The sequence below is a fragment of the Dipteris shenzhenensis genome, chromosome 14 (genome assembly GCF_047967505.1).
Source record: "Dipteris shenzhenensis isolate YYH24624 ecotype China chromosome 14, Dip_SZ_1.0, whole genome shotgun sequence".
NCBI lineage: Eukaryota > Viridiplantae > Streptophyta > Polypodiopsida > Gleicheniales > Dipteridaceae > Dipteris > Dipteris shenzhenensis.
The window spans coordinates 16,470,113-16,542,201 of record NC_141609.1 but is presented as its reverse complement, the minus strand read 5'-3'; the positions used below and the strand labels follow the sequence as shown (position 1 = coordinate 16,542,201).

Genomic DNA, 72,089 nt, shown 5'->3' with positions numbered 1-72,089 from the left:
GACAGCAAGCTGTCCATGCACCAAATGTGCAAGAAATGGTACAACCAAGTACTCCCACAGGTATACAATCAAGGGTAGATGATGGATCATCTATTAGTGGAAATGATGAGCCAAATGTGGCTGATATGCAAGTGGGACAGCAAGCTGAAATGCCCTTGAGAAGATCATCTAGAGTGTCTAGACCACCTGATAGGTTTGTTCCAGGGGTAGACTATGTGATGCTTACTGATTGCGGGGAGCCTTCTTGCTACAGAGAGGCTATGATGCGTGAGGATCAACGCAAGTGGGAGTATGCTATGCAATCAGAGATGAGTTCACTTATGAAGAATAAGACTTGGGACTTGGTTTCTTTGCCACATGGAAAGAAAGCATTGCCATGTAAATGGGTCTACAAAATGAAGGTCACAGGTGATGATGTGCCTAGGTACAAGGCCCGTTTGGTTGCTAAAGGGTTCAAGCAAGAGAAGGGTGTGGACTTTGATGAGATATTCTCTCCAGTTGTGAAGATGACCACACTTAGATGCATGCTTGGACTAGTGGCAGTAGAGGATATGGAGCTTATTCAAATGGATGTCAAGACAAATTTCTTGCATGGGGATTTGCATGAGGACATTTACATGGTGCAGCCGGAAGGCTTTGAAGAAAAGGGCAAAGAGCATTTAGTTTGCAAGCTGAAGAAGAGTCTCTATGGTCTTAAGCAAGCACCTAGAGAATGGTATCAGAAGTTTGATGCTTTCATTCGGTCCCAGGGTTTTAGAAGGAGTGAAATTGATCACTGCCTCTACACTAAAAGGGCTAAGGATAATAGCCTGATAATCTTGGCACTATATGTGGATGATATGCTATTGGCTAGCAAGAATACTTATGAGCTAGATGCATTAAAGGCCAAGTTGCATGAGGCCTTTGATATGAAGGATTTGGGATTTGCAGGTCATATTCTTGGTATGCGCATCACGCGTGATCGGAGTAGGAAACTCCTTTGGCTTTCACAAAAAGAGTATGTCACAAAAGTATTGCAGCGTTTCAATATGGAGGGGGGGAAGGCAGTGAGTACTCCATTGCCTCCATATGTGAAACTGAGTCATACAGATAGTCCCAAATCAGATGAGGAGAGGGCCATGATGGCCAAGGTTCCTTATGCATCAGCAGTTGGGAGTCTTATGTATGCTATGATAGCTACTAGACCAGATATTGCATTTGCAGTGGGAGTTGTTAGCCGCTATATGGCTAATCCAGGAAAGAGGCATTGGGAGGCAGTTAAGTGCATCATGAGGTACATGAAGGGTACCAAGGAGATGTGCATTTGCTTTGGTAAAGGAGACATGCGTGTACTTGGGTACACAGATTCAGACTATGCAGGGCATGTGGATAGTAGGAGATCCACTTCTGGTTATGTGTTCACCTTTGCAGGTGGTGCAGTGTCGTGGATGTCTCGCGCACAGAAGTGCGTTGCTTTGTCTACCACAGAGGCTGAGTATGTTGCAGCCACAGAGGGTTGCAAGGAGGCTATATGGCTTGATCGGCTAGTGGGAGATTTGGGGATTCATACAGGTGTACCGACATTGCATAGTGATTCCATGAGTGCTATTCAACTAGCACGGAATCCGGTCTTTCATGCAAAGACCAAACACATTGAGGTCAGGTACCATTTCATCAGGGAGGTACTTGAGGACAAGCGCATAGAGCTTGTCAAGGTTCATACAGATGATAACCCTGCAGATATGCTGACGAAGAGTCTACCTAGTCAGCGGTTTGAGTATTGTCGTGTATTGATGGGCATTGGATAGTATGCTCACTAGTTGTTCTCCCTTAAAGGCACATTGTCCTTTAAGTGGGAGGTTGTGGGGTTAAAGGTCACTGTGCCTTAACCCCAGTTATGTACAATACTCAAACACATATATAAATGAATGAAAAAGAAGATTAGGGTGGTTCTGCACCCACCAAACTAGTGTGGCTCTCTGTCTCTCTCTCTCTCCTTCTTCCGTTCTTGCTTCCGTTGAGAGCACTCTCAGAAAGATCGATAGCCTCTTCATACTAAGAGGAGGTTCCTCTCCATTAGCCCTTAAATCTTGAATCGAGTCACTTGCCTTCAAATATGATGGTGGTGGATCAAGTTGACCTCCACGCATGAGATGGTCCAGTGGAAGGTATCCATAAACATTTTTCCTCATATGTTTGGAGTATCATGCAAGTGATTTCAAACCCGGTCCACAAACAGGACAAGCATGGTACCCACTTGTAATAAGTCCTGCACACGTGCATGAATGTATTAGTATAAGACATGCATGCGAAAGAGAGTCATAAAAGCATAATCCTATATTATACATGTAAAGACACAACCATGCACCTGTGCACTCTCCATATCCTAGGTAGTCATGCATGGTCCACATCAAGATACCCCTGACCAAAATATCATTGGTATGTATAGGAGCTCTGGAAATATGAAAGACCCGCACTCCTCTCCATAAGATCTGTAACTCCTCTATCAAAGGTGTCATGTACACGTCCATATTTTTGGCCTTGTACTTCCCTGGCACAAGTAGTGCAAGCATGAGGTGTCCCTTCTTTATTGTTAGCCATGGTGGGATATTGTAATTCACTAAGAATATGGGCCATGTCGACCAAGATGTTGAGCGTAACCTTAAAGGATTCACTCTGTCCATGGCGAGCCCAAGATATAAGTTGTGTGGCTCCCTCACAAAGTCCGGCCACTGATTGTCTATGTGCTTCCAAGTTGCACAATCTACGGGAATCCTCAATGTGTCATTAGTAGACCGATGAGATGCATGCCATGTCAACAATTTTGCTATGGATTTGCATCGAAACATGTGCTATATTCTTGCAATGATGGGAAAGTGTCTCAAGACCTTTACCGGTATCTACTCACCCTACAAGTCATCTCTATATTGTTGTTCCCCACACTTTGGACAACTAGCCAAATCTCCATGCTCATGATGAAAGAGAATACAGTCATTACGACAAGCATGGATGGTATCATAATCCATACCCACCGTTGTTAGCATCTTCTTCGCTTCATCTCTTGATGTGGGCAGGTTGCTTGTCTAAACTCCTCCTTCCTCTAACTAGTTATTTAAAAAATGGTATGTTTCCTCTCTTTTGTAGGGCCAGTCCATAAAACACCGAGTGGGACTATTCTAGGTAAGAAAGTCCTTCCTCTTTTTTCCTTTTGTTATTTTTGTTATTTGCATTGGCCTGCAGCTAACACTTCAAGTGCTAGCTGCAGTGATGGGCATAGGAACCCTCTCTTCCCCTCTCTTTCCCTATTCCGTCTTCTTTCCCTCTCTTCCTCTCTTCCTTCTCTGCTTTTTCCCTCTTCTTTATCCCCTCTTTCTATCTCTTTTCCCCCTCTTCCTCCTTTGCTTCTCTTCTTCTTCCCTTCTTTCAATCTCTTTTCCCCTCTTCCTTCTCTTATGTTTATGCTCTTTTTCCCTCTTCTTTTTTCCCTCTTTCATCCCCTCTTTCAATCTCTTTTCCTCTCTCTTTCCCCCTCTCTTTCCCCTCTTTCAATGTCTTTTCATAAGCATATGTATTTGCCTATGCTTAAGCTTTCTCTCTTTTTCTTTTATGCTCATATGCTCATGCATAAGAATAAGCATATCCTTTCTTTCCTTTTCTCTTATGCTTATGCTCTTTTTCCCTCTTCCTTCTCTTATGCTTAGGCTTATGCATGAGCATATGTCTCCTTCTCTTTCTCCTTCTCCTCTTTTCCTCTTTTCCTCTCTCTTTCTCCCCCTCTTTCCCCTCTTTCGATCTCTTTTCATAAGCATATGTATTTGCCTATGCTTAAGCTTTCTCTCTTCTTCTTTTATGCTCATATGCTCATGCATAAGAATAAGCATATCCTTTCCTTCCTTTTCTCTTATGCTTATGCTCTTTTTCCCTCTTCCTTCTCTTATGCTTATGCTTATGCATGAGCAGATGTCTCCCTCTCCTGTTTTCCTCTCTCTTTCTCCCCCTCTTTCCCCTCTTTTGATCTCTTTTCATAAGCATATGTATTTGCCTATGCTTAAGCTTTCTCTCTTTTTCTTTTATGCTCATATGCTCATGCATAAGCATAAGCATATGCTTTCTTTCCGTATCTCTTATGCTTATGCTCTTTTTCATTCTTCTTTCTCTTATGCTTATGCTTATGCATGAGCATATGTCTCCTTCTCTTATGCCTATGCATGTCCTCCTCCTTCTCCTTCTCTTCTTTTTTCCTCACTTTTTTTGTTCTTTTCATAAGCATATGCCTATGCATATCCTTCTCCTTTCTTTCTCTTCTCTTTTCCTCTCTTTTTCTCTTCTTTTCATAAGCATATGCCTATGCCTATGGATGTCCTTCTCCTTCTCCTTCTCCTTTTCCTTTCTTTCTCTTCTTTTTTCCTCTCTTTTTCTCTTCTTTTCATAAGCATATGCCTATGCCTATGCATGTCCTTCTCCTTCTCCTTCTCCTTCTCCTTTCTTTCTCTTCTTTTTTCCTCTCTTTTTCTCTTCTTTTCATAAGCATATGCCTATGCCTAAGATGAGCACAAAGCTCATTAAGACGTGATGAATTGCTCTCTACAATCCGAAACGAGCAAGAAGATGATTTGAATCAAGGCCGGCTACTCCTTGTTATAGATGGCCATATGATAGTTTCTTTCCACTTACTTTACTTCCCATCCCTTGCTTTCCATGCAAAAATCATGTTGTGGATTGGTGCATTTTCCATCATCAAGAGGCCTTTTTTTTCTTTCCTTGTGGCCACTCTTTTCGTTTGTGGTCCTGCAAAGCGCTCCTTACTTGCAATCATTTTAAAAAAGCACCAGTCCTTCTTCAATGCCTTAGTGACCACTCCCTTCATCATCCATTCCATGTACCAAAGGCAAGATCCAAGGTTCACATCCAACCTTCCAATGGCCATTCAATCATCAAATTGGCAACAAAGTCTTTGCATCATTTCTTGCAATCAGGGCTCTCCATACAAGCATATGGTTATTTCTAAAATACATATTCAATACAAAAAGCATCTCAAAAAATAGAGGAGGCCAATGTCATGGTATTCTCTAGCTACTATCTTCTACCCTATCGATGCTAGCTACATGTGAGCCTAGCAGTGCTAGTGCCTCCTACACATGAGTGCTCTTATCTAACTCGGGATCCCATCTTGCACATCTTGTTCTATATATTGATACTCTTCTTGGATGATGTACCCACGGTGTTGGGATAAGTATGGTTAAGGGCTTGCTCTAAGGTGCATATATGCATCTAGGGGAGTCACATGTGTGTGTGTCTTGTAGAAGCACACGTAGTGCTATGAGGTGTCTAGTGTGTGACCTAAGTGATGATGTAAGCCAAAGGCCCCCACATGGGAGGTTCCTTTGATTTAGGCTAGTCCCACTGATGTAGGGGCTGATTGCCACTGATATAGGGGAGGTGCCTACACCATCCTCTCATTCTACAAAATGGAGGACATTCCTTCATTCTAAAACATGTATTTTGCCTCACTTGAGCTCTCTCTCTTTGTGCCATGATGCATCTCTTCTACCCCTCACTCTTCTACATTTGGTATCAGAGCTGGTAGGATTTGGAGAACTCATTTTGGTAGTGCCACCTCATCATCCTCTCCATTACCTCCTTTTGAGCTTTCTTCTTCCTTCCTCTTCAGAAATGGCTTAACTCTCTGTTCTCCTCATCCCTTGTGTCTTTTGCCAAGCCCTCCTAGCTGAAGACTCTACCCTATGGGGCACACCTCTAGCTCAGAGCATTCCCCCAAAGAAGGACTATATCACCCGCGCTTATCCAAGCAAGGTCTGATGAAAATTCATGCAACTATGCCTTTATACTCATCTATTGCCAGAGCCCTTCTAGCACAAGTTGGCCCATGTCTAGAGCTTGCTACTGGCTTGGGGGTGTCACTATGTATAAACCCTCTATACCATGTGCATTCAAGGCATATTTCTAAAATCCCTTATCTATGTAAATTTTTCATCAATAAAACGTACCCCTTTTCTATACAAATCTGTAAATTTTTTCCAAAACTATTTTAAATAGTCCCTTATGTATATTTATTTTTGTAAATTTTAGAAATAAAAAATATCCTTTTGTTGAACTCACGTGATAGGGTTACATATGATGAGTGACCCCCCCAAGGCTGCTAGTGAATTTTGAAGGCCAATGCATGCTGGAGCAAGGAGAAATCAAGGAAAAGACGATCGAAGAAGGTGCAACTCTCCCAAACAAGATGGCACACTATTTCACCTATGTTTTGTGTTGAATATACCTTGATATTCAAGCTTTAGATTTGCACAAAAAGCCCTCTCAAACTCTTCTCCAATTGTGTGAATTATGCCCTCCAAGTTGAGCTAGTCTATTGCAAAGCATTTTTTACAGTTTTGGAAATTTGATGCTAGAGTAAATGCTAGGATGATGTTTGAGGATTGAAGTAATGCTAAAGTACAGATTAGAGAATGCAATTTCAGATTGAAATTCAGTTGGGATGGATCTCTTATCAAAATTCCAAGCTCTAAAGGTTCTTCCAACGCTAAGCACTTGAAGAAGATTACAAGAAGGACAAAGTTCAAAGTGAAGAAAACCCCAGCCAAGAAACTTTGGGAGAAGCCAATTGGGTATGAATATGCTAAACCATTAGGCTTTTCTAAATTTATCTCTAGAAATCTACATTTGTATGGTGAGAGAGATTTCTTTGTTCAATAAAATTAGTCATTTTGTAAGAGAGTAGACATTACTTGAAAAAGGTAAAACCCTCCCATGGCTACTTATAAAATTGACAAGTTCAATGGCCAAGGCTTCCATACTTGGTAGATGAAGATAAATTTTATGCTTATGAAAGAAAATCTATGGGACTTAGTCAAGGAAGGAACTCAATCCTCTCAGGAAGGTGAATCGACTACAACCAAAGTTAAAGGAAAGGTCATTGACTCTACTTCTACAGCTACAAATGCAAAAAGGATAGAGAAAGCCTATGCAATAATTGCATTAGGTTTGGGAGATGATTATGTACACCACGTTTCAGATTTGGAATCCCCTTTTGAAGCATGGCATAAGTTAGACATATTATTTGGTGCTAGCTCTCATACTTCCAAATTAAGTCTGAAAATTAAGTTCTTTGAACTTAAAATGGAGGGATACAATGTTGCTACTCATGTCAACACTATGAGGAGTTGAATGAGACAACTAGCCTCAATTAACTCTCCTGTCACTAAGGATGATGCTATGGCAGTGCTTTTAAAGAGCATGCCTCAAGACTTTGACTATGTGGTTACTACTTTCAAGAATCTTCCTCAACCCACATTAGAAGGCATCATCAGTGCCTTGCAAGAAGAGGAAAGAAAGAACACTTCAAGAATTGGCAAAATGCACACAGAAGAACTTGTAGTGAAGTTTTCAAAGAGTAGATACAAGGCTTGCAACCACTATGGGAAAAACAATCATCTTGAGAAGGATTGTTATAAAATCAACCCTTGCTCTTATTGTGGCAAGAATAATCACTTTGAAAAGTTTTGCAATGAGAAAAAGAGGACTATGACAAATCTGGTTAAAGAGAGAACTCCATCAACAAATGAAGCATCAAACTTTGTGGCAAAAGACAAGGACTTTGCTTTTTGAGAAACTTGTCTTTGAATTTTTATTTACCATTACTTGGTCAAATTTTGAGGTTCTCTACCTGAAGTAGTACTCCAAAAAGAATGTCATGTATTTTGTCTTTTGTAAATCACCTCTGGTCACCATATGATGAAGGCCATGTGATGTGTGTTAGATCTATCCCATTTTTGTAAACCTTGACCCTTGGGCACCTTTACTAGCATGAGATCCTAGCCATAGATTTATCCTTGACCACCATGAGATGGCATGTGTGACCAGCATGAGAAACTATGTGACTAGATGTATTCTTGACATTGCAAGAGGCAGACCCTTGAGGGGGGGTACGTTGGGATAAGTATGGTCAAGGGCTTGCTCTAAGGTACATATGTGCATCTAGGGGAGTCACATGTGTGTGTGTGTGTGTGTGTGTGTGTGTGTGTGTGTGTGTGTGTGTGTGTGTGTGTGTTGTAGAAGCACACCTAGTGCTATGAGGTGTCTAGTGTGTGACCTAAGTGATGATGTAAGCCAAAGGCCCCCACATGGGAGGTTCCTTTGATTTAGGCCAGTCCCACTAATGTAGGGGCTGATTGCCATTGATATAGGGGAGGTGCCTACACCATCCTCTCATTCTATAAAATGGAGGACATTCCTTCATTCTAAAACATGTATTTTGCCTCACTTGAGCTCTCTCTCTTTGTGCCATGATGCATCTCTTCTACCCCTCACTCTTCTACACATGGGTCAAGAAGATGTCAACACAATCCATTATATCATTCATGGTATCCAATTTGTCGATTCCTATCTCAAACGGGTTCCTCTAAAGCTTGCAGAGGATCCTCATGTTGGATCTTTTAACCTACAAGAAATGCCTCTCCCTTGAATATCTATCTCCATCCCACCCATGTGTGTGCACTTCCACATTAAACTTCACCCATTCTTCATCGTGCTTAATTTTTTCTGCGACATGGGATAGCAAGATATCGAAATGGTGTAAAGTGGCAACATGAGGGAGAGGGTTTGAGTTTAGGGAAGACTATCTAGGATTTCCTTCCCCTTTTCTCTTTTCTCCCTTTGTTTCAAAATGTATGTATGTTTAATGAGTGTTAGGCTTTATGAATGTATGATTTTTTTTAATAGGCTTATTAAAGCATATTTTTTATGAATGTATGTTTTTTAGAGTGTGTTTTGAATAAAAGCTTAAAGCATATGCTTAAAAATTAAAAACTTTCTACCCCATCTGAAGCATATGCATGAAGCTTTACAGCTTTAAGCATATGCTTTAAAGATTTAAGCTTTATGCATAAATCTTTAAGCTCAATGCATAAAGCTTTAAGCATATGCTTTATGCGTCTACATAAAGCATATGCTTTAAATCTTAAAGCACCTACATATGCTTAAAATCTTTAAGCTTTATGCATATGCATTAAGCTTTAAATCTTTAATCATATGCTTCAAGCCTATATGCTTCCCGAGGCTTTCTATTTCTTTCAAAACAAATGTGTGTTTAATTAATTTAATTAGTATGGGTTTATAGAGGATGAGTATTCCAAGGAACATAGTGCTGAAATGGATGGAGACTTCACCATTGTTCTCTCGAGAATCCTCTCTCCCTAAATTATGCTTATTTAAATAGAATGCATTCTAAAGTTTAAATAAAATCTCTATTTTAAATAAACTCCCCATTTCATTCGGTGAAGGATGCCAAGTGGAGGATCAAGTTGTAAGGGTAAAAAGAGACCCTCCTTTGATAGTACTACCTTGGGTGGTAGTATGAGGCTCACAAATTACTCATGAAGCTAGATATCAATACTAGGAAAAGACTCTTCCGCAAGTGGGACGAGGAGAGACAGTGAGTGTCGAGTTCGCCATCTTCCATAGAGATCTCCCAAGGCACCAACGAAGGTGGACCTAGGGAGAGAGAGAACCGCTATTAACATAGATAATCAGGCTCAGTGGTACAGGAAGTGCCTTTGTGGGGAGTCAAGACATCTCCCAAACTTCCACCACCCTCCCCTATGAGGTTAATAAGAAGTTTAAAATAATAATGTCCTCGATTCTAGAGGTACCCAAGATATAAACCGAATTCGTGGTCTTGTATCGTTTGAATTCAAGAGGGTGGTGATGGATTTCCACAAGAAGCCACAAAAGAAAAAGGATTATATCCTTAATACATTAAAGGCGGAGTTCCCTATGTCATTTGAGGAGCTTGAGTTTGACAACCGCTAGTTGACAACCGCTAGATGCTGAATAAAATGGCCCAAGTGCTAAAGTCGCGAAAAGATCAAATTCATAAGAAGGCTAAGGCTAGGGAATCCAAGCCTTCTTGGGTGCCTCAGGTGCACGCAAATGATTGCAAATTGTTCAAAAGGAATTAAAGGACCCGCAAAAACATGCTTAACAAAAGAAGGCAACGACAGCAAGGAAGAGTAAAGTGGGCCAATCCCACTTGAGCTCTGGGTGGCGATAGGGCTACCTTCAAAAATTGTTTTGTAAGCACCTCTTCTTTCACTGTTTTAGTTGTAATTTTGGGTAGCATGTAAATCACTAAAAGTACCATGTATTCTTATGATGTTATTTTGCAAAAATGGGTTGGGAATGTGGGGATGAGGAGTACAAGTAGAGGAGAATTTGTACCATTCCTCAATGTAAGCCCTTATTACATTTATGTGTTTAGAAATGCTCTCAAAGATATATACTAGCTAGCATGCAAATCATTTGCCGACTGGTAGAATAGGAGGATGAAGATGAATACTTAAGAGAAGCTCGTCAAGAGGATGCTGTAGTGAGGCTGTAGTACGTAGAGATGGCACCAGTGAGGGTGATGACAGTGGAGAGGGTGCAACTGGAAGCAAATAGTGGAGAGGACAAGGAAGAGGATGGGAGAAGTAAGGACTAGCACCATACTCTACCCTTAAGTGCTTGTCGATGACGGACATACGGAGATAGTGTGAACTTGTATATAGTGTCAATATTTTACCTCATACGATGTAATAGGACAATTTTGTAATGAGAAATTCTAAACAATACAATACAATGGCCACTGCAATGTAATATATACATTTATAAAGGTGCAAATTAGGACTTGGGCAGGCCCTAATCTACCCTTAAAAATTTTGGCTACAAAAATTAGCATTGATATTAGCGTCAAAGCAACTTCACTAATAAAAGTTGCTATATAGCAACACTAGTAAACGTCGCTATATAGCAACACTGGTAAACGTCGCTATATAGCAATGATTAACATAAGCTTAAAAAAACATTAGTAGGGCTAAACAGGGCCACAACAAGCCCATTTTGCCCCACTAATGTTTTTTTTAGTAATTACAAAAGAATGTTATTTGTTACAAAACTTCCCTAGTGAAAAGGGTGATACAAAATCGCTCAAACGAATCGAGCGACAGAAGCATATACATGTTGAAGATGTACAACATTGTTTGTTACAAAATTACCCTTTCAAAAAGGGTGATATAAAATCGCTCAAACGAGCCGACGTATAGAAGCATAAACATGCATAAGTATATACAAACTACTACTAATACTACTATTGCTACTGCTCATCCAGATCATCATCCTCATCCTCATCCTCATCGTGGTCACATTGGCCTATTCCCTAGGTCTCGTGAGCTACGCTTGGATCCTTGGCCCTCATCAAAGCCGTGTAAGCCGAATCCCTCATCATCACTGCTCACCTCCACTGATGGGATGTTCGAGCTTTCACTCTAAGAGTGAAACCATATTTATTGGAAATTAGATTGGAACTTAAAGAATAAAACAATTTGAAAAGTGAGATTACAAGTAGGATTAGACTTATACCGTGCGAGCAGCCACCTCAGCCCAATTGACCGTCAGTCCCATGGCCTCCATTTCAATAAACCATGGCTTTGTTCCTATGTGAAATGCACATCTCGCCTCTTTGTCTTTGGGAAGGCGACCCATCGCAAAGCTCAGCATAAGCATAGGCAAATGCATACACTTATGAAAGAGAGGCAATAAGAGAGGATAAAAAAGAGAAGGAAGAGGAAGGAAGAGGGGAAAACAGAAGGAAAAAAGAGAGGGGAAAAGCATATGAACATATGAGCATATGGTCATGCATAAGCATAAGCATAAGCAACTAAATATGCTTATGAAAAGAAAAGAAAAGAGGATGAAAGAGAGGAAATAAGAGAGCCTGGGAAAAGAAGAGAAGGAAGAGGAAGGAAGAGCAGAAAAGAGAATGAAAAAAGAGAGGGGAAAAGAGCATAAGCATAAGAGAGGGAAAAATAAGAAAAGAGAGGAGAAAAGAAGAAAAGAGGGGAAAAAAGAGAAAAATAGAGAAAGCATATGCTTATGCTTATGCATGAGCATATGAGCATATGCTCATGCATAAGCATAAGCATATGAGCATAAGCATAGGCAAATGCATATGCGTATGAAAAGAAGAGAAAAGAGGATGAAAGAGCGGAATAAGAGAGGGGAAAAGAAGAGAAAGAAGAGAAAGGAAGAGGGAAAAAGAGAAGGAAAAAAGAGAGGGGAAAAGCATATGAGCATATGCTCATGCATAAGCATAAGCATAGGCAAATGCATATGTTTATGAAAAGAAGAAAAAGAGGATGAAAGAGAGGAAATGAGATAGGGGAAAAGAAGAGAATGAAGAGGAAGGAAGAGGGAAAAAAAGAATGAAAAACGAGAGGGGAAAAGAGCATAAGCATAAGAGAAGGAAAAAGAAGAGGGGGAATAAGAAAAGAGAGAAGAAAAGAAGAAAAGAGGGGAAAAAAGAGAAAAAGAGAGAAAGCATATGCTTACGCTTATGCATGAGCATATGAGCATATGCTCATGCATAAGCATAAGCTTATGAGAGAGATATATAGACAAATGAATATGCTTATGAAAAGAAGAGAAAAGAGGATGAAAGAGAGGAAATAAGAGAGGGAAAAAGAAGAGAAAAAAGAGAAAGAAAGAGGGGAAAAGAGAGAAAAAAGAGAGGGGAAACGAAGAAAAGAGAGGAAAAAAGAGATAAAGATAGAAAGCATATGCTTATGCTTATGCATGAGCATATGAGCATATGCTCATGCATAAGCGTAAGCATATGAGCATAAGCATAGGCAAATGCATATGCTTATGAAAAGAGGAGAAAAGATGATGAAAGAGAGGAAATAAGAGAGGGGAGAAGAAGAGAAGGAAGAGGAAGAAAGAGGGAAAAAGAGAAGGAAAAAAAAGAGGGAAAAAGAGAAGGAAAAAAGAGAGGGAAAAGCCATATGAGCATATGAGCATATGCTCATGCATAAGCATAAGAATAGGCAAATGCATTTGCTTATGAAAAGAAGAGAAAAGAGGATGAAAGAGAGGAAATAAGGGAGGGGAAAAGAAGAGAAGGAAGAGAAAGGAAGAGGGAAAAAGAGAATGGAAAAAGAGAGGGGAAAAGAAGAAAAGAGAGGAAGAAGAGGAAATAAGAGAGCGAGGGAAAGAGGGGGGAAAGAGGAAGGAAAAGAGGAAAAGAGGAGAAGAAGAGGGAATAAGAGAAGAGAGGGGAAGAAAAGGTTCCTACGCCCATCACTGTAGCTAGCGCTTAAAGCGCTAGCTGCAAGCCAATGCAAATAACGAAAATAAAAAAAGGAAAAAAGAGGAAGCACTTTCTTACTTGGAAAAGTCTCGCTCGGTGTTTTGAGGACTGGACCTACAAATGAGAGGAAACATACCATTTTTCAGATAACTAGTCAGAAGAAGGAGGAGTTTGGAGAAGCAACTTTCCAAAGGGGTTGGATTGAGGGGACAAGCATAAGCCTACAAACAAGGAGAAAGCATAAAAGGAAGGGAAAGAGGAGGAAGAGAGATATCAAAAAGAGAAGAGATGAGTCTTCTTTCTTTCACCAAATCTCATTTTTTGTCCTTAATCTCTGAAAATCAAGTATGAAAATTAGCACATAGGCTTAGCAATGCAAGGAGAAACATGCTTCAACACTCACAAAACAAAATCTCATAAAAAATGAACCTACATTGCTTAAAGAGACACACCTTCTTGAAAAACTTCCTTTCACACAAGCAGAGAGGGAGAAGGGTGGAGAGGGAGCACAAGTGTTAGGAGAGGGACTTGGTATGGGTGAGGAGTGTGGGGAATAGAGGAGGAAAGCGAGGTCACCGAATATAATGTGGGAGGAGAGATTTTTGCTTTTCTCGCAATAGAGTTATGAAAGACAGCATTGTGCAGGGTTTTGGGTTTTAGTCCCCCGCGTCGCTATATAGCAACACTTATATCCTAAAAGTGTCGCTATATAGCAACACTTATACCCTACAAGTGTTGCTATATAGCAATACTTATACCCTAAGTGTGTCGCTATATACTTATACCCTAAAAGCATCGCTATATAGCGACAAAACAGGGCAAAGCGTTGCTATATAGCGACGGTTTAGGGCACTTGATCTAAGAAGAGAGGGAAGGAGCTCATGGGTGGCTATTTTTTGGATCTAAATGGATTTCCTTGCATTTTTTGTTGTGATTTTTGAGGTGTGCAGATGGAAGGGATGAGTGGAAGCATGTCAGATGATGCGCCAACACTTGAGAGTGCAGAGTGGCTTACGGAGAGGTTGTATTGTCATTGCACTCATTGCAAGCAAGAAGTATGACATCAACGCCGTATTGCCATGCGCCATTTGTGGATGTATGGGGAGGAGCCCAAACCAGTATCCACCATTGGTGGTGCACATGGTGATGGATCATCGGAAAGTCAATTCTATTTGAGTTCGTGATTAATATTGCATGCATACACGACACGAAATCTTGAGACAAGATCTTATATTTACACGAAACCTTAAGACAAGATGAGGAGGGTGGCGAGGGTGCGTATACCTTCACACTTTGAGAAGGAGTATAGTCTCCCAGATGTGCCAGATGATGACGAGGGTATGGTGGACATGATGGATTCTATTTTTAGGGCCAATGCACACGTGATGTCTAAGGCCGTGTACATGGCACCTTTAATAAAGGAGTTACAGATCTTATGGATAGGAGTGTAGGCCTTTGATATTTCCAGAGCTCTTAAACATACCAATGACATTTTTGTGTGGAACACATCGATTGAAAGAGAGTCACATATGATTGTGGAGTCATGGCTAACTTCACACAAGATAGCTAAGCAAGTGCTTCCGATACCAATCTTCTCTCCTCATACTTGGATTATTGTGGGACCATGCACAAAATCTATGAAATTGATTTTAAATAATTTAGTATTTTCATTCTTGATGTAAAATGGTTTAGAACTATTTACGATGATCTTTGTTCTTCCTGAGCATTGTGAGTAGGTGCATACTAATGATTTAATTAATTGAATCTTTTCTTTTTAAATATCAATTAGTACATGTACTTAAGCATAATTTCATATAATTGATGGCATTTGACACCCATCTTCAATATAGGTGGTTTGTCATCCGGATCATTCTGATCCAAGATGGTGGTACACGGTCCAAGTTGCACCACGAAGTAAGCAAATTTTTGAAGATAGAGATGTGGATATGGAGATGCCACTACCAATGCCGAATCCAATTGATCCAGATGGATCTAGCGATGAAGAAGATGAAGATCACAATATGAGCCAAGAGGAAGTTGTGCATAATGACATTGTACGGGAGGAAGATGGAGATCACGATATTGAGGAAGAAGATGATGATCATCAAGAATCACCCGACTTTATTGAAGAAGATGATCAAGTCTTAGGTGAATGTACGATGCTAGAGTACGATGATGATATAGGAGATCAACTCAGGATAGAGTTGGAAATAGACTTGTTTGGCGGACTAGACTTGGCTCATGATGTGAGAAGCCATTGATGTAAATGCTCTTCATTGATTTTTTTCATCTCTAACTTGGACATGAATATATGAGCTTCAAACTTGATGTACATGCTCTTGTACTTTTATTCTTTCAAAGGATCAAACATGTATGAAAAGAATTTTTTTTTGTCATTGGGTAAAACTATCTTTAAAGGTCGGTATGGGGAAAAACACTCTCTATAAAACGTCTCTATATAATGACCTTATACAAGTCTAGCAAGTGTCGCTATATAGTGACCCGCTTTGCATATCGACGATTAGCGCCCCACTGTGTGTGCTAAACATCGATACTTAACCATCAAAATAAGGCCCGTGTGTAGTAGTGTTCTATACCTGCTCCATCACCTTCTCCTCGTCCTCCTATACCTTTTTCTCCTCCACCTTCTCCTCATGATCTAGCTCTTGAAGAACACTCTCCTAATTTTCTTTTGAGCTTTCTGTTGCCATAATCTTCATAGTTGCAGGATAACAATACTAGAGAATCTCTCTACTATGGTTCTAGCTCTAAAGCTATATACCTCTTGTAAAATTGTAACTATCCTTCTTAAGCTACTATCATAAAAAATAATAGAAAGTCAATTTTTTGGATCTTATATAAAACTTTTGTACATGAAACACACATTTCATTAAATTTGGACTCAAATTTCTATATTTGGTTTAATCCTAAAAATCCTTCCCTTAATTTTGGACTCGAATGTCTATATTTGGACTAATCCTAAAAACCCTCATGATTTAGCTCCTCAAGAATGCTCTCTTCATTTTCTTTTGAGCTTTCTTTTGCCATACTCTTCATAGTTGGAGTAGGCAAAGAATACTAGAGAAGCTCTACTATGGTTCTCGCTCTAAAGCTATTTACCTCTTGTGAAGTTGTAACTATCCTCCTTTAGCTAGTATCATAAAAAATAATAAAAAATCAATTTTTGGTTCCTATATAAAACTTCTATACATGAAACACACCTTTCATTAATATTGGAATCGAATTTCTATATTTGGACTAACCCTAAAAATCCTTCCCAAATGGAAAGTTTAATTTTTGAAACGATTCCTACCAAATCAAAAGTCTATTTTATGGCACTATCATTTCCACGTAAAAAGTTTATTTACTCACATAATCCTTTTGCACTAAAAAGGGAAAAAATAGGAAATATAACTCACATCTTACTCTAAGATCAATTATTATTTTAAAGAATTTCCCTTTAAAATCTTAAAGTCTTTTCATTAACTTATTATCAATTTAACTTAATAAAAATAATTTAACGCATGAAAACATTATATGTACTATGTATGTAAGTATGTATGTATGGCCCATGCATGACATTAATTTACCACAAGAGCCCTCTAAAATCTTCAAGATATCATAACAATATTGATAAACACCTTTTGAGAGTTTAAAAACTCTTAAATTTGGAAGATATGGCATCACAGAACGTTGCACATGCATACATGGCATAGACATGCCTTTGGTTCATTGATGAAAGGCCATTGGTACATATGGAGGGACCGGTGCGCTGCACTTGCCCATGTGGCATATCGATGGAAGGTCATTGGTGCATATGGTGGGACGAGTGCCCTACAGTTTCCCATGTGGCACAGATATGCGCGTAGGGCTTTCAATTCATTCATGTCAGTGTGGATTCATGCTACAGCTATTGACAAAGGGGAGGGAGAGGGAAAGAGAGAGAAAGGGAGGGGAGTAAGAGAGGGAGAGAAGGAAGGGGAGGGCAAAGGGAAGGGGAAGGGAGAAGGGAAGGGGAGGGAGAGAGAGAGAGAGAGGGGGGGGGGGGGGAGGGAATGGGAAAAGAAGGGGAGGGGGAAGGGGGAAGAAAGGGGAAGGAGAGAGTGGGGAAGGGAAAGGGGAGCAGAGGGGGTGGGGAGGAAGGGAAGAGGAGGGGTAAGGAAGAGAGGGGAAAGGGGATGGTGGGGAGGAGAGGGTAAGGGGGAGGGAAGGAAGGAAGAGGGGGGGGGGAGGGGAAAGAGAGAAAGGGGGGGGGGGGGGGGGGTAAGGGGGAATGAGGGGAGCACGACCACGGCCGCGAGGCAAAAAAAGGGGAGAGAGAGGAGAGGGGGAGAGAGCGAGGGGGGGAAAGGGGGGCGAGGGGAAGGGGAGAGGGGAGGGGGGCCGCAGCCAAACACTCCCCTCTTCCCCTTCCTGGTGGCAGCGGCCACACAAAAAAAAAGGGTTTTTTTTTTTGGATTGTGTAGAGCTACCGCCGCCATGCAATTTTGTGTTTTGGAGGGGAAGCAGGAGCAAAAAGAGGGAAGAAAAGGGAAAGAGAAGAAGAGGGAAACAAAGGGATAGAGAAGAAGAGGGAGAGGAGAGAGAGGAGAGATAGATAGATAGATAGATAGATAGATATTGACGTCTCTAAAAGGCCAAACAGCCTATGAGACTAAAACAATTGATACATCTGCTAGTGTTGTCTCATCAAAGAGAACAACAAAATAAATTAGCTAAAAGCTAAGAGCTACTAAAGGTTCTTACAGCCAGAGGGACTGCAAGTGACCCAAAACTAATGAAATACCAAGCAAGTATTACTAAAAAGTACCAATTGATCAGCATTCCTCCCTTGGATCTACTAGCAAATCTATACCATCGCCTCGGGGGCTCTCACCCTTGAACCCCCATCAGGGGGGCCGTGGCCCCCCTTGGACCCCTCAACTGGGGGCCAGCTGGCCCCTAGACTCCAGCAAGAGCAAGGGGCTCCCACACAATCACCTTTCTACTCTCAACAGTCTCATTGATAGACCTCATCTGACATGCAAGTTAGGATCCCATCCAATGTCTTGGGCTCACACATGGCTTCTCCTCATATGGGGGCCTTACAACTTGAGCACCTTGAACCACTGGTGGTTACCAGGAGGGTGGGGCATTGAGCATATCTAACACCCCCCCCTCAATGTCCACCTGTAGGTGAACTACCTTCTCGGCCCAATACCGAGTCTCTGAAGATGACCCTGAAGCAGATCCTTCCCGAGTGCCTTGGTGAAGATATCTACTCCATTTTGCTCTGTTGGACAGTAGACCAATTCCACTATCCCATCCTCGATCAAATCATGCACGTAGTGATACTGAATCTCTATATGTTTTGTGCATGCATGAAATACTTGATTTTTAGCAATGGCCATGCAACTTTGATTGTCGCACCTCAGCACAATTGCCTCATCCTCTTGCACTCCCATGTGCCATAAGATCCTTCTCAACCACATTGCTTCACATGTAGCAAAACATGCTACCTTTGTACTCAGCCTTGGTAGAAGACAATGCCACTGTTGGTTGTTTCTTACTTATCCAAGAGAAGATACCTGAACCTAAAGAGAAACAATGTCCAAAAACTGATTTCCTAGAATCAACGACTCCAGCACAATCTGAGTCACAATGACTGGCCAAGGAAGTGCCCGTACCATAGGTGATGCCATAATCAAGAGTGCCTTTCACATACTTGAGCACACGCATCCTTGCATTCCGATGATTATCCCAGGGCTTATTGGAAAACCTGCTCAAAATGCCAGTTGCAAAACTGATGTCCAGTCTGGTGTTGCATAGATAGATGAGACTACCGACCAACTTCTTGTACCTCTTGATGTCTACTGGTGGTAAGGCATCCTCCATAGACAGCCTTGCTTTACCTCCATAGGTGTAGCTATCTCCTTGCACTCAGACAGACCAAATGCCTTCAAGATCTCCCTTGCATATATCTGTTGAGAGATGAAGATCTTGCCTGGCTCTTGTCAGACTTCAATCCCCAAACAGTAGTGCATCAAGCCTAAGTCGGTCATCTCAAACTCTGTTCTCAATGCCTTTCTAGTCTGCTAGATCATGTCTTCATAGTAGTCACCTGTAATAAGGAGATCATCCACATATAGAACAATAAAAGCAAATTTTCCACCTTTCATGTACACATACAAGTTAGCATTTGAGGCACATCTTTTGAAGTTTAATTTAAGAAAGAATTTGTCTATCTATTAGTACCATGCTCTTTGGGCTTGTTTCAGCCCATACAGAGCCTTCTTCAGTTTGCATACCTTGTTCTTAGAATGGGGGGTCTCAAACCTTGGTGGCTGAGCTATGTACACCTCCTCCTTAAGGTCACCATTCAAGAATGCTAATTTAACATCCATTTGATAAACTTGCCACTTTTTATGAACAGCCACCGATAGTACTGTGTGAATAGTGGTCATTCTAGCAATCAGAGCGGATTCCTGAAAATCAAACCCTTCAACCTGCAAAAATCCTTGTGCAACCAATCTGGATTTGTACTTTTCCAAAGTCCCATCGGCCTTATACTTTACCTTCCAAACCCACTTGGTGCCAATAACCTTTCTATTAGGTGGTTGATCTACTAGCTCCCAAGTTTCATTCTTCATGATGTTGTCATATTCTAGTTGCATAGTGTTTTTCCAATCTCAGTCTGCAAGTGCTTCCTCCAAGCTCGCAGGCTTCTTTACTTCTGCAATAATCTCAGCCATCAAGGCCATATTAACTCTATGAGCAGAAGCCCTCCTTTGCTCCTCGATTCTTTAAGACCGCCTTGGTCCATCTGCATGCTGCTCAACATACATAGGCATCTGGTTATCATGATCATAGAGCTGTCTTACCCATCGCGGCAATGTCTTTTTCGATGGTGTAACAACAGGTTGGTGACTTATACCTTCATCATCTGATATTCCCTCCTCCTTTATAGCTCTTGGGACATGTCCATAGTGAATTACCTCTTCGCTTGATGATAAAGTGAAAGAGCTCTTCTCTGCCTCCACTGCATGTGGCTGCTCCCTGAACACCACATCGCAGCTCGCTATGATCTTCTTTGCCTTCCTTGTTGTTGTAGTTGATCTAGTGTTTCTTTGTCAACAATCTTGTGGCCATAGAATTCACGAGTCGTGGCATACTCTGGTGCAACTTCGATGTGCAAGGTGCTTTTTTGCAGCTTGTTGGTGCAATCTTTCAATGGAGCCATGGGAGGGACTTAGAAATAGGGCCTTGGATCAGAATTCAAAGGAGCAAAGATTTACGAGGGTAAAGGATAGAATAGGATCAATGGAAGCAAGTTTGGGACAAAACGATGAGAAGAAAGTAGATTTGGGTTGTTGAAAAGTGCTTACGATAAGAGTATGAATGAGGGATTGGAAGATGATATAGTGAGGAGTAGGATTTAGATGTTGGAAAGTGATTTGGGTGCATAGGCATGGTTTGAGGGAAGGTTTGGAAGAGTTTTTGACCATTTTGAGAACTTTTGAAAATTTTTAACTTTTTTTGGGAGGGTGTATCCACAAGATACTTTTTGGGAATGTTGACCACCTAACGGTTGTAAAGAGAGTTAACTTTTTTTTTGGGAATGTGGACCACCTAATGGTTGTAAAGAGAGTTAACTTTTAGAGAGTGGAGACTCCTCCACGTGGGAGAGGGAGGTGCCCTTTTTGGGGACCACCAAGGACCTGGGGAGATGTACTCTTTTGTCCCCATATAGGGGTGATGGGACCCTCTATAGGCCTTATTAGTTCTTGATCTAGTTTACTAATCCACTCCTTATGAGGCCCTTTTTTAGTCCAAAATTCCCCTAATGTCTCTAGAAATCCTATTCCTTCAACTTACATAAACAAAGAAGTTCAAAAGTATATTTGAAGGCCAATGGTTTAGGCTTCAAATCATGAACCCATTAGTCCAATAATAGATAATCACAACACCATCTAAACAACCTTTGGCCTTCAAAGCATATCTCTAGCTTGAGCAATCAATTTATGAACATTATTTAGTAGCAAAGAGCTTCTTACCTACATCAAGTGGTTACAAATCATTGGACACCTATAAAAGAGTTTGAAAGAAACCACAACCTCGTTTATGACATAAGTCGGGGGTCAAACTAAAATGAAGCTTCATCATGCAGAACCACCTTTGTGTCAGGCACATAACCTGCCACCTCCATCTGCCAACTTAAAATCTGTAGCTGGGCATAAATTTTTTCCTTCTCTGGATGGGATACATCTCCTGCACGGAACTCATGTATTGCATCAACAAGTTCAATGGAGCTACAGCCTCTCTGGCTTTTCAGACCCTTCACCTTGATTAATTTCCTAACTTCAATGGCAGCATCCCACATGCCAGCTGCTGCATAGACATTTGATAGGATTACATAAGGTGCAGCAGACTCAGGGTCCAATCTAAAAACTTGCTCTGTAGCATGCTTAGCACGCTCTACATCTAAATGGACTCTGCAGGCCCCAAGCAGGGTCATCCATGAGGAGGCAGTGGATAAAAGTTGCATGTCCTTGATCAAGTCTTCTCCCTCAGCCAGCCTTCCTGCCCGACCAATCACGTCAATCATACAATTATAATGCTCCACTGCAGGTGTGATACCATGATCCTGATTCATGGACACAAAAAAGCGACAACCCTCATTGACTAGGCCAGCATGACTACATGCAGAGAGAATACTGAAAAAAGTGACCCTGTCAGGAAGCACCCCTTCCATCTGCATTTGTTGAAAGAGTTGCTTTAGAGAGTATCCCTGACAAATGTTGATTTTTGGATTGTTTCCAATCATGCACACATATCTTAATCTATAGTTTTAAACAAGGGAGTTGTGCAACTGCTTCATTCTGGCTTCCATTGTTATGTTGATAAAAGATGACTGAATGGTATTTTCCAGATTGAAGTTGCAAGTGTGGTTTTTCTAACCTACGTAAGGATTCTGGAAGCAGCAAAAGAACGGACCCACTTGTATGCCAGTGGAACCTAGGTTGGGGAGGAATGAGACCTCAAATCTTCTTCTTTAGCATGTAAGTGGGCCATTTATTTTTGTTCTTTTTCCTTTTGAATGATAGATGAATTATTAAAGAGGGATCCGAGTAGAGCAGTTTTTTGGGATGTCTCCTCATACAGATGTATGGAAAGTGTAGAGCTCTTGGAGATGCACTTAGTGTATTTTTTGGAATCCATAAGCGGAATGTGTTCTCTTGGAATTACCTGATTGTAGCATATGTTCATTCTGGGCACGGCAAAGAGGCCCTTCGATGTTTCCAGCAGATGCAAGTAGAAGGAGTCATTCCAGACAGGGTTATGTTTGTCGGCACTATTTCTGCCTCGGCCAGTCAGGCATCCATACTGGAAGGCAAGCAGATGCATGCTCGTGTTGTAGGCAGTCACTTTCAGTTGGATGTTGTGGTGGGGACCGCCCTTTGTGAACATGTATAATAAATATGACAAGCTGGAGGATGCTGTTAGGATGTTTGATCTGATGCCCAATCGAAATGTTGTTACTTGGAGTGCTATGATCTCAGCATTGGTCCAACACGGGAAGGCCAAGGAAGCCCTCCAGCTCCATTGCAAGATGCATTCGGTCGGAGTAGAGCTAGACATCCTTACTTTCGCAACAATTCTCTCTGCATGTGCCAGTCTAGCAGATCTGGCAGAAGGCAAACACGTACGTGCCTGCATTGAGAAGACCAATCTTGGTTTAGATGTGGTTGTGGTCACTATGTATGGCAGGTGCGGGAGTCTAGAGGACACACGGAGGTGTTTTGACAATATTCTTAATAGGGATGTTCTTTCGTGGAGTGCCATGATTTCATCATAAGGGCATGGCAAGAAGGCCCTTAAACTCTTTCAACATTGTAGATGGACCTTGGACACCCCAAAGATAAGGAATTTAGGGAAGATTTTATTGTGCAATCTAAAAAGTACATTTGGTGGCTTTACGCATTTCAACTTCCTAAAGAGAGACACTCATTTTTGAAATGGGCCTTTGATAGATCTCCAATTCCAAGTGTCATAGATGCCCAGACGAAAGGAGAGTTGCTTCAAGTTGAAGGGTTTGGATCACTTAAAGTTCATTGGCACATTGCAGGAGATCTTAAAACATTGAAGTGTATGTTTGGAACGGAATTTGATCCTCATGTGAGAACCTTGAGAATATGTGTTTGGAAAGCATTGGAGAATATGGTAAAGATCTTGAGGCAGCCTTCCATAGACGATGATGATATGCAACTATATAAAGTCATCGCAAAAGAGCTCATTGAAGCCATGGTAGATGGATGGGGTGAATCCCACATTACTCACTACATAGTGTGTTTGATAGATGGATGGGGTGAATCCCACATTACTCACTACATTGTGTGTTTAGTCTTTGCTTTTTCCAAAAAATTTAATTGCAATTATTTTTTTCTTGTTTACCTCATGTATTTTTCCTCTGTATGCAGTAGATTCTTTATGCTCATGGTCCATGGTTTCTTCACCAATATGGTTCGTTGAATGTTTGGATTGCCCAAGGGATGAAAAAGTCTCATTATAGAGCTCGAGGTGCTTATTTTAAGAGTACACGGCATGGAGGTGGGATTAACAGAAGTAATGCTCTTCATGAGATGTTCGAGTGGTTCTATTGTGGTATAATTGGGTCCTTCTATGCAAGGAATAAAGCTTTGCAAACGGAGTTAGCCCAAACAATTCGTCGAACTCAAATGAGTAAAAGAAGGCATTCATGGATATCTTCGCAAGTTTTAAAAAAACATAGAAGTTGGATAGCAACCAAAAGTTGTGTTGGAAAGCGTTAGATCGCTAAACCAAATGTAAATTGATGTTAATAAAAAATGCACTTCAATATTTCTTGTTGATATTTGATTAAGTGGCTCACTTTTGTTTTTACAGAAGCATTAAATTTTGTACTTGTGGACCCAACACTTAATTTTTACATTCAAGCAATAGTTGTTACAAGCACAATGGAACTTAAGCGTGAGTTTTGAGAGGACGGCCAACGAGAAAGAGGGGTGGGGGGAAGGGAGCGACGAGAATGGCAGGGAGGGAGAGGAGGGGTAATTAATAATGACGTGCAAAATAAATGTACCTCTATATAAATGCAAATACCTTCATTATCTCAGTACCACAATACTCTCTCATACCAGTACATTCCTTCCTACCTTCACATCTCCCATAGCCCCACCATCACTGATATTGCAAGAACAAAGCAGCCTGGAAGGATAGTTGATTCAAGAACAATACTCCCAATCCTAGTCCATGTATACAATGCAATTATCAAACATAGACAAAAGAGGAGGCAGGAGCAGAAGGAGAGCCCAGAAAGTGATGAGCATAGACAATGAAGAAGGAGATCATGGGGAACAATCAAACCCTCAGAAATAGCCAGAGGTGGAGCAGTAAGAGGTGAACCAACCCGAGGCACCTCAACAACCAAAAAGCAGACAAAAAAAACAAGAGCACAAAAGTCACAAATTGGAACAATGGGCCTAAGCGCAAGAAGATGCAAGGCGAATAATGATTCAACTAGCTCTACAAGCAAGGCAACGAATGGAGAACCAACAAGACAACGAACAGCATGGTGCAATGCCCCTCAGGACTTTCTATGATCTAGACAGGGTGGAAAAACTTTTCCATAATTGAAGAGAACAATAAAAGGCAAAGGCAAAGGCGGTAGTAGATGAGGTGGTGGTGGTGGAGGTGGAGGTAGAGGAGGCCCTAGACGAAGGCACTGCAAAAGGCCTTGAATGAAGGTGCTTCTTGAGATTAGGAAGTATCAAAATAGCGTAGAGCCTCTAATCACGAAAGCTCCGTTTGCTTGATTAGTCAAAGAGATTATGCAATCCTACAAGGACGATTATTATATTCAATCAATCGTACTGGCCACCTTATAAGAGGCAATATAAATGGCTCTGTATTCCTTCTTGAGGACATGAACTTGTGCGCAATCCATGCCAAGAGGGTTACGATTATCACAAAAGACATGCAGCTGGCAAGGCGGATCAGAGGCGACCCACTACTTAGGCCATAGATAGTTTGCTTTATCACTCAGTGATTTTTTGTTATTGTATTAGCTATGGACACCAATTTTGGTTGTCAGAAGCAATTTTGTGCAAAGATGGTTGTAAATGTTTTCTAGTAATACAATAGCTATGGACAGTGTAATTCTTCTTGATAATTTGGATCTGTGCAGAGTGTTCATGCAATAATCTTATATTCTCTTATTTTTAAAATTATTTTAATAATATTTTGGGCAAATTAGTATGTTCTTGGTGAGATTCAGACTTCCACATCAAAGGAAGTTTTTAAAAAAAAGGCCCAATCAAGGGCATGAAAAATTTTGCATCAAAATATCAATACTTTGAATTATTGAGGGCTTGTAAACCATAGGGGATGCTTCCCCCAAAAAAACTTTGGACTGAAAATATGATAGATGGAGTGGAGTCATGAGAAACATCATCTACATCATACATGGAGTGATGGAGTGGAGTCATGAATTATTTAGGACTTGTAAACCATGGGGGATAATAATGCCCCCCAAGGGAATATGTACGCATGCATGCGTGACTTTGGATGACAGGGGCCCCCGTCTAGCCCAAAGTTGCGCATGCATGCACATACCCCCTCTGGGGAATTTTTTTTTATTTTTTTTTTGGAAAAGCATTCCCCATGGTGTATTACTACATTATACACCATGGGGTGTGCTTCCTCTAAATTGTTTTTTAAAATAATTCCCCAAAAGAGGGCATGTGCATGCAGGCGCAATTTTGGGCCAAACAAGAGTCCCCGTTTGGCTCAAATTCGCACCTACGTGCACATGCCCCCTTCTAGGGCTTTTTTTTTTAAATGTTTTTTTTTGAAAAGTAGTAATACACCATGGGGGGATGCTTCCTTTTTAAAAATTTTGAAAAAATGTGCCCCGAGTGGGTATGTGTGTGAAGGTGTGACTTTGGGCCAGACAGGCACACATGCACCCTTCTGGGGTCTTGTTTTTGAAAATTTTTTGTGTACTTGTTTACAATGAGAACATAAAAATTTAACATAATCAAATTCAATGATATTGCAAGATACACAACATCTAGGAAAAAAGAGAAGTATATATTTAATTTTGAAATGTGTATACAAAATTTCTTGGACTCCAAGAGATGCACTTTTTACAAAATATTTTCTTGCTTTGCTTGAGCTAATATTGCTGCTCTTCTCTGAGATGACAAGATAGTGGGTTCTATGAATGTTTCTACAAGCTGTGTGGCATCATAGACACCTGTTGCCGAAGCACCCAAAGCAGTGGCTGTAATACCTGTTCCTGCTAGTCTCTCTCCAAAAGTGTAAAGTGCCAAATCGCACCTCACCAAAATACACATGCGTGCAGATGGGGGTAAAGGCACAAAGGAGACTAGCTTTGAAAGCACCTTGCACCTTTATCATCTCCTCCTTTCCATAAGGAGAGAATGAAGTATGGAAGCACACTAGGCTATGGCAATGGAACATTCCCATGTAGTGTCCTAGTGTTGAATCCATGCTGATGCTATCACCTCGACCCCTGCAAAAGTATCAACTTCAATGACATCTTGAAAGTTGTGATAACATCAGCAATCTTTTCTAATCTCAAACTAAAAACATAAAATCATTCATATTGACAAAATATCATGAACTTACAATGTGGGGAGCGTCTTTTTAGTCATATCCTGCTTGAGAAATATTGATGGAGCTTTTGTTCTCATCAATTATCGGAGGTCGTGCCGATGATGAGGCCACTGGTCTCAACTCTCTGGTATTTTTTCTCCCTCTCTACCTCTAATCTTTCTTCGACCTCACGAAACTCCGTCTCTGTAACTATTGCATTACTAGAGTCATGCATTTCCTCCCACACAAGATCAGATGCTCCAAAGTGTTTGCAGGTGCCAAATATTTGCACCTATTCAACCCCTCTTTTGGGTAGCCTAAGGCAATCCTCTCTCCCAAGCAAAGAGTGCCCCTCATACTTCATCTTCTCTCAACTTTTTGATGTATTGGATGTCAATCAAAAACAAATATTCTCTATTTTCAGTTAAAACATACGGAAGGGTTTGTATCAAAACCTTATCTGTCATACCTTCCTCCTACTCTTCCTCTTCTGGTTGTCTCGTGGATGATGTTTTGCTTCTTCGGGAACCACAACCACCTTTGCCGAGTGCTCCACTTCTGTTGTGTGGTGTTGCTTGTCTAACGTTGCATTGGACCACTCTAGAGCAAGGGTGGCTTCTGCAACCACATTGAGATTCTCTTCAACTTCAACATCTTGCTCTGTTGCTAGAAGAAGAGGTCGCTCTACCTTGATGAATGGAGGTGCATGTCCTTCCTTTCCAGAAGAATTACATAATAAGCTATTTCTAGGGATACAAAACGGGTTCCTACAGGACTCGCTTGTAGATCTAACTTTTCATCCTTTGAAATTGTTTTAATTTTTTTTGGATTCAGGGATTTACAAATTCTCTGCAACTATGCCTAAAAACACTATAAGCCTAGTGACATTTGATGAGGAGATCGATAGGAACCCATTCTACTCTATCTATGTCTAGCCGGATCATGTAAGGCTCAATTTTCTCTCTGATGTAATCCACCACATCTCTAAAAAGATCCAGGGGCTTGTGGAATGTGCTAATGACATTGATCTCGCGATCAAAAGAAACATACAACTCTGGCTCTCTATTCAAATAATGAGTTGAAGTGATGAAGTCATGGTATACCTCATGGGGTGTGGCCATTAGAGGTTTGTGGAAGATGGCAAGAGCAGGGAGAGGTTGTCCCAGAAGGTGAGCACAATAAATATTGGACAATGTAATATATTGGCCTATTTTTTAATAGATCTAGTTCAAATCCATCACCATGATTGGATACTCTAAATCATGAGGATAATTTAGCACAACACTGTTGCCAAAAGCAATCAACATTTTAAAAGATTCATTAAGATAATGTGGCCTCATTGCATAGAATCCATAAATTGTGAACTAAAAAACTACTAATTTTATTGTGTTAGATCACCCTTAAAAAAACTATTACATTTATTCAAAAACTATTACAACACACTTCCAAAACTGCTACATCTATTCAAAATCTATTAAAACACACTTCAAAAACTATATCATATTTTCAAAACTATTAAAACACTCTTCAAAAACTACAATTTTCTTACAAGATTAGGGAAGAAAAAGTTTTATTTTTAAGGATAGATGACTGTTCAGAAGGCCCTGTGACACATAAAATCTATCCAGTCTAGCTTCCCTCCCATTCTCTCCTACTTGACTATTACACCATGTAAAGTCACCATCTATACCCATATCTACCAATTGCCAATGCTCTTTGCATTCTTCCCAAGACACCAAATCAACACCTCTGATGCAAGTACCCTTTTCTAGCCATCTGTCTCTCTTCATCTCAAACATATTAAAGTATCCCATAGTGATATAATCACCATTTTCACATTGCAAAGATTCCCATAAAGCTTTTCTATCCACTATTGAATTGAGTGACACCTCCATTGTAGTGAGATAAGACTCCAATGGATGTCCCACTTACCCTCCACATGTGAAGTGAAATACCATACTCTTCTTTTATTTATAGTTTTCAGCCTAGCCTCTAGAAGATTTCCACAAGCCTTGACTTCTTGTTATGATAGAAAGAGAGGCGTCAAAGAGTTAGCTCTCAACCAGAATGCTAACCCCTTGCTTCTACCAGAGTCCATTAACCCTCTAATATTAAGAGTTAAGAAGGAAAAAAATTTATCTGACATTCTTCTTCTGCCCCTTCTTAGCCTTGGGGTTGGGGCTATTAACTTGCATAGTGGCAACCTTGGATTGTCTCCTTTTGTGTTGAACCACAGTGAATGCCTTACCTTGGCTAGAGTCATATTGATTAGCTAGAGCACCCTTCAACTTCTCTTCTCTTGATCCCTCTTGACTCTCCTCTATCTCTTCCATGGCATCCTCTTTGTTGACATCCTCTTCAAATTCCTTTGACTAACCATGTTGTCCTCTTGATTCAAACTATTGCTACCTTCAATGGCATGCTCTTTGTCCCTGAGAGGCTTAAAGGGGTTCTTGTTGGCTGTATTTGGCACACCAGAAATCTCTCTCTTTCCAACATTCCTGTTGACAGGCTGATCTTCCTGCTAAGTGTTCAGAGGAGGTGCCTAAGGTTTAGGAACCCACCTCTGAGCTTGCTTGACCACAGAGGGTTTAATCTCTTTAGTCTTGCCCCTCTTTAGGGGAAAGTTTTTTACCACATGTATGGAAAGACCACACAGAAAACAAGATTTTGGCAAATTCTTATAGATCAAGGGTTGCTCCCTATAAGTGCTCCCATTTCTATTATAAATAATAAGGGTCTTAGGCATCTCCTTAGCTATATCCATCTTGATGCAGATTTGTTACCCCTGGAATTGAAAAAGTTATCTTGCTCTACCTCGAGAACTTCTCCCAGGCCATGACATAAAAGGGCAGTTGATTACAAAGATAAAGAGGTAGATCAGGGAGTTATACCCACACAGGAATTCTAGTAGACCTCAGGGCATCAAGGGAAAACTCCTTAGACTATCACTCTAAATATAATGGCTGATTTCTAATAGTCCAGAGACCATGTTGCATGTCTCTTGCAGCCATTTCAAGTTTCTCAAATAAGAAGACAAAAAAGCCTTTTCTTAGAAACCTCACATTGAGTATATTCATTCCCTTACTGACCCAATTGGTTCTTATCCAGGACTCTATAAAGGCCAAAGGGGGTCTCACACCAGGGACAAAACCAACTAAGGCATGAGTGCACAACCACATAACTGAGTTGTTTAGCAAAGCATCATCCAAAAATGCCATAATCATCTATCAACATCTTGTTGTGTAGCATGTCTGAATTCCACGTTTGTCAATGGCAGGATACCTAAATTAGCTTTCTCTTGGCTCGCCGCGTGAAGCCTCAACTCACTCGAAGATGGCTCAGTATGCTCATGATTTGATCTTTTGCTACCTGCTCGTTATTCTCTTGGAGATTCTCAACTTGCTAAGGTAGGGCATTTCAGCGGAGAATCTCCGCTTGGTAAGGTAGGGCTAGCTCTGATTTGATCAGCGGCAGGTCCTCCAAAGGTTCCACCTTTACCTTCAGTATTACCTCCTCCTTTACGATTGTGAGTAGCTTAAGTGGCAACTCTACTCCATTCACTACTGTCAATTTGGCTCTCGCCTGTTTGGAAATTACGAGCTGCCTTGCCAAAGGCTCCTAAGAGTGATTGGTCTTCACCAATGCTTCCAAATTTGTTTATGCACTGGGGAGAGGCAAAGGAAGAGGCTTTGTGTACATCTCCCATAGCCAAGGGCCCATCTACAGTGGTAGAGCAAAAAAAGGAACATGATCCTGGGGGGAGAGGCTAAAGAAGCCCCCCCCCCCTTGTGGCTTCTGAGCTACATAGGAGTAGGAGGGATGCACCATACCTCCTCCTCTTCCTCCTCGACATCCTCAGATACTAGCCAAAGCTTCATGTCTTGGCGGGAGAGGTGAGTGCACATCAGCCTAGTTTGGCATAAGCAAAGGAAAATATATCTCATCCAAGGTATCCAAATCATCAAACTGGCACAAAGGGGAACGATACAAGATAGCTTGCATAGCAGAGGGAACCTCTGTCAGAAAATCAAGTGTCACATGCAAGTGGAAAGGAATAGCCTCAAGATGAATAGGTGCGAAGAGGTGAGGGTGACCTGAGTGACTGTCACCCTCAAAGGCTCTGTCCCAGCCATCCCCATCACCATCAACCATCTCCATCAGTCTATCTTATATCACTATTTCCACTTTTTAATTCTTGTATTGAGAAATTATGTATACTATTATATTTACTTAGATGAGACTTTGGGTTTGGTGTTAGGCACTCCTCTTGGTTCAAAGCTGACCCAAAGCTTTTTGCCTTAAAGAGTGTGCATTCTTTGATTGAGAAAGCTTGGGAAAATGCTTTTGCTTAGAGTATATCTGCTTCATAACGTTGGGCCTTGGCTCTCCAAATCATTCTTAAAACAGCTAGAAAAGGCAGAGCTAAGACCAGGGCTCAGAGAATGGATAGTGTTCAGAACAATATTAAAATTTTTGGTGCTATGCACATATGATCACATGATGTTGAGCGTGATCTCTCAACACCTTCCCTCAAGATCAACATCATGAAGTAGGCCTTCCCTCAAGATGATGATTCTGGGGAATCAAAGAAGGACTAAACATTACATTCCATCACACCCCTTTAATGGGAATGTCCATCCTTTGTGTCAAACCAAGTGCTTGTAGGTGTTTCTCAAAAATCTCTTTACCGAGTGGTTTGGTAAAGATGTCTGCAACATTCTATTTGTTATCACAATGCTGTAGTGTGATGTCACCAAGTAACACTCCCTTTGCTATCCACCCTTTTTATTGCCTTCACCTCTGTCCATTTTGATTAGTACTCCACTGCAGTAAGCATGTAACACTTCCCTCTAGCAGTTTTGGATAGAGAACCGACTGCATCTATCCCCCATCTCTAAAACATTTCTCGGCTCCATTTTAAGAATTATTCTTCCCATCCTTTGACATTCATGGCATGATCTACACCAGTGCTGTACATCCTTTTGTATTGAAGGCCACACATAACCCTCCAGAAGTATCTTGCAATGTAATCTTAAAAGCATACTGTCCTCCACAAGCATACTTCTTTCACCAAAATGGGACCTTCTTTGTATGTTAATAGATCTGCTAGTGTGTGTGCTCTCCATAAAAAATGAGAGTATACTCTTATAGCTCAACCAACCACTTCATCATACTCCGAGAAAGTGTTGAATTATTAACTAGATGAGGCAATAAAGTGTAGCAAGTCAAAACAACAAATGGCTTCGAAATAAGATATGCCCTGAACTTCTTGCAAGCATACACCAAACTTGATAAAATCAACTCTGCCTCTGTATATCTCCTCTCTATTCTTGTTTGAACTCTACTAGCATAATACACAGGCCTCATATAATGGAACTCCTCCCCTTTCTACAATAAGATGGCTCCCACAACATCTGGTCCAAATGAAGGGTTTACATAAAAGGTCTGGGAGAAATCTGGAGCTTTCAGACAAGCAATCTCTCCCAACGGTTCCTTCACTCTATTGAACACTGCTTCACAATCCTCACTCCATTGCAGAGGCTCTTCTTTCATAGCTTGTTGCAAAGGGTACAACAACTAAGAGACCAAATGTATGAACCTTGTCATATACTTCACTTTCTGCACAAAGTTTGTAACTTTTTAGATGTAGAGGGAGCTGGTAGTAAGATAAGTGCTTTCACCTTCTCTGGATCAGGTTCAATGCCATTTTGATACACTTTGAGCAACTTATTTAACTCCTCCTTCAACACTGAAAAGATCTCTCTATGTATCCTTCTCAACTTCTTAAAAAAATATCTACTACCTTCTTTTAGCTCAATATGCATCGGCTCACATCTGAAACCCCTGATCTCTTCATGTGAGGTGATAAACAACTTTGGATATTAATGGACCTTCATATACTCCTCCACTCCCTCCCAACTAGAATTCAGCATGGACAGCAATATATTTTCTCTCTCTCTCTGGGAAGGTGGGGGTTGCATCAAATTATCCATGTCTTCAAGCTTACTCTCCTCCTTAGCTTCTTGTATCTCTGCTGCCTGCCACTCATATGCATCAGACTCTTTCAACAAAAATGATACTTGCCCTTCCTCCTCAGATGTAGTACTCTCTTCTTCTGGTTCTTCCTCTATTTCCCGTCTATCGCTCATATCAAATTTCTTGGTCTTTCCCTTCTTATTATGCACTGTATCATCTTCTAGTTTTGTTTACTCCCACCTTTCTGAGCCAAGCTCTCCCCAAAATCAGCGGGTATTACTGCACACTTCAAATTGTTCAATGTTTATAACAATTATAATTGATTCCTACCCCTTGACTTTCAACTATATTTATTGTAGGTGAACCATGATAAGGTAGATATAGACAAGAGTCCGAACATACTTGAGATGCCACACGAGGAGCTTGATCTACAATCGATTTTACAGACAAGAATAAATGTGGGTGGCTGCGGTACCCAAATGACATCACATATTATTTTTGAAACAGCACTGACACACACCCCATTCCACCTTCGTGTATCTGAGTTTTTCTTGTTCCATGTAATCCTTTGAAAGGTAACATTTTCTCAAGAAAGAGCATAGCCCAAAAAAATCTACAGGCAGGCATGCAGGTGCACAGGATACAGACCTATGCACTCCAACTTCCAATGCCAGAACAGCAAGCCAACCTCTCCAGATTACCTACGTGCCCCCATCGCATGCAACCTCTTGGTTCTCATTCTCAAGACCTCTCTCAGCTTTAGCAAACTTCTACCTTTTTACTTATGGGGTTCCTTGGCTGTTTGCTTTTCTTCAGATAGGTGAAACGCTGAATAGTCATTTTAGGTTGCCTTCAAAAATATTTATCCTGTAGACCAAATTGCGACAAATTGGACAGGGTATACACAATCTGTTGTAAAAACAATAGTCCAAGTTTGCTTGGGACATAGTACTGGTACTTTCTTCTGATACATCAGTGAAAGGCATAAAGGGACTGGAATATTTTTTCAACAAATGACAAATTAAATGCAAGAAAAAGAAACAACGGCTCTTAAAACTGTTTTCTAGTAGCCAATGATAATTCAAAAGGAAAAAGAACAAAAATAAATGGCCTATCAACATGACAATGAAAGTCAGAATGAAGCAGTTGAACAACTCCCTTGTTTAAAACTGTAGATTAAGATGTGTGCGCACGATTGGAAACAATTCAAAAAGCAACATTTGTCAGGGATACTCTCTAAAGCAACAAACTCTTGAAATTTTTGTTTGCCCTTTTACATTTCCCCCCCCCACACTTTAAGAAGCGTGGAAGGCTTGTGAATGATTCGATCATATATATGACAGCTCCTCTGCAGGCAACCACATGACTTCTTGTGACTCTACAAGTGAGCTACATGTCAACAAAAAATGATCTCCTTGGTAGCACTACCACTGCTGTCTATAAGAGTGGCAGATTTCACAGCACTCATTGACATGATGCAAGATAGTAAGCTTGTTCTTCCACTATTATTAGATACATGTCTCATTTATGCGGTGCCCTTTAACTTATACCTGTAAAGGAGCTGACTGTCTATTAACCAAAAATATCAGGAGTAGGACATGAGCAAGGAAGGGTTCTTTAAGGAACTCTTCCTTTAGAGACATGGCACACCAACACCCTATTTCGTGGCCCATCATCCTCTTATTCGAAAGGACTGGTTGGAAGATTAGTTGTTTTAATAAGATTGACAGAGATCATATAGATGCTAGCTACCTTTGCTGAGCACACTGTTATCACCAATAGTCTGAACATGAGCACACCCCACCTTTGAAATGATGAAAACGATTAGAGTCTCGAACAATAATTTCTCTGCCAGTAATTTTGGAGATAAACTTTGTTGCAGAGTGGCAATCAGGGCATACACGAAGATTTTTAACAATGCGAAGAGTAGTACCAGAGCTGGTCTTTATAAGTCCCAACCCAATGGCAAGCCTCTCACTATGATGGGAAAGCATGATTGTTTTATGTTCCTCTTCCACTTCATGCAGCACCACCTTTGTGTCAGGCACATAACCTGCCACCTCCATCTGCCAACTTAAAATCTGTAGCTCAGCATAAATTTTTTCCTTCTCTGGATGTGATACATCTCCTGCACGGAACTCATGTATTGCATCAGCAAGTTCAATGGAGCTGCAGCCTCTCTGCTTTTTCAGACCCTTCACCTTGATTAATTTCCTAACTTCAATAGCAGCATCCCACATTCCAGCTGCTGCATAGACATTCGATAGGATTACATAAGGTGCAGCAGACTCAGGGTCCAATCTAAAAACTTGCTCTGCAGCATGTTTAGCACGCTCTACATCTAAATGGACTCTGCAGGCCCCAAGCAGGGTCATCCATGAGGAGGCAGTGGATAAAAGTTGCATGTCCTTGATCAAGTCTTCTCCCTCAGCCAGCCGTCCTGCCCGACCAAGAAGGTCAATCATACAATTATAATGCTCCACAGCAGGTGTGATACCATGATCCTGATTCATGGACACAAAGAAGCGACAACCCTCATTGACTAGGCCAGCATGACTACATGCAGAGAGAATACTGAAAAAAGTGACCCTGTCAGGAAGCACCCCTTCCATCTGCATTTGTTGAAAGAGTTGAAGGGCCTTCTTGCCATGCCCTTGCTGGCCATATGATGCAATCATGGCACTCCACGAAACAACATCCCTGTTAAGAATATTGTCAAAACTCCTTCGTGCGTCCTCTAGACTCCCGCACCTGCCATACATAGTGACCAGTGCATTTCCAACAACCACATCTGAACCAAGATTGGTCTTCTCAATGCAGGCATGTACGTGTTTGCCTTCTGCCAGAGCTGCCAGACTGGCACATGCAGAGAGAATTGTTGCGAAAATAAGGATGTCTGGCTCTACTCCGACCGAATGCATCTTGCAATGGAGCTGGAGGGCTTCCTTGGCCTTCCCGTGTTGGACCAATGCTGAGATCATAGCACTCCAGGTAACAACATTTCGATTGGGCATCAGATCAAACATCCTAACAGCATCCTCCAGCTTGTCACATTTATTATACATGTTCACAAGGGCGGTCCCCACCACAACATCCAACTGAAAGTGCCTGCCTACAACACGGGCATGCGTCTGCTTGCCTTCCAGTATGGATGCCTGACTGGCCGAGGCAGAAATAGTGCTGACAAACGTAACCCTGTCTGGAATGACTCCTTCTACCTGCATCTGCTGGAAACACTGAAGGGCCTCTTTGCCATGCCCAGAATGAACATATGCTGCAATCAGGTAATTCCAAGAGAACACATTCCGCTTATGGATTCCAAAAAATACACTGAGTGCATCTCCGAGAGCTCTACACTTTCCATACATCTGTATGAGGAGACATCCCAAAAAACTGTTCTGCTCGGATCCCTCTTTAACAATTTGTGCATGGAGGCGTTTGCCATGTGAGAAGGCCCTAGTGTCTCCATACAGCCTCAATAGGGCGGCATAGGTGGTTGGATCCTGGGTGATGCGAGAGAGGTCCGAGATGATGTTATGGTCTCCAAGGGTTTCATTAAAAGCATCAAAAAATGCGCGCCTTCCCGAAGGACTCCCGACATTATGCTTCTCGTCTTTAGTTACTACAACCAGGCCTTGCTCTTTGTGAACTATTTTCTGTGGAATTGACGACCGCCATCCTTGCAATTTGCTGGCCATCCATGATGAGCACTAAGAAAGACAGCAACGCCAGTCCAGCTCCTGAGGAGGACACAGAGACTACTTCACAACAACGCGAAGCAAAGGCAAAAGTAGGTGTTACACCAAGGACTGGAACGGGTAGCAAGGCAGTTGGGAACTGTTTCAAACCATGACCGCTAGAAAAAAACCGTCCTTTAGAACCGGCTAAATTTGAAAAAAACCGACTAAATTTTGTTGTGCCTTTAGAATACCGGCTGATATTTTGATATTTTAGTGTAAAAACCGGCAAATGTTATGTTTTGACCGGCTGTCTTGGATATTGCCCTTAATTTGACTCGCTGGGAAAAAAGTTTTTTTCTAGCACTAGTTCTTGGCAATCCACCCAGCTTGGGTGACTAGAAGCCAAGGTACTTGGCCTAAAGCCAAGTGATACCAAATCATACACAAATGTGGGCCGATCTTTTGGTGAGCTTGCCCTTGAAAATTTTCTTAAATTGTTGGTCGAAATCTTGGTGACGACTGTGAGGCAATCCACTGCCTGGCTAGAGAGGTAGGCTATTGTTACCAACTACACATAGTTGTGACGCATTCTTGATCCCAATGAACTCTAAAAGAAAACTAAAGAAAGGACATAATAATGTTAGAATAGCCTTGTTTATCATATACCCTTACGAGGATGAATACCTACTTTCTAAAAAATAAGCATTGCAATATCCATGATCGGGTAGAGGTGCCATTGTTGGTCTAACTAGAAGCAAAAAAAACTATTGATACAACTTTTGTGTAAGGAAGACATAGTATCCATCAAAGATGACCTATTTTCTGTTAGGATGTGCGTACTCATAAGCCCATCAGCAACTATGGGGTCTCAAATTACAGCCCATGGGAGCCCTACGAAGCTTAAAATGTGATTGTGACAGAGCCATGAGCAAACAAGATCCACCATAGTATCACTCGAGTGAGGAGGCTAGAAGTGAGGCTATTGTTTGGCTCGACATGAGGTTGAACTAGAGGAAGGTAGAACATCAATACAAAGCAACAAAGCCCATTGGTCTCATTTCCCAATGCTTACAGTGTGTTAAGTTAGGCCCATGGAGAATTGAAGGATGGTCACCGGGTGTCGTGGTTCACACCACCGGTAGTCACCAGGTTGATTGGTGTAGTGGTTCATGGAGATGGAGTGGGCCAATCATGTAGCGAGTCTGAGGAGTTGGCCATGCAGTGGGCGACCTTCATAGACCATCGCGTGTCGTGCTTCAACACCACTCAACGGTCATCAAGTTGCTGCTAATCTATGTCACCAAGATGTGATTGGCGTAGCAGTCGGTGGAGATGGAATGGACCGATCATGCAGTGGTTCGAGGAGTTGGCCATAGAGTGGGTGGCCTTCATAGATCGGACACAAAGCTTTTGTGATAATGTCCGGCCCCGCCCGTCCCTTCAATTGGGCCAACTAGGACGGTAACCCTTCACACCATCTTTTCATGTGACCCAGCCTTAGTGATGGATGAGAAATTTGCGGAATCAGTAGTAATGCACCCACTTGCATATAATGTTGGAATGTAAACTATGGTTAGCTTTCCATTTCCCCAACTACCCGCTTCCCACCCTCATAGAGCGGACACAAATCTTTTGTGAGACAATGTCCGGCCCAATCCCTTCTATTGGGCCAACTAGGACGATAGCCCTTCACACCACCATTTCATGTAATCCCGACTTAGCGATGGATAAGAAATTCGCCAAATCATTAGCAATGCACCCACTTGCATATACTACTGGCATATAAACTATGATTAGCTTTCTTAAACTACATTTCCCTAACTACACACTTCCCGAAAGCCCTCCTAAGAAGAAGGTGCAAGATCGCAAACCCAATTCATCTCTCCAACAAGGTGGTAACCCTTAAGAGCCCCTTGGTAAGGGTGGAGATAAATGGAGTTACAAAATAGGAGAGTATAAGCCATCATCCCCTCCCCTCCCCTCTCCCCAAAAAAAGGTCATGTGGAATTGCCCTAGAAATTGCATCTAATTGCATCACGAACCCATAGACCCTTAGTAGTTCACACATACGAACTAATACTAGGGACCAGAATAATGGCTACTCTTTAAGTGAAGCTTCACCATCTATACATAAAGACTTATTCAACGAACTAATTGTTTGAGACTTTGCATTCATAAGACTCATGCGGGCGCAAAGACTTGGGCTTCGTGTGGCGATTCCCCATAATGGCACACCATCACAACCCACTTGCTTCTATTTTGGCAAGGAGTTCATGTAAGAAATGCCACATGCATACATCACACCTTTATAAAACCTTTTCATACACATTGTAGGGCCCTAAAAATACCATTACCCCTCAATATATGCATTGTAAATTCCTTGAAATACATGTACCCATTAAGTAAACGGTGCATGGCACCGGCCCCCAGAACTCTATTTTTGGTACTCACATGATACGCATGCAATGGGTTAGTGAAACCACCTCCCTTGTATGTTGACCCTACTAATCATAGACATCTACATACTTAATGACAAACTAGGGCTTGAGTAAGGTGGTGTTGCACTTTTCCATAGTCAAAGAAGGGTAGTTTGAATGAGATGGTGATTTGATATTTTTATTTTTACTTCTCAAGAGTTCTAAGCCTTGCTATATGTATATCATACATATTACAACTACAGGGATTCCCATGGTTAAATGTAAGATTGGTTTGAGTGGTAATGATGCATCTGATTATTTGTTGGCCTCCCAAGAAGAACATCATATTTTGGTTTGTTTCTATTACTAATAAGGGTGGGAATTTTTTAGGGCATTTAGGATTACTTTTAGGCAATTCAGCCATATTTTCATGACCTTCATGATTAGGCATGTCTCATGTTGATTCTAAAGCATTACAAGGTTAATACCCACTCTCACTCCCCTTTCTCCATAGTCCCTCACATCATATTGAATCAATTTGTATGTTCCTAACGTCTAATCATTAAAGGCACCCAATAAAAGCGGTATAGCCACCTTTTTTTTGCTTGTAATGAATGGTTTGTGTAACAAATATCTAATATTAATTAGCTCAAGAAATCGCTACTACTAAGACTAGATAGTTCCAAGTCCTAATGAAGATCAATGGGAATCGTTTGAGATCTCAAAGTTCCAATTATGCAATCTTATTCAATCTGCACTTTATAAAAAAAAAGAACTCATGTGCTCCATATGCCACTTGAGAGATGCTTGTCTCACATCTTCCCCCTTATCAATTGAATCGAGGATGTGCATGACTTAGTGATTTTGATGCATCCTCCTTAATTCAAAGCATGGACCTTGTGAATATACTATTTACTCATCTCTCGAGGTGGAAAATTGGAAAATGTGTCAAGATGCATTATGCAAGCAATAGGAGTCTTCTAGTGCTCTAGGCCTACTATCTTTAGCACTGTCCACGAACCCTCTCACTTTTTTGTTTGAACAAACAATGTAGATTTAATGGCCTCATAAAAATGTTTCATCAATATGAGATTAACTTTGCACCAAAAATCTGCCCCAACTGGATCTTTGGTGACTACAAGAAATATTGTATTCGATTCTATCTTAAAGCTCTTCATCACATGCCTGGTCCCATGGGCAAGCTACATGCTCAGCATTTGAAATTTTCAAGCCTACTCCACCAATACCTCCTGAGCAACTTGAATTGTGGAGCACCAACTACGACCTGTACCAGCAAGCGTATGAGGAGAGCTTGGAGGAATTCACATGGGTTGCCTAGAGCTGCACTAGACATAGGAAAGGAATATATGATGGGCTGGACGTCATGCAATTTTGTATGAAGGCAAAGGTGAAGCAAGATTATCTAGGCTAGATAGATGGATGGCAGGGTTCAATTGATCTTTGCACTATGGTATTTTCTTGGTCTCTCCCCATCTCTTTTCCCTCTCTTTCAAACACACGAGTATATGACATTCACGTTTATGGATTGGCATAAATCTTGTCGATACAACTCAAAAAGATTTTTCATGTAAAATTGAAACTTAACATAACTTATACCTTTTTGTGATTGGATTATGGAGCCTTGCATCGAATAACCATACTACTACTAAAGAAAAAAGCACAATAAGATACCTTCAAACATGAACGACTACGGAGTAGACTAGAAATTAGAACTCAAGAGAAAATTTTATTTTTTCAGATATTATATTATGGAGTTTTGCATAGATTTCAAGTCACACCTTCACAACCCGAAAACTATCCTTGAATTACATTGTGATTTTACATTATCATTCGCACATAGTCATGGGTAAGTCTGCTCATGAGATAGTTCCATAGCCACCTTAGTCATCAAGAGCACAAGCTGATGGATGAACATGTGCTCATTTTGATGAAGACCCATCACCTTTGAAAACACAAAGTAGATATACGTGCATGCTAGGTATGGTTTTAGGGCTTGTGTAGCTGTTTTTGAAAGTTTGGACATGTACACACGGGCCTTGCACATATGTGCACCTCATATTCCATTGCATGTAATGAGTCATCCACATACTCAATAATGAACATGTCATTCTTTGTCTCCTCAACCACTTTCTCACTGAGGACCACGCCTCATAAGGATAATGCAAGAAGAATGTGCTCATGTGCTACCTATGATGTACCAGTTCTATATTTTGCTCAACATCCTTCTCGCTCATTATTGTTGTTAGAATCAGAGGACATATGAATGTTGTATACATGTGGCTCAAGAGTAGAGACATGTGCCCCACCATTATTTGATGTCTCTAAAAGTGAAGATCCCCCAACCATTAATAGGTCCACTTCTAGCTGTGTGATGTTAGTTCCACTTGGGATAGGCCATTTTGAGGGTATGGGAATAATGCTCTAATATGTACTCCAAGTGTTTGTCACATCCCTACTACTACAAAAGCATATGAACTATGCACGAGTTCAATTGGGGTGTCCCCTCCTTGCATAGAAGGAAGCTACAACTGATAGTATTTGATGAGCTTCCAACAAATGTTTTGCACCTCTTCCCATCCACCCACCCCATGCTCTTGATATGGCTTCCCGCTCAAGTCCTACTTAGCTCATGAAATGATTTGTGCACTACTTGCTCCACCATAGGCTCCCCATTCATGACAACTTCTGCATGATCACTATCCCTTGTAGGATCCACCTTCCCTTCAAATTGTATTCGCCTTGGATGGCCTTTTGGTCTTTGATTGACTATGCGCAAGACAAAATTCGGTCTATGGGTGCTATCATCCTCCACATCAACAACAACATTTGCTTTTGTTTCCATCTTGACATCTCCCTAGCCCCCTCTAGCAGAGATGGCCCTTTAAATATTGGCATTCTAGACACAACATGTTGCACTGTTCATGCTATTCATGAAGATGTTGGTGCCTCACATGCCTCTGACCTTCGGACGGGAGCCTTTAAGGAAGGTCCTTCTCCAATAATCCTATAAGCATATTGCTTTTTACTTTCTAGCACTACTTTTACCATGTCTGAGACATAGGGGTCATATAAATATATATGACTCCAAAATCCCTTCCCAGCTATCCAATTTATGTTCTTTGACTCTACCATGTTTGTGTGGGGTGTTCATCTTCACGTTATCCTCACCGCTCTCCACCTAGATGAAATTGTTGAATGCTAGAACACATAAAGGAAATAATTCCCATATGGATGCTTACAAAATGGTTGATTACCATGATCATGTTGTTGCAAGAATGTCACTTTCACACAATCGACTTGCCCTCCACCATTGTCTAATCAAGTGGCTTTGCAATAGTGCATCTTCATTCATTGTAGCTTTTCTCCACCTCTCACATATTACTTGGTGTTCTTGTTGATCTATTCACCTCATGTGCTTGATGGTGTGTAATTGCAAACTTTCCTCCCAATGGAAAAGGAAAGAATGCTCCTTGCCTTCCATTATGAGACCATTGTTATAAACTATGCACACTGCATTTCAACTTGCTTGTGCCTCATTTGCCTTAAATCAAAAGAAATCGGCTACATCATAACCTGATTGAGTCATGAATTCATTCCACATTTGACAAAACAACACTTGTAATCTTGTCCTCCTCCTTCATTTCATATTTCATGATGGTAAGCAGCTCTTGGAAGCTTGATGTGTGCAAGTTGATGATAATCTTACACCCACTACAAGAAGACATGAAGGTCATGGAAAGTTGAAAATGGATCGATCTTACATTGGATGACAAAGTTAGCAACACATGGTAACCCATTCTCTCAATGAATTTGTGTGGTTGAATTGGACCCAAGCTAATCGTCGTAGATCCCCCTTTCCATTCCGTCACATCCTCTTCACAAGGTCAATGCCAGAGGTAGGTGCCATTGTGGACGGAAGTTTTCATAAAATTTTGAAAACCACAATGATAACATCCACTCATGCATACCTTCTATATTGGCATCGACTAATTCAGCAATTGGGTGCTTTTTGCATATTTCTAGTGGATAACATTCTTGTCATCCTCCCATTCTTCCCCTCACTACTACCACTCCTCATGTTATCATCCTCCCATTCTTTATATCACTCGTTGTAACTCACCTCCCTCTAACCCTATTAGCCTTACTCTCATACTCCCTCTCACCTACATTGCAACTTCTATAGACAAGATACATTCCTACTATGGTAATGTTCATAGTCAATGATCATCTTCCCAACCAGGATTCTGTTTTAGTTTTAGAACAGGAGGATCAGCTATGATGTAACATGGCATGGGGTCAAGTAAATGTAAATTTTGATATTGAGTTGAGAAACTTAGAGAAGTAGTCATACCTCAATGTAGAAAGATCCATGTAAATCATTACTTACATGCATGGATGGCAGATGTAACTGCATAGTTCTTTGATTTAGTTTGAATTTATCATTTCATATTTCATAGAATCCTTACACAAAAAATATTATTACATAGATACTCACGTTGACTCATCATTATATGCATGAGTAAAGTGTGAAATGTTGACATTTCAAGCATGCAAGGAGGTGGAGATATTGATGATCCTTAGTGGAATCAACATGTGAGTTCCCTTTTACATTTTAGAAGTGAGGTGAAGGCTTTAATTTTTTATGTGTGTTAATCTTGTGTTGGTCTGTCTAGGTGGACACGAGTGTGCCTCACACTCTCGGTGGGAAAGTGTTTTAGACCCAAAAGTTGGGCCAAGGTTCATTTTAATCTCTAGTACAATACATTCTAGATGAGGATAGAGGATTTAGGGAGCGAGAGAAGAAGAGGGAGATCAAAGCCCCAGATGTGTGGTATGATGCTCCTATTGGCATGGACAGGCTACCCCCCTTTCAACATAGTTTGGATGCACCCCTTGAGTCGATCCAGCGAGATGAGATTAACCATATTATACAGTTAGATCTTCTCCAGCTCCATACGTCTCGAGCTTGGGGGGAGATCAAGAGCTCGACACAATTCTACCATGACAATTTCCCAAATGTCTCAGAGGATGGATTTATTGTCAGACCCCTATGTCTCGAAGACATAAGAGTCTCACATGCGTTGAGGATCGCCATTGGGCAGATGCGCATCCCATCAACTGAGGATTGAGACAGGGAGAGTAGCCGCGTATACCTAGAGAGAAGCGGACCTGCACGCTATGCATACTGGGAGTGGTTGAGACAGAGGAACACTTTCTTTGCACCTAACCAGCCTACTAGGAGATCCGAGGACGATACCACTGCCTCTATCAGGATGGGAGTGACTTCGGCCCACTATCACGCTTGATCCATTTCCATGACTAGGTCTGCATTGGGCTCTACCTGCTTGAGATGCACTGACACAGGGAGACCTTGCTACGACAGATCAGAGAGTAGCAGGAGGCAATCACACCACAGGATGCAGAGGCTAACCATAGACAGCAGCAGTCATAGATTTTTATCGTGATGACCTCTATTCCAGCTCAACCTCCATGTCAGTGCCAGCCATAGTGGCAAACAATTAGCATGCTCCTTGAACCTTTCTTGGCCTTGCCCAACCACCAATTGAGCCATTGAGGGTTGAGGAACAATGTATAAAACAGGATCTGAGTAATGAAAGGATAGCTTCTTTGGTTCAAGCTCTGTTCTTGTCTGTCGTAGGTGTGTCTGTGTTGTACTCATTACGTTATGCATTCGAGGATAGTGGGGTGGAGGAGGGGAAGCTAGCTACTATGCGGGTAGCCTAGATTACCGAGAGAGGACTACAAAGGCCACCCACGACATAGGGACCACCCAGCGCACACTTGATTGAGGTTTGCCCTATCACAACTTTCCTCAAAGGGGACCACCCGAGACGAGGGGACACTTTGAACATAGCTTAGTGGGTTCAGAGATCGAGGAGACCACGGCCCCCTCTGATGCCACAGTATGAGACAGCCAGAGAGACTTAGATTCAAGACATTTTCACTGCTCATAGACGAGCCACCACAGTGCCCGGTTTCGATTTATGAGTTTCCAATCCAGTTCCAGTTCTCAACCTGCTCCTGATAGCATATTGCACATGATATGATATGATATATTTATTTATTTTTGTACTTATTTTTTGTTTGAACCAGTCAGTTCGTTTTATATTTAGCAAAGGGTCTTAGCATGCCCTTTGCCTCAGCCCCTTGTGGCTTGTATGAGTTTTTCTCTTTGGTGTCACTTTGTCCCATAGGCCCACGAGGCCTTCTATGGACGTTAATACATCTCTCTCTCTCTCTCTCTCTCTCTCTCTCTCTCTCTCTCTCTCTCTCTCTCTCTCTCTCTCTCTCTCTCTCTCTCTCTTCCCCCTCTCTTCTCTCTCCATCTCATGTATATGAGAAGCTTGCTTTTTTATTTCATTTAGCATCTTCAAAGCTAGTGCATGGTAGCCTTATATCTCCAATAGCCATTCTGACTATAGCTTCCCAGTGGCCTACAAAAAAGAACACAACATAGGCCAAGTTAAAAATTGCAATGACAATAGTAGGACTGAGAGATGCTTGCAATAGAGGCTGGTTAAATTCAAGGATAGATGCATAAACTTGATAGAGAGACACCTAGTTATTAGCATCTCCCATCTCCAGTTGTTTCAAATTGTTGGAGATATGTCCAATGGTCACTTTAAGCTCAATATTCCACTTTGAATCTGTCGAGTCAAGTGGCAAGGAACATTATTCTCATCTCTGTACTTGATCCATTTCTATTCTAAGCTATTTTACAAGTCCACTCACGAACTTCCAACTTCTCTTTTTAACATTTTCATCCATAAGTGATGCTTATGACTTCTCAAATTCCTCTCTAATAGTATCTAACTCAGTAGCTATGAGATTGACTTGGCTCTTTTATCTTTTCCTCTCCATTTGGACTACTAGTAGGCATTAAACCCCTCATTTTTTTACTTTTTCTAATTATTCCTTCTATATTTTCTAGTAGACGTGGGGGTTTCCTCAACCCAACACTTTTCACATGTGGTTGGAATGTCATCTCTCATCTATGGTCTCCCCCTTCACATGTATCTTGTACAGGATAGACATTCCTTCATTGTTTAGCCTCCACTTCATGACATGTCTAGCCTCCACTCATATATCTTGTGCAGCATAGACATTGCTTCTCTTGTTTAGCCTTCACTTCATGAGATGGATGTTTAATATCCACTCTTCAATATGCTCATACAAACTCAATATATTTACCTCACCCAATTTCCACAAGGCTGAAGTACCTTGCATATGCCCTAGCAAAGGCCACTATTACTTCCATGTTTATGGGTGCTACTTTTGCTCTACTTTATTATGTAAGAGCATGAAATATCTGAGAATACACTACTGTGCTTTATTCTATACTGGTAGGGATCTCTAGGTGTTTTGAAACCAAGATACTCCCTCTCCAATAGCTCTATGTCCTTCATGAACTTGGGATAAGATCCTATGAGGATGAGTCCTAGTTCCTCCTTCTTATGGCATAACTTGGACTACTTTCAATTAAAAAATCTGTGAGCTTTCCATTAGCCTACACACAAATCTAGGAGGACATGTTGGATTTAGATATATGGGTGAATAGATATGGAGCATATTAAGTGAAATAAAAAGTGAAAGTATGAAAAGTCAAGAGCCTAAAAATTCCAAGGCAATGTAGACATTGTATATGCAAAGATGATATGACAACATATCTACCTCTTAATATGCAACCAATGCAATCAACATGAGATCAATCCAAAGATAAAAGGAAAGAACCATTTCCAATGCAACAATGATAAGAAAGCCATCATAGAAGAATACAATGAAGTCAATATTGACACTACCATTCATATTAGAGATGGAAAGCTTAATACAAAAACGAAAGGCATTCTTAGAACCATATAGTTAGATTCTTAAAAAAAAGACTAAACACACTAATAATCATAAGGCCCTTCCCTAATTATTTCAGTGCCATGTCTATGTGCCTCTTTAGCTAAAGCATGCTTGCATGTACACAAACAAAGAAGACCGATTGGGATTGCAATAAATTGGGATGATTAATCTAGAGGAGGACTAGGGAGAAAACTTCAATGGGGTAAGTTGTGGATCACATAAGCGTATGAATCCTCAACCCTCTACTTTTATTATGAAGTTAAATTGTTCAAGATTCAGCTTGGGCATTAGTGTCAAATAGGAGATGGAGTGGGATAAGTACTTGTGGGAGACCCAGTAGAATAGAGCTAGGTGAAAATAGGTTAATATGCTATGATTTTTTTGCTAGTTAGTATGTATATATGACTTTTAAATTCTACTACTTATTTTACCCCATCATATAGGTATCAAATCTCTCTAAATTCAAAGATTTTGAGGTGCATTCATGTTATCAAAAGATATAAGGCACAAATTATCAAAAAGTCAAATGTTCCTTGTGATCAAAATAGGAAAAAAAAAGTTACTAAAGTTAGTAATTCCTTTTCAAGGTTGAAAAAATATCTGAGAGATTAAAGGATTGGTACCTATCTAAAGCCCTCCGAATTTTAATTTTTTGAGATGCATTCATGTTAGCAGAAGATACAAAGCACAAATCATCAAAATCTCAAATTTTCCTTGTGAATAGACTAGAAGAAAAAGTACTACCACTAGTTACTAGTGTCTTTTCAAGGTTGAAAAGATTTCTCACAGATTGAAGGCTTGGTATCAAAATCCCTCTGAATCAAAATATTTTGAGGTGCATTCATGTTAATAGAAGAAATTTCAAAATCTCAAATTTTCCTTATGATTAGACTAGAAGAAAAAATACTACTACTATTTAGCAGTGTCTTCTCAAGGTTGGAAAAATCTTTGAGAGATCAAAGGTTTGGTATCTAAATCCCTCCAAGTCAAAAGTTTCGAGCATAGAGAAATAGAGGGAGACTGTGTGTTGTGCTTGTGTGGTTTTTGTGACTGTCTAGGACCATGTGTGCATCTACTTAGCAATTGTATGCTCAAGCTCAGATGGTGTGGATGTATGCTACACATGAGAAGGAAGATGTGACAACTTGAGAGAGCTTTTATAGCTGTAGAGAAAGAGACTGAGAATGAAACCAATTAGCTTAACATGAGGTCGAAGAGAAAGAGGAAGAACTCTAAAGCCAACCTACATGAGATAACCTTAACATGGATCATCTTCGAGCTGTACACTTTTGCATGTGGCCTTTCTGCTCGTATGAGGAGTCTCCTTCTCCACTTTTGAGCTGGTAGCGGTCTCTTCCTCTGAATGAAACTATCTTCTTCTCCTTTTTGACCTTCTTGAGACCTCTAGACTGGGAGTAGTCTCCTCTTTAGGCGTACTTTGAGTATTCTTTAGGTGTGGTGCTTTTCCTCCCATAAGCTTTCCCCCATTGGAACCCAACCCCTATCATGACTCCCCTTCATTGAGCTAGGGAGCCTAGTCCCCTTAGCACTTTCTTTCTAATTGGGTTCGTCAGCATAGTCCTCATGAATTTTGTTCAACTTCAATTTTAATCTCCAATCTCCTTACAGTGTGACTAACATGCAAGGCCTCCCAACTCAGTTGAACTTGATTAAATGTTCACGTAGCCATGCGATACAATTATTAGTCACATACTCTCAAGAGACTTTATTATATTTAATAGATAAAATGATCATGTTCATTCTCAAAGCTGTGTGTGCTTTCAACTCATGGTATCTTGACTATGCTTACAAGCACAAAAAGCATAGCACGCTAACATGCTTCCACCCTCCTTTAAAAAATTTAGAAAATAAGGCTAGAGTGGTTTTATTTATTTTTTAATTCAAAAGTACTTTTAAAAATGAATTTGGAGAGTGCAGTGGTCCAAATTAATAAAATACATGTTTGATACAAATGATGTAAGAGATTCATCAAGTCTATAAAGATAACAACTAGTCAAAACATACCATCTTTTATGTAGACTGCATATCATCATGCTCTTCATAGATGCATTTTGTAACAAGTTGCTTTTGTGAGAATGCAAAGCAATCATACATAATCGCCACTATCCTATCCCTCTAAACATAATAGTGTGAGATAGTTTACCTTAGATTCTATTTAATTGTTAGACTCGGAAAGCTCAAGATTGATTATTTTGTAAGCTAGATCCTGATGGTGGCATTACTTGCAAAACTCACATACAATGTGCATTCAAGGATTTTTATTTAAATTTAGATTTTTAGACTTTACAAACTAAAAGAACCCTTTTGTAGGTATCATGATTATATGAATTTAGTTGATTAAAAATCCCTTTATATTACGCCAATATTATATGGTTACACATATGGTTACATTTTTTTAGTTATACCCATTAGGATAGACATTTTCACATGACCAACCTAGACAAAGTTTTGAAAATCTAAAAGGAGAATTAACCACATGTCATGATTCTCTGGTAGCTTATAAAAATGTTGAAAAGCTGAAAGATTGAATTCAAAGCTGATTTTAAACTAGATCAACATTGACTCTCAATGATTTAGACATGTCTATGTATTTGCATGCCTTTTGGTTTATCCCTTAGAATCTCTAAAAGGATTTGTAGCAAGTTTCGTCATGCGCTACTAGTTCATTTTCCTAGGTTATGTAGAGACCATATCCAAGATGGTCATCCTTGCAATCAAAGGAACCATCTTGGCTAAGAGAAAATTGCTTATGGTTATTGAGTTGCATTGGGGTATTATGTAAATTTAGTTTTTTAGACTTTGTGAGCGCTTATTTAGGTATGATGATTATGTGAATGTAGTTGATTAGAAAACCTCTTATATTTAACCAATGTTATATGGCTACACATATATTAGAAAACCTCTTATATTTAACCAATGTTATATGGCTACACATATGGTTACATTTATTTAGTTACACCCGTAGCGATAGATATATTTTTATAGAGATGATATTCAAGGTGGTAATCCTTAGGAAATTGCTTATATTAAACCAATGTTATATGGTTGTTATATGGCTACACATATGTTTTAGTTGATTAGAAAACCACTTACATTAAACCATTGTAATATAGTTACACATATGGTTACATTTTTTTAGTTACACCCTCATGGAGATCGTATTCAAGTGGTTATCCTTGAAATCAGAGGAACCATCTTGGCCAAGAGAAAATTACTTATGGTTATTGAGTTGCATTGAACATTATCTTCATACATAATATCTCAACGTGTGGATCTACATCAATTTCTAGTAGTTGGTAAGGGCTATTGTAATCCACTATATTTGGAAACTTCGCAATTCTGTGGTCTTCAAGAAAGGCAGGGCAAGGGTGTCTCTTCAAGGTGAAGTTACTACTAAGCTTACTAGATCTCTGAAGTATTTAAGGGGAAAAAAATCAATTTTTTAGCACGGTAGTTAAGCTGCTGGTTTAAATCTATTCTCTTGTTTATGGGAGAAGACTCTCTCGGATCATAGTCTTTGTTTGGTTGATTGGATGTACTTGGCTTGTTAAGAAGGAAGCAAGACTCCTTTTATTTTGTATCTTACAAAAACTTGTGGATCTACGTCAATTTATTCTTTGTTTATCTTTTAAAAAAGGCACCCTAGGGGAACGCCTTTTTGGGAAGACTGAGGTAAGACAACAAGCCACTTTCTTACTTGTGTACGTGTTGGGGGATCGTCCAAGTAGTAGTGGTTTCCAAAATGCAACATATCTCAGGCACCACTCCTCCCTCCCATCATCCTTGCTTGGGTCGCTGGCTAGCGCTTGTGCAAGACCCGGGTAAGATCCAGCGGGTTTTACAAAAATTTGGTGGTTGGGGAGGATGCGCTGTACTGATCAGAGAGAGAGAGAGAGAGAGAGAGAGAGAGAGAAAGAGAGTTTTTAACCTCACTGCTCATTGTGGCTCTGCGTCCTGTCGTTGTGTGCATATGTTCGATCCTCTAATTATCCTTGCTTGGGTCGCTGGCTCCTATGCTCTGAGGTTAAAAGCTCTCTCTCTCTCGCCTTCTGCATCATCTCTGAACCTTAAATCAGCTCTTCATTCCCTCAAGAAGGACTCTCTCTGTCGACAAAGTCCCACCATTGATCGAAGCACTCCACCTTTGTTCAGCTGTTATCCAGCTAGACGTAATCTTGCCTGCTGGACTGACCCTTCCGCCTCGTAATAGTCATGCCTATGGACTTCGCCTTAGGACTGACATTGGAGCGCATTCAGCAAGACTGAAAGGGTGGCGGCCTTCAAAGGCAGAAACTGCATATGGAGATTGCGGTAGATTTCAGGATGAGGCTAGTAGTGGCGGTGTGTACATGCATACGTTTGCTGGGAAGCAGTCTCTTCCGCATATTGCAGTCGACATATTCTTCCATGGACCGAGCAGAGGGGTTCTGGGCCAGATCGGCCCCTGAAGATCAACAGCCTTCAGCAACAACTGCCACGGAGAAAATTCTTCAAGAACTGAGGTTGAATGGTACGAGTCCTTGCCATCACGAGAGGACGACGAGCTTCAAAGTAGTGGGTCTGGATAAATACGAGGACAAAAAGCAGACCAAGCAGGGACCGATTACAATATACACAGACAAATTGGTCACCTTCAAGCTGGTATCGATGACAGAAAATGGGACGGCACGCTGCGCTGGGGGGGACTACTACGAATTAGAGCTGGCAGGAGATCGATGGAGATTAAGACCGCACATCACAGATGAAGGCAATGGCTGCTACACAGTGTCGATTTTGGTGGACGGAGCGTTTCCGGGGAGGTATAATTTCACAGCATATTTACTCTTTTCCAACTATCAAGGTCTCGATCTAGATGCCGACAACTGGGCGATCCAAAACATGAGCAAGAGCTTCGAACTGCAGTTGGTAGCCTTGCCACCTGGCAGCAGCGACAACATGCCAGGTGTCATCTCCTCCCAGCTCAAACAATGCACACGCACCGACATGAACCACACCGACTCATCTGGTCGTTGGACTCGCACTTCCTACAACTGAAGTTGCCTCACCGGCCCTGACGGTCGCTTCGACACTTGCTTACCTATTTTCGAAGCGTGCATGGAACCCTGGTGTCATGGCCTTGTAATGATGAATGGGTCTACTCGAGGCAATGTGCTTTCCATATCTGGGAGAGTCACGAGGCTTGGGACTGCCTCAGTAACCGATGGCTCTTTTTCTTGGGGGACTCCAACATGCAGGACTTCATCCGAAACCTCCTTATATTCGTGCTGGGTTACCCAATACCCAAACATGCCACAATCAATAATTGGGTTACCTCCTTATATTCGTGCTGGGTTACCCAATACCCAAACATGCCACAATCAATAATTGGGTTCTTGATTGAGCCTTCGATGAGATTTTTATTAGTGACCAAAGTCTCCATGTTTCCCTTGTCTTCAATAGACACCATAAACCCTATTTGAATGGCCTTGGCCTTGATTCCCTCCTTGATCCTAAGTATCGTGATCACCTCCTTAGATGTTTTAATGCCTCTATCCCTCATTGTGATGCCTTCATCTTCAATATTGATCTCCATGATGGCCAACACTTCCCATCAGTAACTACATTTGTCGATGCTATTGATAATGCAGTGGCTTTTTGGCAATCGGTTTTTGGGGATAGGTCTCCTCGAGACATAGTTTTACGTACTACTATTGCACCTTCTGGATCCTCTCGTTACAAGCAATCTAATCCCCATAAGATGGAAGTTTTTAATGTAGCCATGCTTGAGCATTTTCAGCGCCTTGGAAATCTCTTGGTCATCGATGCCTTTGATTCCTCTTTTCCTTTCCATTTTGATCATAGTTGCAGTGATGGTGGGCACTATGGTCGAGCACCTATTGCTTATATGCGGCCGTGGTATGGAAGACCACATCAATACTTTGTTGACCTCATGCTTGTTCATATGATGCTAACATCTATATGCCCAAACCATGCCTAGATGTACAATTCTTCCAATGTTGGGCTAGTGTATGGGGCTAGAGTATGATCTAGTGGTGCATCATCATTAAGCATCATGCACCATTGAACTAGGCTAAACTCTATTTGACTCTCTTTCATGCAAATTAATTTGTGAAATCTTACTTTTTTTCATAAATGAACTAGAATCCAAAAGAAAAAGCACATTCATGGTCAATTTTCCTTAACTTCACCTTCTTTAATTACTAAATTTGATGTGCCAAGAAGATTGTTGTTTCCATTACCTTGTAATTTTGTCTTGTCACAATTGAGTAATTTCTTGACCAAGAGTTTCATACCTTCATGTCATGATGCTTGCTCATTTAAAAGAAATTGAAGAAAAATGTTGTAGGCAAGCTAGATATGGTCTTATTTCATACATTTCCTTAGATAGAATGTTAATGTAGATAGATAGAGTGCTGACAATGCTAGCTCATGCTCATTTAAGGAGAGACGTTGTAGACAAGCTAGATATGGTCTTATTTTGTATGTCGCCTTGGATAGAGGATCTACAAATGATCAACATATAATGTATGTAAGGACAAGAAATTCATGTGCTTTATCATAATTGTTATGCTTAAATCAAGAACCATTCCAACCATGTATAGTAACCAGTATGCGAGCTTGGAGGACACATGGATATTTTTTCACAAGATAGCATAGCATGATGTGTCCTCGATGGGTCTCATGGACTCTTGTCAAATTTTTGTATGCATGTGTCAAGCAAGAAGCCTAGATTCTTATTATTCAAAGTCAAAGTAAATGAATGTGGAGGCTCAATCAACTACATGTATTATATGGTGAAAGAAGTACTAAACCAATGAAGAGAACATGAAGATCAAAGGGGTCTTTTCTTTGAAGTTAATGCTATTGTTAGTAGATGTGGAACTATCATATTCATACTTCTTGGCAATTCTTGCACAATTCGTATAGAGGGAAGTGATTTTACTTGTCCTAAGACAAATTGTCTGTATCCTCGATCGGCATAAGCTTTACCCCTATCCCCCATCTTATGCCTCTGTGGTGTCTATTCAATCAACAAATACCCATCTTTGGCATGATTATGTAGGCCATCCCAATTTCCAATACCTTAGTCGCCTTGTTGATTCCTCAGTCATTGATGGCCTTCCAAATTTGCTAGCTAGCCCAAACCCTTTCTGCAAACATTGTGTCATGGGCAAGCAAACCTGAGAATCTTTTCGATGGCATGGAGGTTACTGCACCACTAAAGTTATCCAATTTGTTCACTCTGATATCTATGGACCCATGCAAACTCCTTCTTTAGGAGGTGCCATTTACTTCCCCACCTTCATAGATGACTATAGTATGTTCACCATTGTCTACTTCCTCCACCACAAATCTTAGACCTTTGAATTCTTTCAACTATATTATAAATTGGCTAGGCAACAAACATGCAAGCTACTCAAGGTGGACTCCACTCTAATAATGGAGGTAAGTGTTGCTCTCATGCCTTCAGACAACATCTAGTGGATCATGGAATCATCCACCAGCTCACAACTCCACACACACTCGAGGAGAATCTAGTGGGGCTGAGTGCAAGAACTACACAACGATTCTCGAGATCTACCTTCAGAACATTTTGGGCCTTCCTTGTCCCTTCCTCATTCACCAACACACATGCCTCATAAGCTATGGATGAATCACAAGCCAACACTCCATCACCTCCAAGTTTTCGGATACCAAGCTTATGCCCAAGTACCTGATGCAACTCACTGCAAGTGTGACCCTTAAGATCTCAGCAATGCATTTTTATTGGCTATGGGCACCCACAAGGTGTCAAAGCCTATAGACTCTAACACACGGATGCACTGCATCATGTACTTGCACAATGTTATTTCCAAAGAGTCCCAACTAGGCATTTTAATGGCGGCTAATCCCTCTAAAAATCCCTTTGCCATCGATGATATCATCACTGTTCTTGATGATGACACATGTGACTCGATGATATCATCCTTGTTCTTGATGATGACAAGTGTGACTTGCAAGCTCCTATCGCACTGACCCACCACCAAATGTCCAAGCCCCCATTGGCCCATTGTTTCATGCACTAGCCACTCCAGTGCCATCGGCTTCTCCCCATGCAAACTTGGATGATCGACACATGCTCGTCCTACCCCATGGTCGCTTGCTAGCTACATCAAACAATGACTCTTCCATGCAGATCATCTTGTTCAAACAAGCTTCACCTTTCCACAAGAAGTAGTCTTTCACTTGGCTCCTCCATCCCCTCTGCAAAATACACCCCACCACCCCCTCCATCCATGTTGCTCATCTATGTCGCTCCTTGAGAGCTACTCGGGGTATTGCACTAGCCCACCTCCGTGACCTTGACTTTTCACTTGCCACAATAGTAGAGTTGTCGCCTACCTCACCACCTGATGCCCTATTGGCTCGTTCCTACTACTTTAGTAGGAAGAGTAGGGTTCTCTTAGTATGTAGGGTTCCAAGGCTTTTTGTCACCTACAGATATAGTGGGGTTGTCGATTGTAGTGTATGTGTAGCTTAGGACCTCGATTCGTGTTCCGGTGAGGGACATAGGCTTAAGTGTGGTAAGCAAACAAAGTGCATGCATGTGTAAAAGGAACGTGTATCATCATGATTGAGGTAATGAAGGCTTTCGCCTTCATTAAAGGTTGCAAGGTTTAGGAAGATTTTAAGGGTTAGAAGGAGGTTCCAGGGTTTAGAGAGAGGTTCCAGAGTTTAGAAGTGATTCGAGGGTTAGAAGCAGGTTCCAAGGTTCAGAAGGAGTCTAGAGTTAGAAGGAGGATCCAAGGTTCAAGGTAGAGTACATGGTGGAGAACTCGTCTCCCTCCTACATCATGGAGTTTAAGGGTTGAGGAACAAAGGTTTTAGTGGGAGCATAGGAGTGGGAGAGGAAGAAGGTGTAAGAGCATGGGGGAAAGAAGAGAGAGGAGGGAGGAGGAGGAGGAGGAGGAGAAGGGAGGAGGAGGAGGAGGAGGAGGAGGGAGGAGGAGGAGGAAGGAGGAGGAGGGAGGAGGAGAGGGAGAGGATGGGTTGCAAGGTTGGAGGTGAGGGGAGGAGGAGTTGCAAGGTTAGGACATGATTTTGGATGTGGAGTGCAAAGAAGCATGGACACTTGAGACAAATGCTTGGAATACCAAAGTAGACTCAACACAATGCCCTAAAGAGTGTGGGATTCATTCCATTATGGGGTATTTATACAAGTTGGAGAGCTTCTCTCTTTGCATGTAGGAATTGTAACACATTCTCTCTCTACATGTAGAGTCGTATGTAGAAGTTGTAACACATTCTCTTTCTACATGTAGAAGTCGTATGTAGAAGTTGTAACACAAAGTTGTAACACATTCTCTTTCTACATGTAGAAGTCATATGTAGAAGTTGTAATACATTCTCTTTCTACATGTAGAAGTCGTATGTAGAAGTTGTAACACAAAGTTGTAACACATTCTCTTTCTACATAAGTCCATGTTGGCATAGAGTCAACATACTCTTGGATCCATTTTATTACCCGTCCTTGGGTTATGGCTTATTTTTATTTCAAAGTTGGGATGCCATGTGCGTAATCCAATCGTTCCTGCTGTAATGCTTTTGTATGGTCTGTAGTCAAGAAGCTTATCTCCTCTTAAGGAGGGGTAGTCGTTGCTGAGGTTGTGGACACTACCATCAAATCTTCTTGGGAAGAGGTTTGGCAGGGGTCTCGTTGTTGAGGCTGGCATTTTTTGCTATCTTGCATACATGTTGGATGCAATTGCACCCGTATCATTGAGCTTGTAGATAATTTTGTATGCAAGTCGGATATTATAGCATATAGGAGACAGTTGTAATGTTTGGCGGGGGTCTCATTGTAGACTCTTTTGCCAATTCATCTTGAGTTTTGGCATAGCTTCTTGTCATGCTTGTGAATTCATTGCATGCTTTGAGAGTATGGAATGAAAGTGTGTGATACAATTATTCATGCAATCATCTATGTGTCTAAGCAAAAGCATGTGAGTGCACATGACCTAGTAGCTAGGTAGGGACTAACTATATGCTTTTTTTTGCTGGGATTTTCATATGGCAGCTAGGACGCATTCATCACTTCTGAGCCCTAGGTAAAATCGATTGATGCTACCTATATGTGCAAAAACGTACATATGCAAGTGAGTGTTCGTGATACAATCTAATCCTAACTAAGGAAGACTTGGTTTCCCAAATCTTTGTTGTTGTCGGGGATGGCTTGCGTGTTGATGTAGTAGCGCTTCAGTCGGCTCCCGTTTATTGTTGTGTTGAATTGGACTCCATCCAATGTTTCTAGCAGCACAGCTCTAATGGGATTCATCTTTCGTACTCGGTAGGGTCCTTGACCTAGATACTTCAGTTTTCCCTTGTGTACTTTGGCATTGTACAATAGGACTAAGTCGCCTTCCTTGATGTCTTTAGCTTTCAGATTTATGTCAAACCATGCCTTTCTTCTGCGTTTTTCTATTGTCATGGTATGGTAGGCGACTAGTCTTGTCTCTGTATGCTTCTCCATAGAGCCTTTCTTTCAAGGATTAATGGTCTAGTCCCATGCGTTCCTGTACTGCGATGCGTAGACTTGGTATTACAAATTCGAGTGGGACCATAGCTTCAAGGCTGTACACCAATTGAAAAGGTGTGTTCCCTGTACTGACCTTAAATGTGGTTCTGTATGCCCATAAGGCAGCATTCAATTTCTCTACCCAATCAGAATGTTGTGGTTCTACTACCTTGGTGAGGATAATGCATATTATTTTGTTGGTGGATTCTGCTAGTCCATTCCCTTGGGGATAGTAGGGTGTGCTTTTTCTATGGATTACCATGAAGCCAGATAAGAGTTCTTGGATTACCTGATTGACAAAATGTGTGCCTCTATCCGACACAATTTCAATGGGGCATCCAAATCAGGTGATCACATTTTCGTATAAGAATCTTGCTGTGTGCTTCTAGCATCTGCCTTTATGACTACTTTAGCTTCAGCCCATTTTGTAAAGTAATCAGTGGCCACAATGATGTAGCGTATCTATGTTTTTTTTAATTCTGGATGTATGGGGCCCACATAGTCAATCCCCCATTTTTCAAATGGTTTTTGTACAACAACTGGTGTTAGAGGGGATTGAAGTCTTTGTGTTGTGGTTTAATAGTCCATTGGCATACATCACAACCTTTTACATATTCATAGGCATATATTCACAGTGTTGGCCACCAGTGGCTTTTCTTGCTGTGGCTTCCCCTTGGAAGTGTCCTCCTGCAATCCCTTCATGGACTTCACTCAGGATTGGCATGATCTCATGAGGCATTACACATCGTCTTAATATCTAGTCCTTGCCCATCTTATACAGTTGTCCTACAATGAGTTGATAGGGTGGAGCCTTTAGAATCAATTTTATGGCATCTACAACTTTCATTTTAGGGGGTGGTCTTCTTGGCATCAAGTACCCAATGATATCTCCACACCATTCTAGAATAGCATCTATTTGAAATAGTGTGGCATCTGATAAGTCGTCTTCTACTCCAGTGGCTTCTTCTCCCAACTTGACTCGAGACATGTGATTGGCAATGTAGTGTTGGACACCTTTGCAGACCACTATTTTGAAGTTGAATTCTTGAAGCAAGAGGAGCCATCTAGTTATTCTTCCTATGGTACATGGACGGTTCATAAGATAAAGCAATGCTTGATGGTCAGTATAGAAGACAAAATCATTTGCCAGTAGATAGTGAATTTCTTTACACTATACACCATTGCTAGGGCTTCTCTTTCTGTGGTTGTATAGTTGATCTCTGCATCATTGAGTTGTCAAATGGCAAAGTATAAGGGATAGTCTTTCTTATGTCCACCAGGTTGATAAAGCGCACTCCCAATCGCATACTTGGATCCATCAATATGTACATGAAAATCAATATCCCAATTGGGAGATATAAGGATGGGTGCTGTGATTGCTAGGTGCCACTTTAAAAGCTCAAAGTCTTGGTCGCACTCTTCGGTCCATAAGAACTCCACTAATAATTTGTAAAGTGGTCTAGCTATCATGGCATACCGCAATATAAATCTCGGGGGGGTCACTATGTATAAACCCTCTATACCACGTGCGTTCAAGGCCTATTTCTAAAATCCCTTATTTGTACATTTTTCATTAATAAAATGTACCCCTTTTCTATACAAATCTGTAAATTTTTCCCAAAACTATTTTAAATAGTCCCTTATGTATATTTATTTCTGTAAATTTTAGAAATAAAAAATATCCTTATGTTGAACTCACGTGATAGGGTTACATATGATGAGTGACCACCCCGAGATATAAATCTTCTATAATAGCCGACATGTCCCATAAAGACCTGTACACCTTTGGAATTTGTAGGAGGAGGCAATTCCATGATGATTTTGATTTTATCCATGTCAGTTGCAATCCCATGTTGAGAGACGATGTGTCCTAAAACAACTCCATGGGTGACCATGAACTGGCTTTTTTTTGGATTTAGGGAGATGCCATACTCCCTACATTTGATTAGTACTTCTTCAAGACATTTGAAGAGGTTTTGTTTGTTTGAATGGATGCACAAATCATCCAAGAACACCTATAAAAACTTATTCAAAAATGACTTGAAAGCTATGAACATGACTCGCTGGAATGTGGCCGGGGCATTACAAAGGCCAAATGGCATGACTCTATATGCAAAAATACCCCATTCTGTAGCAAATGTTGTTTTTGATTAGTCTTGAGGAGCAATTTGCACTTGGTTATAGCCACTGAAGCCATCCAAGAAGCTATATATTTCAGATCTTGCCACTTTTCCAACACTGTTTCTGTTAAGGGTAGGGGATAGTGATCCCTAATTGTGGCGACATTCACATTTTTTAAGTTTATGCATATTTTGAGCTTCTTATTACGTTTAGGTACAATGACAATGGGTGAAACCCAATCAATGTGCTCTATCTCATAGATGAATCCAGCATCTAGGAGTCTTTCCAGCTCATCATAAACCATGGTGCCATATTTAGGATTTGTGCAATAAGGTCCATGTACCTTAGGGTGAGCACCTTCCCTTATAGGTATCGTGTGTACTACCACTTCTGGTGAAATTCCTTTCATCTCTTTGTATGACTATGCTAGGCAGTCACGGTATTCCATTAGGAGTTCTTTGAGTTTGGTTTCATCTTCTTGATGAAGCTATTTCCTAATGAAAACCAATTTTTCTTCCTCCCCTTCAAGGGCGAGGTTTATTGTGCATGTTTTTGCCGGTCCCTCATAGATTGGAGTTTCTCCAATGCTATCGGTTTCTTGAACTTCAAATTCTCTGAGTGGTCTTGGCATTGCTATTGGCGCACTGCCACTTGTATAATTCTTGAAGTATTCTAGCACTTCTTGAAGATCGGCCTCTGATGGGGTTGAACTAGCCTGACATGTGTCATGTGTACTGGGTGGCATAGTTGCATTTATTAATTTGTTAGGCTCTTCTTGACTTTCTTTTTCTAAAGTCTCTTAATCGAGCTTCATCGGCACGTGTGGCTTGCATTTTCGAAACTTCTTACGCTGGGAACTGTGGGGTAACTTTTCCACTGGTAAGGTGTTTCCAAGTAAGGGTTCATTTGCTGCGCATACTCCTTCCAGTCCCTCAGGGGACCATTCAAGAGGCGGTGGTTCTGATTTTGAGGGAGCTAACTTTGGACTCATTCAAATTCATTGAAGTGCTCAGCCTTGGCTTTTCTACGATTTCCTCCTTCAGCTTTCTTGCAGGATCTGCTGCTATTATTCAAAGTGTTTCAAGGTCCCAAGGAAAATCTTTGTCATCATTTGTATGGGTACCTTCTTCAAGTTCATTATCCCACTCGAGGTCAGCCATAAAGAATGGCATCTCTAGATTGATTGGTTCTTCATGTTGGAGTGGAGGATCTACCTGTAGCACCTTAGCATCGATCTGGGAGAAGATGGGGTCTAATGAATGGCAGTTGTCGATGGTTGCCAATGTTTGTATCCAGTTATTGACATTGCTTTGTGAGTCACCTACTATGGCATGCTATTGCAAGGGAGTTGATTTGCTTGAGATTGTTGTTGAAGATGTGTCATCCAATGCTCTAGGCATAATTGGTTTAATAGCTCTTGTCCCCACATTCACCTTGACTGCAGTGTCACGATTTTGGATTGTCAGTCTATCAGTTCCCCAGTCATGGAGGACTGATGCTTCCCATAATCAAGGACGTCCCAGTAAGATTTGATAGGATTTCTTAGGGAGATCCAAGATTGTGAATTGAAGGGAAAAACGGACTCCTACGATTTTTGTGGACACGCCATTCACTATTCCCAAGGGTTTAGGCCCTGAATCATCAGCAAGGCGTATGTTGAAATTAGCCTTTTGCATTGGTGGGAGACCCCATTCTTCATAGAGCTCCTTTGATAGGACATTTACACCTGTGGCTTGGACTTCATTATATGCCTTATGGATCAAAGGCACAGTAATGTTGCATATGTCACCTCTCTCACCCATCCGCACAGGGATATCTTCAATGTCGTTCATAGGTGGAGGGGGATTTGCGAGTTCAATCCATCCTTTGAAACTCTCCCAGAGATTGGGACAATTCCGTAAGAGGATTCTGATGGGAATTGACACAGGGCAACTCAAGATGCTAGAGAGTGCGGCTCCTTTAAGTTGATGTACCACTGATGTGGCGGTACATTCTGGTGCGGAGTCTGTTGTTAGAACAAAAGCTCGAGTACAGTATCAATACTTTGTGGGGCCAAGTCATGGATTGGGTCTTGAGCTTGTTTCTCAGCCTCAAATTGAGCTTGTTCATTTTGTACCCATTGTTCAAGTGCCTAAAAACGAGCCTTCTCCACCTCTGCATTTGGATATGGAGCTTCTTTTATTTGAGGCTTGGGAGTTGATGTGGATGAGCTCAGCTGCTCATTGGTTGGCGGAGGTGGAGGCACTTGTGCTTTCCTTTTCAGAAATCGCTTTAGTTGGATTGGAATGATAGGTTCCTTGGTGGCCTCTTTCTGTTGGCATGTAATTACATTTACAGGTTGTGATTTTACACTTGCCGGACCCAGACTTTGATGGTCCACCCCAATGATGCTGATGGGGACATCAGGCTTAATTTCTATTTGTTCAGGGACCTTATTTTTTATGGGACAATCCATACAGGCATGTCCTATGCCACAATCTTTGCAAAGTGGTTGGAAAGTAGCTGGGCTACCACAATGAGGGCACTCTGTGATCCAGTGATTTTCTCCACAACCGTAGCGCTTGATTGGTGTGCGATATGTGTTGGGATGTACTTGATTTGCATAAACTGGTATTAGACCCTTTGCACCTTCTACATAGTACACTGGGTACTCTGCTTCATACTCAAATGGTGAGTCTACTTCCTAGGCTTGTAATTGATGTATGGGAACTGCCTGAGGAGCTAGATTTGGTGCTCTTAGATATGGTCGTGCATTCGGATTCCTGAGTAGTTGTGGTACTTGTGTGCGAACGGGAACATGATTTAGCCTTGGAGCTAGGGGCTCTTGTGCAAGTGCCGGTTGCCTGTATACTGGCATGGGTGCCACTTGGTATTGTTGATGTCAAGGTGGGTTGTTGCACATGTTGAAGATGCAACTATTCTCATCATGGCCACCGATGATGCAAATATGGCACCACAACCTTGGTGGTAGATTTGCTTGTGTAGTGATCCTGGCTCTGAGGACCGGGCACTCATTTGTTGTATGATTTGCCAGGCAGTGTGGACACCAGACATTTTCTCCCCGTGGATATGTTTGAGTCGGCGGCTGAGACAAGTGAAGTTTTTGTTCCATGGCCTGCATCATGTCTTCTTTCAGCTTCATGGTCATGGCCTCTAGGCGATCTTCATTGGATGTTTCGGTAATGTCCTTTGATTTACCCTTTTTCAAGCGCTTATCTCGTGTATTAGACCTGCCATCATCACTGTTAGTGCCTGAGTCAGTCATGCCATCCTCGATGTCAATGGCTGTCGCATGAGCAGCACTGAACGTTTCATAGCTGCTTATCTTTTTCATATCCTTTTGGATTTTCTTTCTGAGTCCTGCAATGAACCATGCCATGAGGTACTTTGCATCTGGGCATGGGTCACATTTGGCAATTAATCTCTTCATCTTACCCAAGTACGTGCGTACATCTTCTCGTCGACCTTGTTTGAGCTTGCTTAATTAGAGAGCAGAATCATCTTGTAGCCTCTCTGTTTGAAAGCGTCGTTTGAATTCTGTTTGAAGTAGGTCCCCCCACGAGAAGGTCTAGGTACCATTCAGGCGCTTCATCAGTTAAGGCCATGGGAAACCAAGCCACCTTGGTTTCATGGGATTGATCTCCACCTGTGTGGCATGCATCATTAAAATGCTGGAGGAATCGGGCTGGATCTCCCTGACCATTATATTTAGGAAGTTCCAGTTTTCCCAAGGGGTGTCGGCCTTGATTGTTGTTTTTTCTTTGATTGAAGAAATTGTCAGCCTTTGCATCGAGGTCGATATCCCCATCATTGTCATGACAGCGTCCAGCCATGTTGGGGCATGGAGGAGTTAGAGGGAGTGGTTGAATCTCAGGGGGGGATTCGGGGTAGAGGATTGGCAGGGGTGGTTGTTGCAGCGGAGTTATATGTGGATTTGGTGAGTGGTGGAGTCGAAGGCATTGGCCAAAATGTAGCTGCATGCAGATTGGGCAAGATTTGCCAAGGGTGTCTCTGCCACAAGTGCGGTATAGTGTTGTTGGGAGGGTTGGAGTGGTGTTAGTGTGTGTAGGGACCATCGTGTTAATAATGTGCCTAAGATTGTCCTACGTGTGTAGGGAAATGGGCCAGTGCAGATGGATTTTTAATCGGAGGTCACGGTGTGAAAATACGAGCAAATTTGTGCGAAATGAGGCCCACACAAGGGTGCAAAATAATGTCTGCTAGGGATGCCGAAATGGTGTGCAATGGGCTAGAAAAATACCCCATGGCGTGGTGTTTTCGTGTGTGAAATCTAGGTTCAAACGGGGTCCAGTTTGGGTCCCAAATGGATGAGTTACGAGGGGTTAAAGTAGGGGTAAAATTGGCCTTTTTTGGGGGGGCCCCCTAAGGGTGGTGTGAATGGACTTTAAGTCCAACTGAGGGGTTGGAGCAAGTTGATCTAGCTAGGTTAACTAACTGAAGGTTAGTGAACCTAACCTAACTGTTAGTAACTAACCTAGGTAAACTAACTATAGTTAAACTAACCTAGGGTAACTAACCTAACCTAGTCTAACTAATCGAGGGTTAACTAAACTAACCTAACTTAACTAACAAACTAACCTAACCTCAGTTGGTAACTAACCTTAGGTGAGTTTTAGGTTAGGTTTTTTTTCCCCCAACTGTGGGGCGGGCTTCCCCGACAGCGGCGGTGCACCAGGGGAAAGGGGACGGAATGGAGGGGGTATGCAGGGGAGGGAAGGGGAGAGGGCGGGGGGTGAGGGCGCCGGTTGAGAGGAGAGGAGGGCGGGGGGTGAGAGGAGAGGGGGGTGGGGTGGCGAGCAGCATCGCTGCGGGTCATCGTCGAGCAACAACGGGGTGGCGGGTGGGGGGCGAGGTGGTGGGCGGGGAGCGGGAGAAGAGGGGGCGAGGCGGCACTACGAGGCAATGCTGTGGGGGTGGGGCGGGGAGCGGGGAGCGGGGGCGCAGGGGAGAGCGGGGGTGTAGGGGCATGAGTGGCATCGTCGTTGGCAACTCTACCGTCGACAGGGTGGCCGCCGTGGGCCTGCCCTCTACAACAGCAAGGGCCTTAAGGCCCTTGCTTTAAAAGGTAGGGAGTGGAGAGGGAGCGGCCGGCGAGGGGGGGTAGAGAGAGAGAGAGAGGGGGGGGGGGGGGAAATAGAGAGAAGGGGGGGGAGGAGGGGGAGGGCGAGAGAATGAGAGATAGAGTGAGTAGAGAGAGAGAACAGAGAGATAGAGAGAGAGAGAGAAGAGAGAGAGAGTGAGAGACAGAGAGAGTGTGTGTGTGTGTGAGAGAGAGAGAGTGTGTGTGTAATCGAGAGAGAGAGAAAGGGGGAGGGAAAGAGAGAGAGAGAGAGAGAGAGTGAGAGAGTGAGAGAAAAAGAAAGAGAGAGGAAGGAGGAGGGAGAGAGAGAGAGAGAAAGGGGGAGGGAAAGAGGGAGGGGGTGGTGGAGACGAAGGGGGGAGGGGGTGGTGGAAATGGGAGGGGGAGGGGGGGAGGGGGTGGTGGGGATGGAGGGGGGAGGGGGGAGGGGGAGGGAAATGGGAGGGGGAAGGGGGGAGGGGGTGGTGGAGATGGAGGGGGAAAAGGGGGAGGGGGTAGTGGAAATGGGAGTGGGAGGGGGGGAGGAGGTGGTGGGGATGGAGGGGGGAGGGGGGAGGGGGAGGGAAAGAGAGAGAGAGAGAGAGAGAGAAAGGGTGAGGGAAAGAGGGAGGGGGTGGTGGTGGTGAAGATGGAAGGGGGGAGGGGGTGGTGGTGGTGAAGATGGAGGGGGGGAGGGGGTGGTGGAGATGGAGGGGGGAGGGGGTGGTGGTGGTGGGGATGGGGGGGAGGGGGGAGGGGGAGGGAAATGGGAGGGGGAGGGGGTGGTGGTGGTGGAGATGGAGGGGGAGGGGGGAGGGGGTGGTGGGCATGGAGATGGAGGGGGAGGGAAAGAGAGAGAGAGAGAGAAAGGGGGAGGGAAAGAGGGAGGGGGTGGTGGAAATGGAGGGGGGAGGGGGTGGTGGTGGTGAAGATGGAGGGGGGAGGGGGAGAGGGAGTGGTGGAAATGGAGGGGGAAGGGAGTGGTGGAGATGGAGGGAGAAGGGGGGAGGGGGTGGTGGAAATGGAGGGGGGAGGGGGTGGTGGAAATGGGAGGGGGAAAAAAAGAAGAGAAAAAACTTGACGGATGGAAATCCAAAGGGAGGAAGGGGTGGTCACCTGAACGCTCTCCAAGTCTTTCTCGATGTAACGGGATTGTTGAAGAAAAATGGACACTGGGTGGATGGCTAGGTTATCGCTGTGAGATGGGCTCGAAGTCACTTTGTGAGGATGGGAGTAAGGTGGTGGTCGATGGAGAGGAAGGAGTGTCTTGTGTAGGGCTCGGAATGAAGAGGAGGATGGAGGCACAATGTCAAAAATGAAGAATGAGGGGGCGGAGTGGGTTTTTATAGGAAATGAGTTTAGGTTTAGGGTTTAGGTTTAGGGTTCAACGCTAAACCCTTCCCGAGCCGTAACTTTTTATGGAGAGCTCGGTTTGCTCTTCTACAAAAAGGTGAAATGATTGAAATTGTAAGCTCTATGCATTCATGTCCACTACCTAGCCTGAGGGAAAAATTTTACTAGAAGTTGTAACACATTCTCTTTCTACATGTAGAAGTCGTATGTAGAAGTTGTAACACATTCTCTTTCTACATAAGTCCATGTTGGCACAAAGTCAACATGCCGTAAACCTCTATGAAGGCTTCATTTATCTTAATGATCATGTCTCGATTGCAGTTGCACTCAAACTCTTCTAATGTACCCCATTGGCAAGCTACCGGTTGAAAGCATGTTAAGGTGGTACACTATTATTGTCTATTAGCACATCTAAATCTCCACTATTAATGCATTTCCAATGTTATTCATAAAAATCTAAAAGTTCTTATACCACTAGTTAAACTACAAAGAGTCTTAAAAGCACATAATTTGTTTTCATTTTTGCTCAATTGTCACATAATAGCATGAACAATAGTGGTGTCCTAGACACCACTAATTGTACCACGTTAACATGCATACACCCTACCATGAGCGATGAATATCAGTCTTTACAAAACAAAGCCTGGGTACTAGTTGATCCTCCACCTAGATGAAAAATCATAGGCTCAAAATGGCTCCTCAAGCTCAAATTTTAGGATGATGGGAGTCTAGATCGATATAAGGCTCAGTTGGTAGCTTGTGGGTTCACCCAAATTCAAGGCGTGTACTACATGAAGACTTATGCACCTGTCATCAATATGAATCATCATTGCTCTAGTGGCATAGCATGGGTTGATGCCCATCAGATGGACATCAAGACCACTTTTCTTAAAAGCATCCTGAAACCAGAGGACCAGCCTCCTGGTTTCATTAATCAAGGCCAACATCACAAAGTCTGCATGCTACTAAAAGGCCTTTATGGCATGCTCAAGCAATCTCCTAGGGTTTGGTATTTTCTCTTTCACAATTACCTTGATAGTATGAATTTCTTTAAACTGAATTCTTATAACAGTGTATATGTTAAGCGCATTGGTAGTCAACATTGCATTATCAGTCTTTATGTTGATGACCTATTGATCACTTGTAATGATGAAGACCTTCTAGCTCAGGTCAAGGCTCAACTTGATAGTGAAAGTGAGAGAGGGAGAGAGAGAGGAGTGCACACGATATAGTTATCTATACACTAAGCTTTGTTGAACATGAACATATATACATGTGAACCCCTTAGGGTTAGGGTTAGGATTAGGGTTTACCCCTATGCCCTAGAGGGTACATGTACAAGACCTTTTTGCATTTTGTTTGGTGTATACGATAGCATCCAAAATTGGAAAAGAAAATTAAAAAGAAATCAGAGTAGTGCGTACATGTGTGAGCATAGTTGCTATGTAGCGGAAGCATGTACAATGAGTACAACTTATGATCCTATACATAACGTGTATTTCCCCCTCTTAAGTTGTGGGTCATCCTTTGCCTTTGGGAAAGAAATGCAAAATATAGGCCGCAGGGAAGAGAAAGGAAATGTGCAGAAAGTAAAGTCCATCTGGAAGACTTGTCAATCGAAAGATGTATGGCTGCGTATTGAACATGTCAAGGCTGAACATGTCATAAGTCAGACTGTGCAACTACTCTATAGAAGAGGCATCTGGATGTGAAGCTAGTCGATGTAGTGGTGAAGAAAGAATTGGGCAGGTTACGACATACAACTGTGTCACCAACCCAAAAGAATTGATAGCAATGGCAAAGGTATGCTAATATCTGTCAAATGATGTGGAGTCAAAGAAGACTGCTTAGTTGGTGTGGACAGAGTGATCTAGGGGCTAAAAATATGGGGCTAAAGATGCAAGTGTGATACACTACTTTGGTAAAGAAGAGGCCCATAAAACTGACAAGGTACGGTGGCATGTATGCTCAATTGTCATGAGCTAAAGGTCGTCTCTGATGTGTGCATGGCTAAGCATCCATCGGCATGGAATGTAGTATCTGTCGAAGACTCAAAGTAGATCTGACAGTGTAAAGGCCTAGAATTCTAAAATACACTTGAGAAAACATAAGATATCCCTAAGGCCTATGTGGTGTCGAATGCTGATGAAGGGATCAATCTATAGTCCTGGATCCAACCACTAATTTGCATCGAGTATGGATCATATATTACAGCCATAAGTGCATGCTGAATCATTGAGTCTCCCCAAGTTGCACTATGGCTTGGACTTGATGATGTCCACTGCACTGAGGTAGGATTGCATTGATGCATAAGTATCCTCATCCTGAGGAATGATCTACTGATCGAAAGAAGTGGGATCCAAGGGTGGTGCAATGTGTCATGACTACACTAATGCTGTAATTCCTATAGACTCATCTATCTATCTGAACTGCTCATGGAAATTGTCCAAGGTATGCTCTATGTTAGAGGTGAAAGCACTAGTGATGGATGCTAGAATGGAATCACCTGAAGTGCTGAATGCACTGTGGCATAAATCTCTGCATGCACTAGAAGATGTGAGGGCCTCATACTGAGGACTTACTTGGTGAATAACTGCATGATCACTTGTAAACTCCTGCTATGTATCTGCCACTGTGGTGACAATATATGGAGTCAGATCCATGCATGAATGTGATGGTAGTACATCATATGGAGTCAGACTGTGCTAATTTAGATGGGACGGCCTCATGTTGAGGGCTTACCATCAAATGTTCCTCATGATGAGGGCCTACCAAGAAGTGTGCATGATCAGAAAGGGTGGGTTGATCCATGCTAGCTAGTGAAGCATCGGCATCTAATCTCTCAATGCCAATGAGGCTCGAGTCTACAACATAAGTTGGTACATACCCTGTGGCAATAAATGGTCAAAGAAGGTTCTCTTTCCACTTATGGATCTTGTCCGAAGTCATGGCTAGTGTATCATCAACTACATGATGTGGATAACTCCATGTTGGAGGTGGTCTAGTGCTATGTGAAAGAGGCTTACCCGTGTACTACCGAGAGTGTCTACCCATGAGAACACTATACAAGAGCTGCCACTAGGGGGCTTATGATAAATGGTCAAAACCAAGTCATGTGAGAATTGTGTATGCCAAAGATTAAGGCTATAAGAAAGTGATGACAACTGGGTGTCAGGAAACACAGGCTAGTTTGCTCAACCATTTGTAGTGTGGATTGCTTGCTCTTAGAGTTGGCCATAGATGGAGGTGATCATCAATCTTTTAGGTCATGAGAGAGCTCGTGTTTCTGCTAAGGGCAATGGGAAAAGAGTTGTCTATTGGCTACCGCATGGTGGAGGTCGGTTGGTCCTCATTGGAGTTGGCCATAGATGGAGGCAATCGTCAATCTTTTAGGTCGTTGGAGAGCTCGTGCTTCTGCTAAGGGCAATGCGAAAAGAGTTGTCTGTTGGCTACCGCATGGTGGAGGTCAGTTGGTCCTCATTGGAGCCTACCACTCTTGTTAGCAATGTGACACCGACTGAACACAATGGTCCTCAAAAGGCCGAACACCTGGAGGAGCACTCAAGCAAATGCTAAATTTAATGCTAAATTTGGAGGGCTGCAGATTCATTGGAGCAAGACATCGGCGGAGCTGTTGTAGCAATGAGTTGAGGAGGCTCTTTACTGGAGTTGTTGATGTCACGTGGGTAAGACATTGGACATCGTTTGGATGTGTTTGGATGTGCAGTAGCCATGGAGGCTTTTGTATGTGAAGCACACCTTGCTTGTGGATCACTGTGTGTTGGGAAGTCCATAGAAGGCAGGTGCTATGGGCTTTTGGATCACCTTCATTGATGGAAACTTTACACATCAAGCAAATGCTGAAGGTGAAGGGCTATAGATTCGTTGGAGTAAGCCGTTAGCGGAGACATTGTAGCAATGAGTTGAGGAGGCTCTTCATTGGAGTTGTTAATGTCACGTGGGTGAGGCATTGGATGTTGCTTGGATGTGCCGTAGCCATGGAGGCTTGTGTAGATGAGGCGCACCTTGCTTGTGGAGCACTATGTGTTGGGAAGTCCGTAGAAGGCAAGTGCTATTGGCTTTTGGAGCACCTTTGTTGATGGAAGCTTTACATAGGCATTGTAGAGTTGGTGGAGTAGGCTCTTGAGAGTCTAGGGAGTCTGCATAGGATTAGTAGAAGCCATGAGCCGTCAAGGTTGCTTAGTGAAATATGTTGTTTCTTATCATCCAGCTACTAGATATGTAGAGTAGGAGCTATGCCTTGGTAAATGAAGCTAATTTAGCTTGCAATAGGCATAGTTGAGGCTCATGGGCTATAGGAGTCAGAGTTCCTCATGAGATGTAGGAGCTAGAGTCCTTGTTGAAGTCTAACTACTCGTGAAAAATAGAACAAAAAACCATTAAACCTTTGGAAGAGCATAACTTGAGCTCCAAGTAATGAAATTGGAAGCTTTTTTATCTGAAATGGAGATGGAGAAGAGCTCTACAAGATGAGCTTAAGAGATGAGAAGGTGACTTAAAGAGAGGGCTTGTGCCTTGATGGAAGCAAGGGCTTAACACCTTGATGGAAGCAAGGGCTTGACTCTCTCTCAATGGAAAACTCTCTCAATGGAAGATGCCTCATGAAAGGAGGGCTTGACACTCATGAAGAGAGTGGGAGCACCATTGGCTCTGATAACATGGTAGCAAAAGTGAGAGAGGGAGAGAGAGGAGTGCACACGATATAGCTACCTGTAGACTAAGTTGTATTTTACATGAACATGAAGATATACATGTGAACCCCTTAGGGTTAGGGATAGGGCTTGCCCCTATGCCCTAGAGGCATGGTACAATTTACACCATCCTCAACATAACTTTCCCTTAAGTTCCAGATGACGGATCAAGGTGAAGCACATTATTGTTTGGGAATGCAAATCGTGCATGGTCCTCATGTAGTGGGAACATCAAATTCTTCAAAGGCAAATATGCATGAGATATTGTTTAACGTTTCCACATGCATTCTTCTCAACTGATTGTAGCACATATGGACCCTGGTTTGTACCTCCGCAAGTCAATGTGGCTTGTCACAACCAAAGAGATCAACGCAATGAAATTAGTACCATACAAACAAGCAGTTGGCTCACTCCACTATCTAGTGACATGTAATCGACCTGACCTTACATTTGGTGCTTCTTAGGTCTCTTAGTACCTCCAAAATCTGGGCCCTATTCATTGGCAAGTAGCCAAGCATATTTTTTGTTATCTTGTTGTTGCTTTGGATGTTGGCATTTTGTATCAAGTAGGTATAGGTTCTCCCCTTTATGGTTGGTGTGACTCTAATTGGGGGAGCAATGTTGATACCTGCCAGTCCACTACTAGCTATGCATTCATCTTGTCTGATGGCCCAATTGCATGGTTTAGTAAGAAACAAGCCACAGTAGCCCTCTCAACTGCCAAGGCAAAATATGTGGCAATATCAGGTGCCACTACCAAAGACATCTAGCTTTGAGGGCTCCTCTGAGACCTTGGTTTTCCTGTGAGCGACCCACTTGATCCATAGCAACAATCAATCTGCTATTGCCATGTCTAACAACAAGAGTCTGTTAGACAAGCTCAAACACATTGACTTGCAATTCCATTTTATAAAGGATGAAATTGTTGAAGCACATCTATTCCTCCACTATGTTCCCATAGGATATGGATGTTTTAACAAAGCTGCTCCCCAAAAATTCTCATTGGAGTTGTTGCAAGGCACTTGGTCTCTCCCCTCCCTCCAACCCTTATAATCAAAACATTCTTAAAAATTATCTACAATCTTGTAAAGATTATGGAGTTAAGGGGGGTATTAAATTACTGTGATTGTTAATCTAAAACCTATTTAAACTCTAAGTAGTCTCTCATTCAATAATCAGTCCATTCCAATGGCCTTATTAGCTAGTAGTTATGTGTAGTGCACTCCTCATTGTATTCCTATATATTGACAAGTCTTGGCTATGTAATTCATTCGCCTTTTTAGCTCCTTCTTGCATATGCAATTTCTTCCTCAATATTTCTTTCCTCATTTGTGATATTCATACATAATTAAACCCATTAAAACCTTGAAATGGTAGAATGGGTTCTACCCTAGGAAAGATGTAGCCACTGACCTATGTCCATAACTTTATAGGGGAAAGCTTTGCCCAATGACCTACACTTCCATGACTGTGTTCCCCTCTTAAAAGTTACCCTTCTTTTGGACACACTTTTGATGATG

At 41.8% G+C, this 72,089-nt stretch overlaps 3 pseudogenes; 1 reads left to right on the top strand and 2 right to left on the bottom strand.

Moving 5' to 3' along the window:
• Positions 1-21,248: 21,248 nt before the first annotated feature.
• Positions 21,249-22,510, bottom strand: LOC147894266 (pentatricopeptide repeat-containing protein At3g49170, chloroplastic pseudogene; annotated as a pseudogene).
• Positions 22,511-33,902: 11,392 nt separating this feature from the next.
• Positions 33,903-36,582, bottom strand: LOC147894265 (pentatricopeptide repeat-containing protein At3g57430, chloroplastic pseudogene; annotated as a pseudogene).
• On the top strand, positions 36,441-52,725 carry LOC147894264 (uncharacterized; annotated as a pseudogene).
• Positions 52,726-72,089: the final 19,364 nt, after the last annotated feature.